Source organism: Dipodomys merriami, unplaced genomic scaffold (genome assembly GCF_024711535.1).
Source record: "Dipodomys merriami isolate MVZ:Mamm:240054 unplaced genomic scaffold, mDipMer1.0.p SCAF_5, whole genome shotgun sequence".
NCBI classification, from domain to species: domain Eukaryota; kingdom Metazoa; phylum Chordata; class Mammalia; order Rodentia; family Heteromyidae; genus Dipodomys; species Dipodomys merriami.
This window is the reverse complement of record NW_027206068.1, coordinates 21,701,167-21,772,919: the sequence shown is the minus strand read 5'-3', so window position 1 is coordinate 21,772,919 and position 71,753 is coordinate 21,701,167. Positions and strand designations below refer to the sequence as shown.

General features: G+C 39.8%; 3 protein-coding genes across 3 annotated transcripts; all 3 read left to right on the top strand.

Moving 5' to 3' along the window:
• The first annotated feature begins 16,380 nt into the window (after window positions 1-16,380).
• Window positions 16,381-16,539, top strand: LOC138809548 (uncharacterized). The gene has a single exon (XM_069996178.1). It carries the CDS (start codon window positions 16,381-16,383, stop codon window positions 16,537-16,539), a length of 159 nt encoding a protein of 52 aa, XP_069852279.1.
• A 44-nt stretch (window positions 16,540-16,583) lies between these two features.
• On the top strand, window positions 16,584-39,983 carry Ifrd1 (interferon related developmental regulator 1). Its single transcript, XM_069996177.1, has 12 exons — window positions 16,584-16,671; window positions 21,176-21,280; window positions 21,405-21,489; window positions 23,626-23,750; window positions 25,708-25,865; window positions 27,340-27,390; window positions 27,473-27,651; window positions 27,744-27,852; window positions 33,157-33,291; window positions 36,067-36,195; window positions 36,620-36,715; window positions 39,227-39,983. The coding sequence occupies exons 1-12, from the start codon at window positions 16,584-16,586 to the stop codon at window positions 39,314-39,316; spliced, it is 1,350 nt and encodes a 449-aa protein (XP_069852278.1). The 3' UTR covers window positions 39,317-39,983.
• A 4,906-nt stretch (window positions 39,984-44,889) lies between these two features.
• On the top strand, window positions 44,890-61,914 carry Lsmem1 (leucine rich single-pass membrane protein 1). The gene is made up of 4 exons (XM_069997258.1): window positions 44,890-44,912; window positions 53,955-54,086; window positions 55,371-55,499; window positions 61,019-61,914. Exons 2-4 carry the CDS (start codon window positions 53,960-53,962, stop codon window positions 61,147-61,149), a joined length of 387 nt encoding a protein of 128 aa, XP_069853359.1. The 5' UTR covers window positions 44,890-44,912; window positions 53,955-53,959; the 3' UTR covers window positions 61,150-61,914.
• The last annotated feature ends 9,839 nt before the right edge of the window (window positions 61,915-71,753 follow it).

Below are 71,753 nucleotides of genomic sequence, written 5' to 3'. Positions count from 1 at the left end.
CCGATGTTGTGATGCTTTAGGGGATATATGAATGGTTTGTGTTTGGAGTCAACAGAAAGAAGCTTGGTAGCAGCCTGGGGGAGGTGTTTATATGAGAGCCAAGGGTGGCCTGTGGAAGACGTGCACTGTGCTCAAAGAGAACAGCAGCAGCCACTGGAGGAACAGAGCAGGCTCACACTCCTCAAAGGTTTTCAGATGTATATAAAACTTGGTGCAATACTAAGCTTTCTTCCAACTATACACGACATGGTCTCTGATTCTTGTTGCCCATGGAATACTAGACAAGTGTTGTAACATTTGCTTGATGTGGAGTAAGCATTAATGAGCTCATCCAACCCCTGACTGTTCCATAGGAGCATTAATTTCCAAGGCTAGTGCTATGCCACTTGAGCTACAGCTCTACTTCTGGCTTTTTGGTGGTTGACTGAAAATAAAGATGTCTAAAACTTTCCAGCCAGGGCTGGTTTTGAACTGCAATTCTCAGGTCTCAGTCTCCTGAGTCACTAGGACTACAGTGAGTTATTGGTGCCCAACTTACTTCACTTTTTCTTTCCTTTCCCTTCCTCCCTCTCTCCCTCCTTTCTGCCCTTCCTTTCTCTCTCCCTTCCTTCCTTGCTTCCTTGCTTCCTTCCTTCCTTCCTTCCTTCCTTCCTTCCTTGCTTCCTTGCTTCCTTCCTTCCTTTCCTCCCTTCATCCCTCCCTCCTACCTTTCTTTTAGTGCCCGTCTGTGGCTTGAACTCAAGGCTTAGATGTTCAAAGCTAGGACTCCACCACTTGAACCACAGCTCCACTTTCAACTTTTTTGGTGCTTAATTGGAACTAAGAGTATCGTGGACTTTCCTGCCTGGGGACTTTTCTACTTGGGCTGACTTCGAACCACAATCCTCAGATCTCAGCCTCCTGAGTAGCTATAATTACAGGTGTGAGCCACTGGCATTCAGCTCTTTTAATGCCAGTAGTAAGGCTTAAACGCAGGGCCTTGTGCTCTCACTTCCCTGACCCCAAGCTGATACTTTACCCCTGAGTCATATCTTCACTTCAGGGGTTTGACTAGTTAGCTGGAGATAAGAGTATCATGGACTTTGCTGCCAGGGGACTTTTCTGCCCAGACTGGCTTCAAACCACAATCTTCCAATCTTAGCATCCTGAGTCACTAAGATTACAAGCATAAGCCACTGGCACCATGCTGTAAATACTTTTATTCTTCTCTGTTCTATAAGTGGTTGACTATGTGAGAGGAGATAGATGAGAGTTATTTTAATTAATTAATTAATTAATTAATTGTGTGCCGGTACTATGTCTTGGACTCAGGCACTGGTGCTGCCCTTAGCTTTTTGGCTCAAGCCTGGCATTCTTACACTTGAAGCCATAATTCCACTAGTTAATTGGAGATAAAGGCTTCGGGAACTTTTCTGCCTGTGATGATTTTGAACCAGAATTCTCAGATCTCAGCCTCCTGAGCAGCTAACATTATAGATAAAGCCACCAGCGCCCATCAAGAAGGTATTTTATACAGAGGAAGTCTGAAGGATATGGAAGACCCACACTGCTTGTTTGCAGGTTGACAGCTCCCCCATCACCCAGCTGTCCTAGTTACCTATGCAGCCCAGTGCCTGAAATAGAGGATTCTCCCAGTACCCTGTCATCATGTTCCCAGCTAATTGATACAGATACTCCCCACGGGACAGTAAAGGAGGAGGGACATTCCTCAGGGCTCCTTTGGCTCAGTGTTTGACATAATTCATCCTTGAGGTGGATGATTTTTGTGGATTTCTTTCTTTCTGCTCTCTCTTCTCTCACCCTTCTGTCTCTTCTTCCTTCCTCCCTCCTCCTCTCTTCCTTCCTTCCTCCTCCTCTCTTCCTTCCCTTCCTGTGTCCTTGATCCTCTTATGAAATTTTCTGCTCATTATTTTCCCCACTGTGTTGCTGCTACCATCAGTGAATTCCTATGTTCCCTGGAGGTGGGCAAAAATCTGTTTCCATTATTACTGGCTTGGAGGACACAGATGGGGGTCGGGCCAGGAGGTTACTGCTTAGACATTTTTTCTTTTTGCCTAGGAATGATCGAATAAAGACAAATAACATTAACCATATATCTTATTCTATGTTTTGAGTTAAAGCAGATTGATCTCAGTCTATAAATTCAGGGCAATGAAATTTCAGTTGGTAATCAGTGTAACAGCTCTGTGTTCCTTCTCTTTCCTAAGTGGGACTCCAGTGCTCCTTAGGGCATCTACTTCTCTGTTTTGGAGAACAAGAAAAATACACAGCAATTTGGAATGCTGTGTTGAGATCACCTAGAATCCAGGTTATGAATGAGGTGTAGTCATTTATTTTTAGGTCCCCGCCCACCATCCTTTCCCACCCAGTACAGTCATTCCTCCTTCCCTTTGTGTCTTAATGCTGCCTGGGATACTTCTCAGGATGTGGCCTGCTTGGCAAGTACAGGGCCCTGAGTTCAAACTCCAGTGCTGCTCAAAAACAGAAATGAAGATACAGGTTTCAGAACTGATTCCTAAAAACATAAAACCTGTACATATCTAAACATAATGGGATATTTGGTGAGATGTTTTGATTCCTGTATCCTTGTAAAATGTTCGCAGCCAAGGCGGCAAACTCACCTCCTCACATCATTAGCTCTGAGCCTCCATGGAAAGAAGTAAAATTTGATGCTTGTTTGCCTTTTTTAAAATGAGCTTTAAGCCCAGAATGTTCATTAGGCAGGTACTCTACCACTTGAGCCACACCATCTTTTTTGGCTGAGATAAAATGTTATTTTGAGATAAAAATATTATTTTTTGCCGTGGCCACTATTAACATAGCTGAAGTGACTGGCACTGGCCACTACATGCAGCTTTCTACTAGTTGAGACAGGGTATTTTGAATTTTTTGCCTGGGTTGGGCTTCAATTGTGATGTACTTATTTATACATACTTATGTGATATACTTATTTATAAATATCCATTTGGGTATTCATCCCATTTTAAAGTACCCAATAAATATCTATTAAACTGAGGAGTGATTTTTGCTGACTGTCAAATGACAGTGTTACTGTGTTGGAGATTTGTGTGTGTGTGTGTGTGTGTGTGTGTGTGTGCGCGCACTCACATGCACTGGTGCTGAGGCTTGACCTCAGGATCTGGGTGCTGTTCCTTACCTTTTTTTGTTTTTTGCTCAAAGCTGGCACTCTACCACTTGAGTCACAGCTCCACTTCTGGCTTTTTGGTGATTGATTAGCAATGGACTTTCCTCCTGAGGCTGGATTCAAACTGTGATCCTCACTCAGATCACAGCCTCTAGAGTAGCTAGGATTATAGGCATGAGCCTCTCATGCCCAGCTTGTGTTGGAGACCAGCCACTTACCATGTCCTCTTACTACCTACCCCTCTAATTACACGAGCATGGATATCTATGACATGACACTTTTTACCTCCTTCTTTCAATCCATTTGTTTTGACTGTCAAAAATCAACAACTGTGGGGCTGGGAAGGTGGCTCAGTGGTAGAGCACTTGCCTTGCATGCATGAGGCCCTGGTTCAATTCCCCAGCACCACATAAGCAAAAAGAAAAAAACTGGAAGTGACGCTGTGGCTCAAGTGGTAGAGTGCTAGCCTTGAGCTGAAGAGCTGAGGGGCAGCGCCCAGGCCCAGAGTTCAGGCCACACGACCGGACCAAAAAAAAAAAAAATCAACAACTGTAAAAGCCAGGATCCAGTGTTTCACAATGATAATCCTAGCTACTTGGAAGACAGAGAAATAGAGGATCAAGGTAAGTGTGGGCTGCAGAGTTTATGAGACTTCTTTTCAACCTATAGCTGAGTATAATGATGTGCTTTTCATCCTGTTAGATGGGAAGCTGAAATTTGGAAGATTGTAGTACCAAACTGGCTTGAACAGAAAATTGGGAATAACTTCGTTTCCAAGGAGGGAAGAAACCTAAAAGTAGATGGATCGTGTCTCAGCAGAAAGCAAGACCCTATCTCAAAATGTCTGTGAAATGAGACCTTAAAGGAAATAATTTTCTTTCTTCTTCTTGGAAAATTACTAAGTGAAAGGAAAAAAATTAAATAAAGTTTCTTAGCTTCATGAAAATAATAAGTTTCAGCAAAATGCAAGACTAGAATTGTGTTCAGAAATATCACGCCAGCCAACAAGTGTGAGGTTTTGAGTTCAAACCCCACTATTGGCAAAAAAAAAAACCAAATCAACTATTGCTTGCTAGCTACTGTAACTACTAGGCAGTGGTAATTTATGTATGCTCTCTATAATCCTTGCAGTCATGTTGTAAGGAATCCTTCACTCATTGGTTCATTGAACAACTGTGCATCAAGCTCTGTGTTAAATGCTTGGGACACAACAATGAACAAGACAGACATAATCCTGATCTTTACAGCATTTAGAAGCTAAATCTGAGAACTCTCTATGAGGAGGCACACTCAATGACCAAGCTACAACTTGAGTCCAGTTCCAAACCTCATACTGCCTCTGAAAAATAGTGATACTTGATTATGAAGACCTGTCCCATTTATACCTAGGCTCCTTTTTAACCTTTCACACCAATTTCAAGTGTACAGTATTAGTATCCTCACTTTACAAATGAAGATTCAGTGTGAAGTAATTTCCCCAAATTCCAGATAGTGGGTGGCAGGGCCAAGACCTGGGTGCTTGTACATTCAGTCCCAGATCTCATGCTGCCACAATTCAGTCACTCTGCTGCCAAGAAGATGAAGATTCATGCTCTGTGTTATAGATGCTAAGAGGGAGCAGATAAGTGCAGTCCACACCAAGCAGAATATCATATGGCCACTGTAAGTATAAAAGTATAAGTCCACTGCTCTGGGATTGAGGAAAGAATTAGTCTAATTATCCCTTGGAAACAGAGGAAAAGGAAGCCCTTTCTTTAATAGACAGATTTATAGAGTATTATCATTCAAGCAGGAAATGGCCTACTATTCTCTTTAGAAATACAATAGATAGAATTTAGGGTTGTTTTATTTCCTTAACTGTTTGTTATTGTGGGTTGCTATTATTTTGTTCAATGAATATATTCACAATACAAAAATTACCCAGTGGTACAGTGAGTATAGCATTTCAGTTTCAGAAAAGTTAAATTGTTAAAAATGCATGTATATTAGAATCAGCTAAATATAGTTCTTATAACCCAAGAGTATATCTTGCTCTCTGTTCAAGATATTTTAATTAGTAAAATTATTAAAGAGACACAGTAAAAGGTGAAAGATTTATACGATCTGAAGAGTATAGAAACACTGTCACTTTTTTACTTTGTGCACTACAGAGCTGGTGAGAAGCGAAAATCTAGCCAAAATCTAAAATCTGGCTAAAATCTTTCCATAGTATTCTCCATTGCAGGACTACTTCTCTCTCATCAAAAGGGAGTTGTTCGTGTGTGTGTGTGTGTGTGTGTGTGTGTGTGTGTGTGTGTGAAAACTATGAGCTAGAAAGAGATTGTTCTATGAGCTAGTGGGGACAGGGAAGGTTGTAGCCAGCCAGGATTGTAGTGTACTTCTCATAACAACACACTTTTCTTATGTACACTGTAACAAACTAGTTTAGTAAGCTGGAAATTACATTTGAGAGTAACTCAACACACTGTACACTCAGTAAATGAAAAGTTTCATTGTTTCCATATTGCTACATAAAGGAATTATAATGTGGAGTAAAGTTTAATGACTTCAATTGTCAATAAACAACATATTTGCATATCATGTCAGGGTTTTGGCATATCATCTGAGTTCCATTTGGGAGAGTTTTGGGGCTTCATATTACACAGCTATACAAATATATAGAATGATTCAAGAAGAATTGAACACTGAACAAAGACATATGGCCAAAGCTTAACACTTTCTGAACAGGGAGATACTGAAAAATCAGTTTGGTTCCTATATCACTGTGTGTTACCTAGTTATTGAACTTAAGGTTGAGCAACCTTAACTAAAAAAAATCCAAAATCTTAGGATTTTGGCGTGCTTCATTAATTCAGGTTAGATACTTAAGTAAAGTCTATGCCAACATTCCCCACTCTGAAAAACTCCAACATCTGAAGAGCTTCTAGTTTCAAGTATTTTTGAATAAGGAATATTCAACTTGTAATACGTGTCAGAAGCATTTGATTCTTTTGAATCATTCTATATCACTTAGCAGCTTCTAAGACTTTTCAAGTAGCAATGTGGCACACCTCATTTGAGTTACTATTTCCTTTCAATAAATACTTATTATGGCTTACATTAGAAGATGGCTTTTGTAAGTTAGACTAATGGTGGACAATGTTAATAATTGATAATGATCATCATACTTTAGATTTCAATGACTGACAGTAGCATTACCTGTCTAATCACAAAATTCCTTAAAAATCAAATGCAATATATTCTCCTGCAGAACCAGTGTCTCAAAAACCTCTGAGTTGTCATAGTGACCATGGAATTATGAGCCACTCCAGGCTTTATTCTTGTAGAATGTGAAGTTTCCCAGAACAATGAGTCATCATTATAGTGGAGAGGGCGTGAAATGGTTCCTTCATTAAAGCAGCCAGCGTTTCACTGTAAAACATGGTCTTACAATGTGTTCATCACTAACCAGAGATTGTCAGCCATTTCACACACTATGTCATGAAACTATCATCTTAAGCATCTATTTTTATTTTTTTTCTGGCTGAATATCATCCCTAAGGAATATTGTTTCATTGAACAGTTTGCTGAGAGCATCCTGAATTGAAATTTGCCAGTCCGAAGCAGAGCCCGAGAAACCTTGCGACAATGTGTGTGTGTGTGTGTGTGTGTGTGTGTGTGTGTGTGTGTATGTGTGTGTGTACATTAGTTAACTTGTAGAAAAAGTCATGTGTTTTGCCTACAACCACATACAGGAATTCCATCAGCCAATACAAATTAATGTGAGCCTTACTGGCAATGTATTTAGTGGGTCAGTTTAGATAATGTCTTTTTTATGAAGTTTTAATTATTAATAATAAATATTCCTATTTGAGTGTATTATTAGTACTAAAATGTTTTGTGCATATTGCTCTCACAGTAGCTTTCTTCTTGAAGGTATCAAATAATGTCAGATTAAAGCAGACTATTTTCCTTATAACTTTCTATTTTTTTAAGTGCGACTATTTGTCCAAAGAAGATATACTGTAATCATGAATAGAAGCTGTATGGAGCAAATACTGCATGTCATTGGTCACCCAGGCACGTGTGACCGTTCAGCCTCACCATCTAATGTAGCAGGGTGACTGTCTGTGGAAGGGCCAGCTGTGTGTTGGGAACATTCACTGTTGATAACTAAATAGATGGCAGTTTTCCTTTCTTACATAACAATAACTGAAAAATATTTGTTGACATTTTATTCACTGAACAAATATTGTTGAGTGACTTGCCTGTGTGACTCACTGGCGGAACACCAGTGTGGTATGCTATGTCCCGGGAGACTAGTGCTTCTGAAATGAAGCCAAAGGCAGTAGGGAGGATCAGTTCTAGCTGTAAAGCAGCTATGAAGCCTTGATATGCAGATACATTATTTCATCCTGCACTGTAGTACAGTACTAGCAACCCACTTACTTTGTATTTGTCAGCGTTTCTACGTTCAGAGGCCGAGACAGCCTATAAAAGTGTCACGGCAAGGATATTTGATTGGGGTTGTAAATGTCAAAAGATATTCACTACCTTTGGGGACAGAGCTTGGAAACATATTCCTGCTGGAAGAAAATCTCTGGTTGGGGAAATGTAAGTGATCTTGCTTAACTGTAGTATAGGCAAAGAAGAAACAGAATAAGTGCACAAGAGCCAGATTTCAGGAGTTTTATAACTGTTTTGTTTTAGTACTGGGGCTTGAAGTCAGGATGCTTAGCTCTTGCTTAGCTTTTTGCTTAAGTCTGTTACTCTCCCAATTGAACCACATCTCCACTTCTGGCTTTTTGTTGATGAACTAATTAACTCTTAGATTTGTTGCCCAAATTGGCTTTAAACCCAGATCCCTAGATTTCAGCTTCCTGAATAGCTAGGATTGCAGGTGGGAGCCAACGGCACTCAGTGAGGTTCTAGAATGTGAATTTTATTCCGCAATCCAGAAGGAGTCAACGAATACTTACAAACTACATAATAGGATCATTTGATTTAAAAATGTTTATGGAATGTCTGTTTCTTTTCAGGCCATATCTAAGGGCCTTAGATGCAAAGAATTCACAGCCTATTAAAGAAAACATATAAAGAAACTGTAAGAAAACTAGCAATAGTTGCAGGCTTTCAATAGTAGTAACAGCAATCATACTTTATTATGTGCCAGACAAATACTAAGTTCTAAATGTATCATCTTATTTAATTCTCCATCTACCTGTTATTGGTTAGTACCACTTTATAAGAGAGAAAACCGAGGCAATCGGGGAAGTGGTAGAGTCAGGGTTCAAATCCTAACTGCTATTTTCCCATGACAGAATCACTCAGGGCATTAGGGCCACATCAGAGATGACAAACCATATTGTAGAAGCAGAGGTGAGGACTGGAAAGACTTCTTGAATGTGGTGGTGGCATTTGCCTTAAGGAAAATCATTCTGACAGCTTGGTGCTGGGCAAGGAATGGGAATGTGAGCTCAGAATCTGAGTAATAATAATACTAGGGGAATGAAAGGAAAGAATAGCATCATAACATACTTCAGATGTGAAATGGGTTAGACTATAGATGAGATCAGGTTTTTGTTGGATATTGAGGTAACAGTAGAGTTAATTGATATGATTCATAATGCCAGAGGAGAAGTAGCTAGGAATGGGATAAGGGTAAATAAGGTTTTCATTTGTTTGAGGATTCTATAGGGTAATAAATGGGAAAACAGTATTTGATTATGGGGTTAGGTTAATATCAAAGTTATAGATAGTAATCCTTGAAGAGTTTCAAACTAATACATTAGGTAATTGCTTGTATCTCTATAAATGTCAAATCATAACTGTTAATTCTGTCTTCGAAATGAGTCCAGATGTAAACAATGAATCATCCCATAGGAAACTGGGAAAGTGTACTACTTTATTTAAAAGCAAACATGTAAGTGGGTATTCTAGTTCCTGGTGTGCATGTGGTATTGGAACACTGTGTATATTTTGAGAGAGAAAATAGTGGGGGTGGGGAGAGGATAGATTAAGGTAAAAAATTGTAGCATGGGAGAATGAGGGTAGGAAAAGAGCATCCCAGAATACTGCTTGAGTATGTAAAGTGAGTATGAAAGTTTTTGATTCACTTCCTACTTTTCTGAGTTTCTTGACCGGCCTAGGGCTTCTTAAAATGCATTCTGAGAAAAAAAATCCAGAAGACAAAGGTAAATTTGGATTGATGCATAAGAAGAAATAATTTAGAAGATAACTCTTTCATCTACACAAGAGCAGAGTAGGTTGTATAAGTCAACAAACAACTTTCAAAGAAATAACAGTCATGTCCTATATAGAATCAACTCTATGCTTACATGGGTGGAGTGCACTTTATTCCATCAATCTCTGGAATATAGAGAAGGTACTACTGCTCATCCATCATGACAATTCTTGTTTAGAAAGAAACTAACCATTCATGAATCCTAATCAGAGTTAGCCATCTAGGTATCACAGATAGAAAATGGATTCCTTCCACGTAAGATTTTTGATTAAATTAGCCTACTGCCAATTAACAACTACCATCACCAGCCATATTAGGAACCACAAGGGAAAGGAAAATTCTTAACTAGGTATGCCAAGAATGGAGGAAAAGCATGAAAAAAAAAGTCCTCAAAACAGTCATACATGATTGCAGTGGGCGTGGAGGGAAGGAAATTCTCCAAATAGAGAGTTTTAACAGGGTGTCCTTGGACAGAATTCTGTGGAGGCGGCATGAAGTGGGCAGTGGCCCTATGTTGGTACATTCTGCATACAAAACAGCAGATGACAGGAGTGAGGATTTCAACCACATTTTCTTTCTTGGAACATATGGGACTTTTAAGAGTGGTAAAGGAATAGTTGGGTGATTATTTTTACACAACTTGTTTCTGTAGACATGGAAAAAAATGTTAGAAGTTGCCAAATGGTATTATCATTTTAGAGATGGTTAGATATTACAGTATCAGTTGGGATGCTTTCAGCCCCAACTCACAGAAATATTGAAATCGACTTGAATATTAAAAGCATTTAATCTCACACGATAAGTAGTCTCGGAGTGGTGGACAGTGCCCGTTTTGTTAATTGACTCAAAACGTCATCTAGATTATTTAACTGTTTCCTTTAGCTAGTCCTGTTGTAACTTTACTCACCCTTAGAGTCATAGTTGAGAGTAACAACATCCAGAAAAAGGGAAGACTGCCTCTGTATTTGTCTTTCTCTAGGGAAGGGGTACTTTTTTCCCCCCATGCCTCTCAACTCATACTTCATTGCATAGAATTATGCTGCACACCCAAGACTAACCAAGCATTTGTAGGAAGGACTGGGCATGGGATCAGTCATGATCCCATTCTTGGAGTTGAGATACTCCTGAGGACATGGCCTTCAAAGGGAGTTGGCAATCTGAATATCAGGGATCAGAGCATGAGGCTTCTATGGACATGTGCCATTGCATCTAGCTTCCTTTTGTTGCAATGGAATCTTCATAGAGTTTTCTGCCTGGGCTGGCCTGTAACCTGGATCCTCCCAATCTCAGCCTCTCCTGTAGCTTGGGATGACAGGTACATACCACCACTCCCAAGTACAAGGTGCCAAGGTGTCTTGTGGGCCTTTCCACCTGGGCTAGCCTCAACTAAAATCTTCCCATTCTCAGACTTCCAGGTAGCTAAGTGGCCTGGATCTTAATCATCAGTCATACATGAACTTGAAGTCTTTTGAACTATCTTTGGTGCACTGGTGAGTTGACCAAAAGTTTATCATCACATACAGCAAGCTGTGAAGGAGAACTGGCAGTAGGACATAGGGTATAGGAAATGCTGATTTTGTTTAGTATGACATGCCAGAGGTTATCCCTAAATCCCAATGATCTTTTTGCTCTTCAAGGAAAAGATAACTCATGGTCCTCTTCTCATCCAATCTCCTGTTATATTGAATACTACATTCTTGAGAGTTTAGCAACATTCTTGTCTTAGTAGGCAGTTTAACAGTATTATTTTTTTTCTGCTAGAAATTTTATTAAGAAAAAGTGTGTAGTTTCAAAACTGAAAACCAAAGAAAAACTCTCCTATGGGTTAGAAAGAAAAAAGGCAAAAAATGTATTTCAAGTTCTCAAGAATTTTATTGAAATTTACCTCTGTGTATGTTCTTCTAATAGGGATCTCAAATTCAGCATTCTTGGCAATAAATCAAAAATGCAAAACTGTTAAATATAAATTAAAACATAACAGGTAGGTTGGGTTAACAAAGAAAAATGAAAGAGGGAGGTTTAATACTGTTGAAATGGATTATGTGCCACTATGGAAATAGAAAATGAAATCTGCTGCAATTGTTTTGGAACAGGAGTGGGGAAGAGAACAGAGTGAGTGATAGAGGGGTGAGATTGATTAGAATACAATGTGAACATGTGTAGAAATGTAACAGTGAAATCCTCCCTGAATAACAGGAACTAATAAAAACAACAAACCATAACAGCTGGGCATCAGTGACTCACACCTATAACCATAGCTACTCAGGAGGCTGAGATCTGAGCATCATGGTTTGAAGCCAGCCCTGTCTAGAAAGTCTGTGAGACTCTTATCTCCAATTAACCACCAAAAAGGTAGAAGTGGAGCTGTGGCAAAGTGACAGAATGCTAGCCTTGAGAAAAAAAAATACATAGGCACTGAGTTCAAGCCTCAGGACTGGCGCAAAAACAAAAACAAAACAAAAAAGTATCTGAAAAATCTCAATCTGTTAGTAATAGCATGTACCCTAAATACTGACACTGAGAGCCAAGAGACACTAAAAGAAAGAAACAGAAAAGTTTTTTGCCCAGATAGGCCTTTTCTAGCTGGACTGCACAAGTAACCCTAGACTCTTGGGAATAAGCAGTCACATTCCCATGTGACAAAGAGATGCCTGAACTTTAATCACAGAATCATTGTTTACCAATAGTGCATAAAACATTAGGGAAGTTCCAAAGCCTTTCTGGGCCTATTTCTTAATCCACAAAATACCAACACTAAGCTTTCCTGCCTAGAGTTGTTGTAAAACTCTCACGAGGTAGGTGAAAAGACTCCTAGTCAATGATACTAATGGACTTGTGGTAAATATTATGCTTATGCTTTCCCATCTTAGTTTCTTTGAGAAATATGCCCAGATAAACAAAAAATTCATTCCTTCATTCAATTAAACACACTTACATACCATGTGGTTCCTCAATGCAGGCAGAGTCAGAGCTAAATCTCAGCCCATTAAGGCTTGTACAGCACCGTGTCCTCTTTTCTAATTCATATAATGGTGCTACATGTGAAGACCTGGTGTATGTGTCAGAACTTGGTGTGTCCATAAGAAGGTTGTGACTGATGGGGAAAGAGGTAATGAATCAAGAATTACAATGACAAGCTGGGGAGTTCAGGATCTGTGACTTACAGGACAAAGGAGTGGTGTGGGAAGCGATGTTCCTTCATTTATCCATTTATTTAGTCATGTTAATTGAATATCACACACTGCTCAATGTCATATACTGCTCCCCTACTGAAGATGCAGGAGTCAATAAAACAAAATCTTTTTACTTATACTTCTAACAGCCTGGCAGGAAGAGAGCCAATAATAACCGAACTGGAAAGTCTTAGATAGTGCTTAGAGGATAACACAGACAGCGTGGTGGTAGGGGATGAGGATGCTACTTTGGGATGGAGAGTGGGAAGGCCTTTTCAGGAAGGTGTCATAAACCAAAATCTGAATGGCAATTGTGGGAAGCTCAAAATGATCACGATCATATCAGACAGAGAGAATAGCTGTTGCAGAAGGCTCAAGCAGGGACTGAAATTTGTGTTTTTCAGCAGGCAAAGAAGACTGATGTAGCTGAAAGCGCAGTGGGTGAGAAGACAGCAGGAGATGAGATGGCGGAGGTAGGCATGTACCAGACCTGTATGAGGACTAGAAGTTTGAGCCTGGTGAGCTAGGAGACACATTAGGAGTTCTATATGGCAGGAGGGAACAGGCTGTGTTAAGTGATGAGAGGTGATCTGGGAGACAGGCAAGAACCAGATTTTGACAAATTCTGTATAAAGGAGCTGGAGACATATAATTTAGCTCAGTGCTATACAGAGTCCCAAAGAGCCAAAGCCATAAAATATTTCAAAGAATATTCTTCATATTTACACCTTTAAGGAAGATTTGCAATGTATGTGTGTTACATGTTCTTTTTGTTGCTTTGTTTGTAGTCGATGGGGAACACAAGATACTGTGCATGCTACAAAAGCACTCTACCACCGAGCTATATTCCCGGTCCGTTGTGTGTTACATGTTCTTGACCAAAGCTCCCAACACACAGACCCAATGATAGTTTAAAAGTTTTCTAGACTGTGTCCCCAAATTCTGATTAATATAATTATTTTTATGACATTTGAGTATATATATTGTAATGGTGATATCTGTTAGATAGAATGTTAAAATGAGTAAGTTGTGGTTTTTTTTTTTTCCAAGGTTCAAAAACTCCTCTTTAGTAAGTTGTGGTTTGTAGGAGAATGTATCATTATTACCAAAAGGTTAGAGCAATACATAATGACACATTGGTAACAAGTACATCATTTATTTATTACAGCAGGAGAAAATTTTGTCTCACAAAATTTGAGGTTGGCATTGCTAATCAATAACCTCATCTCCCCAACTTCCCCTTCATTCTTATCAATACAACCTCAGATTTAATTGCCAGTGAACCATATTAAAATTACTTTCCTTCTAATACTTTTGCAGCTATGGGCAAGAGGACATGAACTAAAGTCCCAAAGGAAAGTGTTTTTACCTGAATGAAGAGGCAAAGTATAAAGCCTGGCTGGGAAAAAGCCTCTTTGTCTGTTGCTCTGGAACTTCCTCTTCCTTTCTGTCTGTAATTATTGACTTGGGAGTTTAGAGTCTTGTAATTCTTTAAGCATGCTGTGAAATAACATATCGAGGTGAAAAATCACAATTACAAAAGGAGTATGGTTTTGTTTTGATCTAAAGCTAAACTGTAGACATAAAATGATGACAGGGTAATTTTGTCAAAGTATGTCTCAGAATTCATTGCACTGAAATAAGTCAATGTATGTGATATAGTTTTTTTTCCCCTTTGACTCAGAAAACAATCATTCTGTAACTGTTCATTTAATATATACTATTTATAGTTAGAAGTATTATATTTCTTTATGTTCCATGAAGAATACAAATAATAAAAATAGCAATTTATTTAAGGAAACAATGTCATGAGATAGCAAATGAGTTCACAAGCAAACAAAATAATTATATATGTAACTAGGCCTGCCAAACAAAAGCTTTTAAGTGGACCCAAGAGCCTAGAGTTATAAACAAATGGAGTCTATATTTCTACACTCCAACTTGAAGACAGTGCACTCTGTGTGGGCAAAGATGCTGCTTTTTATGTGCTTGTACCAGATACCAAGACATCAATGGCAGCTGTCCACTACTCTGTATCCTGTCTGGTTATTATATTCTGTGCAGTCACTTCCTGCTTTTGGACTAAGCAGAGAACAACCCAGGAATGGTGCCCTTTGAGAAGTATCTTTGAATAGGTCAGTGTGGATGTAATAAATTCCATTAGAGAATTACAAAGCATGTTAATGAGTAGTGAGACAGAAGAAAGGGTTCTGGCTTATAAGCTTCAACAATATGGCAGCATTTGAGCTAAACCTTGAAAGATGGATAATCCTTAAACTGAAATCGGGAAGAAGAGCATTACAAGACATGAAACCATATGTATGAACTGATGGCTGATAAAATGGGGGTTGTGTATTGGAAATGAAAAGTGGTTTGATTTTTAGCATAGAACAGACACGTGTGGAAAGTGGTGGAAGATGAGATTGGAAAGGGAGTTAGGCCAGGCTAAGGGGACTGGCATTTAGTATATCAGTAATGGGAACCATGGAATGTTTTGAAACACTTTAGAACAGGAGGATTAGTAAAACAGAGGATACATGAAAAAAGCTCTTACGGTAGCTCTGGACATGAAGTATGAGCATCAACTGAGGTCAGATGTGATTGGAGACATGAATGTAAAGAGTTTTGCGCTTGGGGTAGAACTTAAGACAGGGATCGTATACGAATCTGGGTTTCAGAATTTGAATATGAGAGGGTACTAATACAGCGAACACACAAAGGGAAGCTAAGAGGGAAACAGTATTCGTTCTACAGCTGTTAGGCTGAGGCGCCAGGGGGAACTTTCCAGTGAAAATGTGCTCCCGGCAGTTTAAAATGCGAACCCAGGACTCAGGTGTGAGGTGGAGTAGATGAGTCACCCACACCGAAGTGAGTCAGGGAATCTGGCCTGTCATAAGCATCGTATATGAACCTAATAACAAGCCTAAATACAGAGCAAGTGTTGTAACAAGGAAGGGAGAGATCCAGAAGCAACTGAACAAAACAAACCCCACGGTGATTACCGGTATTTATAGTTCATGTATGTTTGTCCGGCTGTGAAGCTCGCGTAGCCCCAACAGACTGGCAGTTCGAACTGGCAGGAAGATTAGTCAAGGACACATTTTGGGGGTGGGGTGGAAACTTATGACCCTAAGTGGACAGGTAGGCTACGATCTGAGATCCGCCAAGAACAAACCTAAACACGCTTTCGGAGGGTGGACAGGTCAAGGTCCTGAACGGCCGGTCCAATTCTAGATAGCTCGGTCGATCGGTTGCTGAACGACCTCACCAAGTAAAAACCAGGGGAAAGTTCCCAAGGAAAGGGGGGGTACGGTTGTGCGCTTGGGCGGGGAGGCCTCCGGGAAGCACCGGGGAAAGGTTAAAGACGTGGTGATTGCGTATCTCCCTGTTGGAAGCCGGCTGGCGTCATCTGGCACACGCCTTCGGCTTTGGTCAGCGCCGTGACTGCCAGGCGGTGTCTACCGCCGTCAATTGCGAGGAGGGCGCTGGGCAGGGAGAGGGGCGTGGTCGAGACGACGGACGCAATTGGACCGTCAGCCGATCGGTGGGTGGGGCTGGAATGAGCTTCGGGTGAAGCCCCTCCCCTAGAGCCTACATTTCCCAAAATCCAGCGCGGCCACCTAAGCCTCGCCGCCGGGGCGCTGAGGGGAGACAAGCGGCATGGGATTGGAAGTCGGGGTTCAGACGCCGCCCCCGAGGACGCGGGTGGGGAGATCTGCGGGAATTGGCCAGCCAGCATTCGAGTCCCGCCCACAGATGGTGACGACAGGAGGCCGTCTGGCTATTTAAGGCGTCGTGGCCTCGCCCGCCCCGCCTTGGCTCCCGCGCTAGAGAGAAACATGTATCGTTTCCGCTCACAGCTCTTCACGGGGATTTCTGCTGCCGCCGCCGCCCGCTCTCACCCCCGCCGCGCCTCGCCTCTGTCGATAGCCGAACACTCGCCTCTCAGCCGCCCGCCGCACAGACGCACGAGTAGAAAGTGCAGCTCCATCGGCTGATCCCCGCTGAGCTTGGGCGTTTAGGCGGCACCGGGCGTCCCACGATGCCGAAGAATAAGAAGCGGAGCACTCCCCACCGCAGTGGTGGCGGCGGCGGCGGCGGCGGCTCCGGGACGGCGGCGACGACGGCAGGTAAGGGATCTTCCCCGCGCCGGGCATCCCGGTCGCCGGCCGGTTCTGGCGAGACTCCAGCCCCTGGGCGCGGCGGGAGTTGTAGTTCGGCCGCCTCCCTCCCTTACGCTGGCGTCTCCGAGGTGTGTGGCGGGGGCTGGACTACAATTCCCAGCGTGCCCGGGCGCCGCGCCTCGCGCGATTGAAGAGCTGGCGTGCGACCCGGACTCGGGGCGCCGGCCTTGGGGGCGGGAAACAGGGCCGGGGCCTGAGCGTGTGTGTAATGGTTGGGGTGACCCCTTAGGGGCTGTCGCTGACGACCGCGGCTTGCTGTCCCCGGCAGTCCCGGACACAGGGTGGGGCCGAGCCCGAGTGGCGACGTGCCTTCCCCGGCCGCGCGCCACCCTGGCTCCGACGTGGAGCTGTGGGGCGTGCCGAACGTCCCGCGGGGCTGGCCGGGCGCTGGGGTCACGCGGCCCGGGCCCTGGGGCCGGCGTGACGCAGAGGCGCGCGCGCGTGGCGTCCGTCCCGAGGCTTCAAGCTCTCCGGGCGCGTGGCCACCTGATCGGCGGAGGCGTCCGAGGCTGGGGCCGCCGCCCCGCCCCAAGCTGGGCTCCAGCCGCTGATTGGCATCCCGAACTCCCCCCCCCCTCCCCCCCAATTCCTTTGGCGCCATCCTGGGCCACTTCTTGTTCCCGGAGGCCGAACCTCGTTCTCCTTTGTGCTGCTTTCTGAAGGTTCCCCGCGGGGATCCCCGCGTTGGCCGAGGTGGTGTAGAGCTCAGGTTGCAATTGGTTGAAAGTTCAGAGGGTATGTGTCCTCACTGCCAAGTAAAAGCTTCTCCCGAATGGGTAGATGCTCAGCGGAATGTACGGCCCTCTACTTGATAATGTATAGCTGAGAAGAAAGGATCCCCACCAGAAAGCCCTGTCTGCGAGACTACACAGTAAACTCTAGTATTAAACCGTACCGTCCGGTCACTTAAATAAATAGGTTTGTTAAGATGAAGGGGTTGAATACTGGAAAATGTTAAGGTGTTATCTCACTAAGCTAATATTAACCAGTAGGTATTTGTGGACATAGTTTGCACACTATGATCCTGTCCCCCCTTTTTTTTTCCATCGGAAAAGCAAATGTATTAATCTTGACGTGTTATCTTCTATCAGTATTGGAAGCTGGCACTTAAAAGCTTTCTTACAGAATTTAGAGCAGCCTGGAAAGTTGCTATCATGTATTAAACATTAATCGCAGGGGCTAGGAAGGTGGCTCAGTGGTAGAGAACTTGCCTTGCTCAGTGGTAGAGCGCTTGCCTTGCATGCCTGAGGCCCTGGGTTCGATTCCTCAGCACCACATAAGCAAAAAGAAAAAGAAAATAAACATTAATCGCTGATGGAAATGAATAAATGTGAATTTTCCTTTTTTGATCGCTCTTTTATTGACTCCTCTCTGGGTTTTATAAAATTAATTGCTTCCTAGCCGGTCACGGCGCGGTGCCTGAAGCCTGTAATCCTAGCTACTCAGAAGACAGATCTGAGGATTGCGGTTCAGATATCTCCAATAAACCACCAGAAAACTGGAAGTGGAGCCGTGACTCAAGTGATCCAGCTCTAGCCTTGAGCTGAAGAGCTGAGGGACAGTCCCCAGGCCCAGAGTTCAAGCCCCACAACCGACCAAAAAAAAATATTTTTATCAACATGTAAAATAATAGTTTATGGCATCTAGTTGCTCTGGTTGAAGATACTGCTCACATTTGTGTTACAGCTTTTTGGTTTCTAAAACAATTGATTCTGTTTACAAGAACCTTAACTAATTTTATGTATGTGCTACATTTACATAAAATTGATGCTTTTAGGTTGATGAAATTGAAATGGAGAAGCAGTGGTGCTAGTGTTAACAGCGTCTCTGAACCACAGTCCTCTTCACTTCTGCAAGTTCCTAGCAGACCTCTTTATTCTCTTATGCAATTTTTACAGTATAGGCCTAAGGATTCTTCTCACCTTTGGCTTCAGGCTCATTTGTAACCTATAATCAACCTCTTTACTGCTACCGTTTTACTATTTTTGTTGGAAAAATAGTACACTTCAATTTAGCATGTACAGTACACATATTTAGAGATTTTTAACCTTGACAAATGGAAAGTGTTCCTGGTTTAACATGGTTTACACGGTTATTTATTTATTTATTTTTTTGGCTTGAACTCTGGGCCTGAGTGCTGTCCTTCAGCTCTTCAGCTCAAGGCTAGTACTCTACCACTTGAGTCACAGCGCCATTTTTGGTTTTCTAAGTGATTTATTGGAGAGAAGAGTCTCATGACCTTTCCTGCCCAGGCTGGCTTTGAACTACAATCCTCAGATCTCAGCTTCCTGAGTAGCTAGACTTACAGGCGTGAGCCACTGGTGCCAGGCTTATACATGTTTTGATGGAGTAGTAAGTCTGATCCAGGTACATTGTACAACTGATTCTAATTTTTAAAAAAAAGTATAGATCAAGCAAAAACTCGGTGCTGTGAATATTTTTCCAATATGAAGTCTTGTTAACTGCCTCTTCAAGTGGAACTGCAGAAAGGAATGGGATAAGATTAGCATTTGTGTTACATGAGACCTGGTTACATGTGAATGTTTTGCTTGATCAATTAAAAAGTGACTGAATAATTTGAGGAAGGGCTGGAAAATTGGCACAAACTTGTACTTACAAAGCACTACCAGTGGAGTATGGTGGTCTACAATTCTAGCTAAGATGAGGAGGATTGAGGTCTAATGGTCCTGGCAAAAAGAGTGACCCTGTTGGGAAAATTAACCAGGCAAAAAGGGCTGGAAGTGTGCCAGCTGGTAGAGTACTACCTTCCTAACAAGCACGAAGTCCTGAGTTTAAATCCAATACTGTACCCCCCCATAAAACAAACAAACAAACAAACAGTGGTATTTGAAATTTTTAATGATAGCTGGAACAATTAGGATTTAGAAGGCCTTGCTGTAACCAAGAAGATAACCCAACTTTTATAATTTTCATTAGTTGTCCATTTAAAGTATTTATAAAGTTATTTGAGACTTAGAAGCTAAAAAATTGACTTTGGTAATACAGGTATGCATCTCCCTAGCATAACCTTTGGTGTAATTTGAAGAAAGCATTTTAAAAGAGAAAAAACAATTTTCATAATAGGTCTACAGAAATAAGGACTCACAGTATCAATATTTAGGGTCACAAGGGGAATTTAACTTAATTTCTTTTTATTTTTTGTAAACCCTTTTTCCTTAAATCTTGGCAAGAAGTTAAAGGTGATTAGTTCAGAGAAGGGAGCTAAGAGGAACAATCTTAGAAAACAGACTAACTATGAAACAGTTAAAAATTAAATTGACTTGTAAGTAAACAAGATTATTCACTTGGCACTCAACTGTACCTGTAACTTCTTTTGTCTTGAAGACAAAAGACAGATCTAGACATAGAATCTGATGTGATAGATCTTTATTTCTATCTTGATTACTGTGGTTAAGAAGTTTGGGGACCTTGGTTTCATTACATACTACTATTGGAAGTTCTTTTGGCACCAAGAAAACAAATTTGAAGGCCACTTGCTGTATTGATTGAACTTGACATTTGCCAAGTTCTCTGTTTGGATTTTAAAAAGGACATTCTAGAGAAAAATAACTCAACTGTTAACAAGCTTAAGCTTAGAGGATTTAAAAAATAAACTCAAGGTAGTAAGTAATCTGACCTTCTTGAGTTGTAGGGAACTAATGATACTATCTTTGATTTTACCGATACAGGAAAATTGGGTTCAGAGGTAAACCATTTGACTCAAGGTTACTTTTGGGGCATTTTAACTCAGTGCTCAATGTAATTCATGACTCAGTAAATTTTTTTATTACTTGAAATTCTTAAGTTACTCATTTATTCTGTGAATTAATGAGGATGGACTATTTTTAAAGAGATTAAAAATAACACTATTCTTAACATTTGGATATATCTATTTTCATTTTGTTCATGATTTGAAATAGTTTTGAAGTAATTTTTTTTTTTTTGGATCCGGTTGTGGGGCGTGAACTCTGGGCGTGGGTGCTGTCCTTCAGCTCTTCAGCTCAAGGCTAGCACTCTACCACTTGAGCCACAGCGCCACTTCTGGCTTTTTTTTTTCTGCTTATGTGGTGCTAAGGAAGCGAACCCAGGGCCTCAAGCATGCAAGGCAAGCGCTCTACCACTGAGCTACCTTCCCAGCATGAAGCAATTTTTTCATACTCATTTCTCAACTTAAATACTTGTACATGTAAGATAGGTTTGGTGGTACATCCCTGTGATCCCACCCACTCAGAGGTGGCACAGAAGGATAGGCCAATTAGGGGGCAAAGTAAAAACAAGACTCTGCTTAAAAACAAAATACAAAGACAGGTTTTTGGAGGCATAGCTGAAGTGGCAGAGGGCTTGCCTACTATGCACAAGGGTATGGGTATAATTCCCAGTATTACAAAGGAAAAGAAATGGAGGATGCAGGAAAAAGAAAATCGTTGACCTCTCTATCTTTACTTACTAGGTGGCCAGCATCGAAATGTTCAACCTTTTAGTGATGAAGATGCATCAATTGAAACAATGAGCCATTGCAGTGGTTACAGTGATCCTTCCAGTTTTGCTGAAGATGGTATGAGTTTTCAATTGACAGCTTTAGATAAAAAGATGTTGTAGGTGGAGAAATTCTTAAAGCTAAAGTATACTATTATTTCCCCTCATCTGTCTTTTTCTTACCTAACCTATATTGTTTGTAGGGCCAGAAGTCCTTGATGAGGAAGGAACTCAAGAAGATTTAGAGTACAAGTTGAAGGGATTAATCGACTTAACCCTGGATAAAAGGTAGGCATACTAAGAACTTTGTCAAGTAGTTGCCTCTAATCAGTTACCTTATTATATAATGTGTGTAGTAGTCTGCTATAGCATTCTTCTTTTAGAGCTTGATTTATTTACTTTGGATGATTTCATGTTGCTTGATCCTTGGACCTTTTAATGTAGGTAGCTGTGTATCATTGGATTTAGATGGCTTTAGAAGTCACTGCTGAAGTGTTACAGCACATATATGACTATATTTGGTAATAGTAAAAGGAAAATTTTGTTATTGTTGGTTGTGGGGCTTGAACTCTGGGCCTGGGCGCTGTCCCTTAGCTCTTCAGCTCAAGGTGAGCGCTCTACCACTTGAGCCACAGTGCCACTTCCAGAAAGGACATTTTTTGAATTAAAAATTTTCTTCAACTGGAAATGACAGCTAAACATTGCTGTAAGCTACTGTTTACTAACTTTGTTATGAACATGAAAATTTTGAGAATAAAATGAATTTCTTCATAGAAAACTGATAGATGAATAGAAACATAAAGCCCATAAGAGGCAAACATGAATTTGAGATTTTTCCTAATGTTTGTTTGTTGTTTTTTAAAACCAGTTGGGCTTGAACTCAGGTCCTAGGTGCTGTCCCTGTGCTCTTTTTTTTTTTAATATTTGAATTTTTTTTATTGTGAAAATACTGTACAAAGGGATTACAATTACATTGGCAAGGTAATTGTGGCTTCCTCCTTTATTTCCCCTTCTTATCCCCCCCACCCCCATCCCCCATTGTTCCACCCACCTCCCCATCCCTTCCCCCTGTCCCCTCCCTGCCAAAGTTGTAAAGTTCGTTTTTCAACGTCTTGTACATCTCATTGTTGCAATGGGTCCACCACCCCCTCCCCACATTATACCAACATCAAATACAGTGAAAACAGGGGTTATGCCATGGGGGAGGGACATACAAAGCAACAAAGAAATATCTTAAAATATGTTAGATGCAAGAGCAAGAAAAAATAAACCATTTGAGTCCTTATCTTGGGGTTCATTTCGCCTAACATCAACTTATCTGACCATTTCTGCTTGACTCAGACATATACTAGTTATTGCAAATAAGGGAAACTATGGGACCTATGTTTCTTTGGGTCTGGCTTACTTCACTTAGTATAATTTTTTCCAAGTTTTTCCATTTCCTAACAAATGAGGCAATGTCATTCTTTCTGATGGAGGCATAGAATTCCATTGTGTATATATACCACATTTTCTTGATCCATTCATCTACTGAGGGGCATCTGGGTTGTCCCTGTGCTTTTGTGCAAGGTTAGTACTCTACCACTGGAACTGTAGCTCCATTTCTGGCTTTTTGGTAGTTAATTGGTGATGAGAGTCTCACAACTTTGCTGCCCAGGCTCAATTTTAACTGTAATCCCCAGATCTCAGCCTCCTGCAGAGCTAGGCTTACAGATCTGATGTGCAACTTTTCCTAATATATTTTTGTTGTTGTTTTGTTTTGTTTAAAAGAAGCCACAAAAGCAAATTTAAGTGGGTACTGTGGGCATATATCTGTAATCCCAATACTCAAGGTGCTGAGATGTGATAGACCACACGACAAAACAATGCCTCTGGATGGCCTGGACTAAGATCCTCCTCTCTTACTTCCTTGTATAGCTGGTACTACAGGTATACTCCACTGTACCCATCTTACCATATTATTTGAAATGGACTCTCATCAACTTTTTACCTGACCTGGCCCTTTACCTTAGTTGGCCTCTTCATCTCCATCATTTAAGTGGCTGGGATTACTGTGAGAACCACAGAGCTGTGTGGTCACTTGAAAGTTATCAGAGTAATAAGTTAGCTGGGCATGTTGGCAGCTGTTATTAGGTCCCTGTAATAACAAGAGGCAAGGGACTGTGAGTTCTAGGCCAGCCTTGGGTACATAGTGAGACCTAGTTTCAAAAATAAGCAAAAATCCCCCAAACTCATAATAGGAAAATGTTGTGGTATACTTCTTCTTTTTGGTATTGAGGTAAGTTGTAGATTAAAATTGTATTACTGAAAAGTGTTTGTCATAATTAGATTAAAAAGATCTATGTATAACCATAAGCTCTGCGTTTGAAGTCATTGATAATAGATTCCCAAATGGATTTTTCTTTTATATTTTGTTTTAAATAGTGCGAAAACAAGGCAGGCAGCTCTTGAAGGAATTAAAAATGCATTGGCTTCAAAAATGCTTTATGAATTTATTCTGGAAAGAAGAATGACTTTGACTGATAGCATTGAACGCTGTCTGAAAAAAGGTAACGCCCTTATTTGTAAGTCACTGGGACAGAACTGACAAGGAATTGGTTGTCTTCGGCAGTAACATTTGTTAATGACACCAGAATACTAGCTCATTCTGTGGTAGTAAAGGAATATGCATTAATGCAGGATGAGATTGGTCAGAAACTTTTTGTTCACGTACTAAGATTGAAGCTAGAAAGGACTGGGTACAATTTCATTCTTTGTATAGCAGAAGAGGTGATTGCTATCTTCTGGTTGTATAAGAAAGGCCTAGAAGTGTCAGAGTGCAACAGAAAGTATGATGATGCAGATGATGCTCTCTTTCATTTTCTAAACTTGGAAAAGCACCATCATTATCTTAACTCATTTGCCTTTGCACTTTTACAGCATCAAATATGCCAGTAGATAACATCATTTTTAGAATTTCTCTTGGAATATTATAATTCTAGAACTTTATAATAAGAGCTCTTTGCAAATCTTAATGTTAGGGTCATAGGTTTTTTGTTTTTCTGGTTTTGGCTTTGGTTCTGTTTTTTCCTTTTTCTTTTTCTGTGTGTGCCAGTATTAGGTTATTAGAGCTTGAACCGAGGGCCTTGTGCTGTCCTTTGGATTTTGCTCATGGCTGGCATTCTCCCAAACCTCCAGTTCTGGCTTATTGCTGCTGGTTAAATGTAGATAAGAGTCTTTGGATTTGTTTGCCTGGGCTGGCTCTGAATCTTGATCCTCAGATCAAAGTCTGTTGAGAAGCTAATGTTATAGATGTGAATCACAGAAACCTGGCTCTTTTTTTCTTTGTTTTTAAATAGTAGTGGGATTTGAATTTAGGATCTTGGTGCAGATAGTCTACCACTGAGTGAAAAACCCTAGTCTCAACCTTCTTTTTTTTCTTTAGTTATTATTCAAGACAGTCCTATTAACATCTCTTACAGAGCTGGGATGATAGGAATTTATATTTTTGCCCAGTCTGGCCTCCAACTGTGGTGTTCCTAATGTATTGTAGACATGAGCCACCTTACCAGGCAGATTTAGATGATACAACGTTTAAAGAGAGACTTTCAAGATTTAGTGTTAGTAGACATCTTAGTTTAAGGAATGACCAAAATTAAGAATTTTTTTACCTGCTAATTTACTTTCTAAGTTATGATATTATAGAACTAATTACTGTCCATTTAACAAAATACTTCTAACCAAAAATACGTGAAGCATGTGTGATTCTTTAAATAGAACTGTCTTTTCTTATTTTGTCTCAGTGCAAGTTGTGTCGTGAATAAAACCTTTGATCAACTTAGAGAATGAGGAAAGGCTTAGGAGAAGTGGGATGTCTCTAAGCTTATGTAACATTTTAGTGTTAAAGTTAATGGCATAGCCAACTTGGTTGAGATAGTGCAGTGGCTTTTAAAAAAAGGAATTTTACATTGAAACCATCTTCCATAATGGTAATTTTAAGTCACTTAAAATTTCCTTCTAGTCTGCATATTTTATATATTTTTAAGTATAAATTCAGTTTGCTTCAACTCTTAAGTGCATATTAATTACAAAGATTCTCTTGTGTCTAATCAAATCTCATTCATTAAAAAAATTTTAGAAGGGAAACCTTGAAGGATTGCCTCGTGGGCCATGTACTTCTGTGCTTAGATTATTTCAGGGGCTACTCAAGCAGTGTTCACGAGTACCATAAGGAATTGGAAGGCAACAATTGACGTGAAGTACTTATTTTGTTTAAATAATTACATTACTCTCTTGGGGAGTATTTTACAGATTATGAAAACAGTATAGGACAATTAAAGATTGTTTGGCAAGTTAAGTGTAAATCTAGAATTTGAGGTAGAGTCCTTCTACCGTATGTCAAAATGTGGAACATACTAGAATTTCATAAATGATTGATACTGTTTGGTAATTGAAAATGTGTTGTGGATTACTGTCTTAATAAGTCTCATGAGAATAATATATAGCTACTCTCGGCTACTTTTCTAGGGAAGAGTGATGAACAGCGAGCTGCTGCTGCCTTAGCATCTGTGCTTTGTATTCAACTGGGCCCGGGAATTGAAAGTGAAGAGATTTTAAAAACTCTTGGACCAGTCCTAAAGAAAATCATTTGTGATGGGACAGCTAGTGTTCAGGCTAGGCAAACTGTAAGTGTAACAGCTGACATTTATACATCTATCGAGGTATTATACTAAGACATAAAAAGTACATTCTCATTTATCTTTAACTTTATCTCATTTATCTTAACTTTAGTGAAAAAAATCTTAAATATGACATTTGTGTTCTTAAATGATTTCATATTCCAAAGGCTGTCCTAGAGTGCAAATTTCTTTAAAATTAACCATCATACATGGATGCTAAACATGACTTACTTCAAGTGATTTAGATACTAACGTTTATTGTGTGGTCATTTTTAATTCTTGTAATTTAAGTTTAATTTGTGTTTAATTTTGTAATTTATGTTTAAATTTTTTTTTGTGGGCTGGGAAGGTGGCTCAGTGGTAGAGCGCTTGCTTTGCATGCATGAGGCCCTAAGTTCGATTCCTCAGCACCATATAAACAAAAAGAAAAAAGCCGGAAGTGGCGCTGTGGCTCAAGTGGTAGAGCGCTAGCCTTGAGCCTTGAGCTGAGGGTCAGCGCCCAGGCCCAGAGTTCAGGCCCCACGACCAGACCCAAAAAAAATAATAAATCCAAAAAAAAATTTTTTTTGTATGTTCTGTGTAAGTCCTTAGAAAAGTTGAATTTGAAAAGAAGTAGAACCTCTGGCTGTGAAATAATGTATCCTCTCTGATGCTTGGATTTCTGCTCTATGCTTGCTTTTTGCATTTTTTTTTTAGTGCTGTTTGTGGGGCTTGAACTGGTGTTGGACTGTCCCTTATAGCTTTTTGCTCAAGGCTGTACTCTACTACTTGTACCACAGCTCCACTTTGAGATTTTTCTTCTGGTTAATTAGAGATAAGAATCTCAAGGACTTTTTTTCTACTCAGGTTGTCCAAAAACTGCCATCTTCATCTTAGCTAGGCTTGCTGATATGAACCACGTGCACCTAGCTTGAAGGATGCTTTGTTTAAGAAATAATTCATTAAATACTCATTTAAGAAGATTAATTAAAACCAACAAATACAATCATTTAGAAGTTTAAAAAATAGTAACAATCTTAGTAGTTTTAAGCATTTTTAACTGAGAGATTGAATTTCCTTATCCCAGATACTCAAGCTTTATCTCCATCTTTATAAAGTTGGAGTTTAAAATTTTGAAATTGGAGTCACCTGTAAAGTATACTGAAAGGAAACAATAATAATGTAGTTCCCTCTTGAAATGCTTTGTTCAGGGTAGAGTAAGGAAAGTAATTTAGTAGAAAAAAGAGCTAAAATAGATTTAGAAATTATAACATATGCACACACTATACCCCTAGTTTTATGAATTAATAAAGAACCAGCAAACCCACTCCCTTACAAGAGTTTTGAGTTAGATAGTAAAATTGCAGCTGAAATGTACTTTCTTTGACTCTTGGCTTAGGACTCTTTCTCTTCCCCCTTTCCTATACTATGCTTAAACCCTAGGACAGTAAAGTAGGTGAAAATGTTTGTATTTATGTCAGTTTCTTTTTTTTTTTTTCAGTGTGCAACTTGCTTTGGTGTTTGCTGTTTTATTGCCACAGATGACATTACTGTAAGTTGAAAATCTTGAATCAGTTATGTAAAATTATTTTTGATTTAAGATGGCTATCTTACTTCACACTTTTATTCACTAGGAGCTTTATTCAACTCTGGAATGTTTGGAAAATATCTTTTCTAAGTCCTATCTCAAAGAGAAAGACTCTAATATCACTTGCAGCACACCTAACACAGTTCTTCATATCAGTTCCCTTCTTGCATGGACGTTATTACTGACCATCTGCCCAATCAATGAAGTGAAGAAAAAGCTGGAGACGTATGTATTTATAGTTTGATATTTCATAAAAACATCATTTTAGTTGGCATAATTGATTTGCATACACATAGTAACGGCTAATTCTTTTCCAGGCATTTCCATAAACTTCCAAGCCTCCTTTCCTGTGATGATGTAAACATGAGGATAGCTGCAGGTGAATCTTTGGCACTGTTGTTTGAACTGGCCAGAGGAATGGAGAGTGTAAGTTTCTAAGAGAAAGAGGCTTGTACCCTAAGACCATTATTGCATTGACTGTCACAATTAGAAACTGGGTAATAAGTTTGGAGGGAGATTGGTTGACCTGAGTCTTGACTGTTGACAATTGTACTTTTGAAATTGTGAAATCAATAGGAGTTGGTGGAGCAATTGATTGTAGTAGTTCATTATACTTTTGTTCCCTATAGAACTGAATTTTAGGGATGATATACTATACCATATGTATATTCTATAGAACTGCTTGGATTTCTAAGATTCCTAACACCTTACAGTAGTGTGGGGTTTATAGTAAATGGATGAAATAGTGAGTTAGCATAATTTGGAATGAGTTCAATAACTGTCATTTAACATTGGCTTTTAAAGTGTGCATGTACTTTGCAATTCTATCTATAGTTCACCCACAGATAGTTTTTATTAAAGTTTGGCTCTTGAATGTATTTGAGTTTGTGATAATTTGGTCAGCTGTCACAATTTGTTTGATATTGAAAGTCCTGCATTCCAAGGACCCTCTGTCTCAGGCAGAGTAGGATGTTTGATTATTTTGCTTATTGTTTATTTGTCCACAATTAAAGGAGTTATGTAGTAGGTTTCAAATCAATATATTGTTCAGAGTTGTTTATCATTAGTCTTTTTCATTCCATTCTAGGCATGCATCTTAAAAATACGAAGGTTTTATAGTTTACATGGGTATCAATTTTTTTGGTGGCGGGGGGGCCTGCAGGATTGCTGTCTTGAACTTTTTAGCTTAAGAATGATTTTCCTTATGTAAGAAATTGGATTCAGCCTTAGTAATCAATTTATTTTATAGTTGATGGGCCTTAATCCCAAGGCACAGAAACCAGATGTCACAGTTTTTTAAATTATGCTGGCTGGAAATAGCAATTTTTTTCTTTCTTATTTTGAACTACATCATAAAAGTAAATAATTTAATATAAGATACACATATTGAATTTGTTTAAAATTTGTAAATTGTAAAAATTGTAAATATAGGTGGGTAACACTTCTATTTTATTCTCTGATGTAATATGTAGCCAAGAGACTCATTTAAACATGAATATGATTTAAATCTTTGCCAAGGAAAATATGAGTTGGGTTGCGCATAAGTAAATAAGCTTTTTAGATGTGTGCAATAGTGATGTAGTGACGGTGTTTAAAAGTTAAACCAAGGCAACTTGTAGGCAGGGATGGAAGGGGGAAACCGAGAAAGCGAAAGGGGTGACATTGTCCAGAAAGAATTGTACTCATTACTTAATTTGTGAAATAGTCACCTCTCTGTACAGCTCCTTAAGAATAACAATAAAATTACCATCAAAACAAAAAATCTCCCCAACCCTTTGCAGGGTTTATGGCTTATTCAGAGGTAAAATACCACCTTGTCTAGGATATATCAGGCCTTGGGTTAATTTCTCAGGAGTGAAAATAAAACATAAACCAAGTACTTGATTGATGAATTACTTAGGAAGATTTAAAATAGTTATAGTAACAAATGAGAGGCATTAAATTACTCAGAATGTTTTGGTAATTATTTTGTTCATATAATTATTTAACAGTGGGATGTAATCTGTCTGGGGAATTTACTAAAACATTCTGAAGAGCTGAGCTGATGTGCTGAGTTTCAGGTTTAAAGTTTAAAGAATAAGTTTAAGTCTAAATAGCTATTGATTTAAAATTGAAGTGAAGAATTTTTACTCCTTTGTAAGAGCTTTCTTAACTTAAGCTGTTTGCCATAAAAGTAGGTAAGAATGGACTGGGGCCAGGCTGCCTAGGTTCATGTTGCACTTCACCTTACTTTTAGATGCTACTGAGCAGTGTGCCTCAATGTCCTTGTCTTTAAAATGGAGAAAATGGTATTAACTCTTAGAAGTGAGAATACATGTAATACAGTGTAAGTGGTAGCATTTACCATAAGTGTTTATTGGATTGAATATTGGCTTCTTTCCCTTCTTTCTTTTTTTTTTGTTTTAATTTGTCAAGGTGATACACAGAGTTACATAAGTAAGGTAGGGTTTACATTTCTTGTCTAACTTGTTACCCCCTCCCTCATTTTTCTCACTCTTTCCCTCTCTCTCTCCGCACTCCCAAGTTGTACAGATCATTTCCAATATAGTGTCTTGTGAGTATCACTGTTGTGGTTCCCCATTTGTCCTTCGTCTCACCATTTTTTTGTTCCCCTTTCCTTCCCTAATTCAGATAAACATATATACCACACCTAGGATACCAAAATCAACAACGGGATAACCATAAAGATCATGTAGTACATTAAAAACAACAGTAATAAAGAAAAAAACCTTTATGTCCATGTGTTGGAGTTCATTTTGCTTAGCATCATCCTATATGGTCATATGTACGTAGCTGTTAAGCTATTCTGCTCATCTGCTAAGATTGTCCTAGGCATATACTAAATGTGGTGTGTGTATATACATACACACACACACAAAATGGAATTCTATGCTTCAATCTGAAAGAATGACACCCTCCCCACCATTTTAAGGAAATGGAAGGACTTGGAAAAAAATCATATTAAATGAAGTAAGCCAGACCCAAAGAAACATAGTTGCATGGTTTCCCTTACTTGTAAGGGTTAGCATATGTCTGAGACAATCTTGGCTTCTATCTCTTCTAACTGGAGTCTCCTAGTGGCCTTTGAGGAACTCTGGGGTAACTTAAAATATGAGAATATGAGAGGCTATTAGGTGGGAAGAATTATTCATCATGGGGCAAAGACTAACATTCTGTTACTTAATTAGATACACCTTAGATATTGTATTTCAGAAGAAGCAGCTCAACATTCTTCATGTTTCCTGCCTTGTTTCCTTATAACCTACCCTGTGAAAAATGTCTCCATACCTTGATACCTTGGCAAAGTGGTTAGCTTTTGATTAGCAAGGATTTTGTGCGTGCGTGTGCGCGCACACCAGTCCTGGGGCTTAAACTTAGGTCCTGGGCACTGTCCCTGACGTTTTTTTTCTCAAGGCTAGTATTAATACCACTTGAGCCACAGTGCCACTTCCAACTTTTTCTGAGTAGTTTATTGAAGATGAAAGTCTCATAGACTTTCCTGCCCATTCTGCTTTTGAATCTTATTCTCAGATCTCAGCCTCCTGAGTAGCTAGGATTATAAGTGTGAGCCACTAGTGCCTGGCAGCAGGAATTTAAAGAAATACATTTTTGTATTTGATTAGAGTCAGATCACTCTACAGTGAATTAGGGAGGGATTTGTGTTGTTTTTTTGTATTGTTTTTCCCTCTCTCTCCCTCCTTCCTTTCTTTTTATGCAGTGCTGGGGATTAAACCCAGGATCTCGTGCATGGTAGGCAGGTGTTCTATCAGTAAACTGAAACTTCAGGACATGATTTTATTTATTGAATTTAGGATTGGCAATCCAAGATCCAGTTTATATCATCGTACTTACAATCCCGTCTATTAGAAATACTAGTTTTATGAATGACATTTTGTGACCTTAAGTATTTTCCTTGTCTGCCTAACCTTTCTGGAGGATTTTTGTAGTTTTGTCTCATCTCAATTCTACTTTAAAAATTTCTACTTTAAAATTTTTAAAATTTAATTAGTTATACAAAGGGATTTCATTCAACAAATCTGTACTATTTAACTTTTGAAATCAACTTATGATAGTTGCTATTTTGGTATGAAATAATTATATATCTTCATCTGACCTGTTTATCATATTTATGCTGTGTTAGACTAAACAGGTATATCTGAGCCATCATTATTAGTTGATATTCATGAGCTCTGTTTTACTTGTAATATTTTACAAGGAAAGATCATTAGTCAGTTAAGAATCACTGGTAAAAGTTCTTAAACCCAATTGAGATAATGTAGTGGGGGGGAGGCTCAGTCTTGGGGTAATATTTATGAGGCTGAGATGGAGGGATCTTGGTTTAAGGAAAGTGGATGTGTTTCCATACATCTGTCATCTCAGCTATGCAGAAAGCATAGCCCAGGCAAAAAGTGAAATAACTATTTGAAAAATAAGGAGAACTCGTATAGTGAAATTCCTTAGAAAGGCAAAGTTCAGCAGTTCAGCAAAATAAAACACAAGGGGGCTGGGAAGGTGGCTCAGTGGTACAGTGCTTGCCTTGTATGCATGAGGCCCTAGGTTCGATTCCTCAGCACACATAGCAGAAAAAGCTGGAAATGGTACTGTGGCTCAAGTGGTAGAGCACTAGCCTTTGAACTTGAAGAGCTCAGGGACAGTGCCCAGGCCCAGAGTTCAGGCCCCACAACTGACAAAAAAAAAAAAAAAAATTAAGACAAGTGAGGGAAAGGGGTGGGTAGGGGAAGGCTGGGTGAGAATGTTGAGGTGAACACTGGTCAAGACATACTCAAAATATATTGTTAAATGGCAGCTCCTTTGTACAACTACCTAAAGATAATAAAAATTAAAAAAAATTAGCTGTAGGAGTGGTGTGTGGTTCAAGTGGTAATACCCTGGTCTAGGCAAGCTTAAGTCTCTGTTTAAAAACAAAAATAACATGTAGAGTTGTCTTAAACTTTATTTTGTTTAGATTTGAAAATCATGTATCTTTTTATATGCCTCTCAAAAAAAGTAATAATGTAAAAGAACCAAATAACCAGTAAAATGAGTGAAATATTGCTAGCTTTTGAAATAACTTAATAAGTAAACTTTTGTCATCTTACACTGCAGTCACATCTATTGGGCTCTAAATACAGTGATCAGCATAACTTTGTTCTGTTTTAGTTAATTATGTTGTACCTTGTAGTGAACATTCTTTAATGTGGACATAGTTGAATGGGAACATTAAGACACAGTTGTGAATTTAAAAGCAAAGAGTATCACATTAATATCAAGCTTATTTTCTATTAGTATTATACGAGACATTAACATGTACAGTTGGAGAAATGTCCAGAATAAGAACTGTTTATGAAACACACAAAAAAATTGAGTAAATCTGAACCACTAGAACTTAGAGATTGCTTATCCTCTGACCTCTGAGTAAGAAATACTTTAGTTTTGGTTAAATAAGTCTGAGTCATGTTTTTTGGTTTTAATGTGATTGTGAAAGAGTTAGGTAACAACAAAAACTACCCCAAATGAAGAGATTTCTTAACTATATTACCACATCAACAAGGAAACTATTTGACATGAACCAGTGAAGAAATTGTATGCTTTAAGAAGTGTAACTGATAGCTTGTACCTTTGGGATAAGAGAATTGGATTTTAGGGACTGAGTTGTTTGGGACTGGGTAACTGCAGGAGATGATGTAACATAAAAACTACTAGTGAAATAAAATTGCTTTTCTTGACCAGGACTTTTTTTATGAAGACATGGACTCTTTGACCCAGATGCTCAGAGCTCTGGCTACAGATGGAAATAAGCACCGGGCCAAAGTGGACAAGAGAAAGCAGCGATCTGTTTTCAGAGATGTCCTGAGGGCTGTGGAGGTAGGCCTCTTAACTGCTGTAATAGCTACTCATTTTGAAATTGAGTTGTTTTTCAGGCTGAACTTGATAGTTGGATCATTTTGTTGATTGAATTTTACCTTTAGTCAATTTTACCTCAATAAAACAATTTTCTCATTTTAATACGAGAACATAGTTTCCAAACAAATAAGTAAGGGTTTTTTTTTTCTTATTTTAACATAAAACAGAGGGAAGCTTAATGCCAACATAATATAAAGGACACTTTATTAGGTTATCAGAAATACAGAACTAGATTATTAGCTCAGTGGCAGGTCTTGAGTACTATTCTTACTACTGCAAATTTTTTTTTAAAGAAAAAAGTAAATAAAAATGACATACATGGTGATAGCTATGTATTTTACTTTGAACTTGACATTCAAACAATTCTGCTTCATCTGTACATGTTAGTACAATGTTTTTAGTGAATGTGATACATTTTTTTTGCCTTTTTAGTTTCTCCAACATTACTTTTACACAAAATCTTTAATGAGCTTGCTAGAAATGATAGAAGCTAAAAACCAAAAAAAAAAGCAAACCTTAGAGCAAGGCTACTTAAAAGTAGATCATTATGTGATGCTGGAAGGTATCTGGTCTAGAATCTGCTTCAGTCTAAAGGGTAAATTATTGAGTTAGAAATCTTAAGGAATTACAGCACTTGGGTAAGGGGAGGGTATTTCAATTCTAGAAGTTGTGCTTGTTGGTAGGTAGAAGTGACAGCTTGTCTGTCCACAAGTTCCAGGCTAGCCACAGCACTCAGTGCTGATGACCTTGGAGAAGACAGATGAGAAATCCCATTGTCCATCAGCACTGTGAGGCTGTGCTATCCTGGTCTCTTTTCTCTGGCCTCAAGCACCCTCTTCTCTTTGTCTTGGGATTCAAGTACCTCCTTACCCTTTCATTGTTGTGCTCCTTGTTCTTTAGCCTTTGCTTCAGTGTCTCTGCCAAAGAATGGCTCCTCCTCAGATCCTTGATAGATGTTCTTGCCCCTTTTTCAGTGGAACATAGCTGTCACTGAGGACCCTGCTTCCCTGGTTACTCTGAAGTGAAGCTGCTACACGGATGTAGAGAAATGTGTATCTTCAGTTGGTAGTGGTTACCACACCATTTCTCTGTCCAAAACCTTTATTGAAGTATATATGTATATGTTAAATCCTCAAGCAGTTAACATAATGGGATCTTTGTCATCAGTTTTCTAACTTCTATCATAACCCTCATGCAGCAGAATTGTCTCCTTTTTGAGGAAAAATAGGGAATAAAGGGATGAAGAATAGTTATTAGCAAAGCTACATTTTTACTTCACTCTCCTATGCCCTCAGCAGTGCCAAATGCTGAAAGTCAGGTGAGAGAGTGAAGGTCAGTTAGATCTGTCAGTTGGGTCAGTGATCACCTGCACAGGAGGTACTTCAGTGATGGGAGAAAAGCCAGATTGTAGTAGATTGCAATGGGGAGTGACTAAGTAGAAGGGTGTATCCTAACTTTTTGTGTGTGTTGGTATTAGATGCTAGAGATGAGGTGGGAGAGAGAACTAGTGCAGAATATTTGATGATGAAAGTGAATGATTGGGATTCACCCTGAATTAGGGAGGGAGTGGAAGCAGAGTGTATTTGGGGGGAATGTGGGGGTCTCATGTGTGAGAGAGAGACAGACTCAGAGGTTAAGTTGCTTGCTGGAATTATAAGCTAATGAATGGCATATTCTGGAGTTCAAGTTTTTTTTTATTGTTTTACATTATATACTGTTTTTACAGTATATAGTCTATACCCAGTGGTTTATATGTTTCTAGTATGTAATGTATACCTAGAGTCTAGGTATGTATGGGGCACAAGGGTTGGCACAGTTTTGTTCTGAAGTTCCATTGTCTCCTTTTCTTCTATAACAACCAGCAGCTTTGTTCCTGGTTATGGTTACTGTTACATATTCATGGTTCTTTTTTTGGGGGTGGGGGGTCTGGTCATGGGGCCTGAACTCAGCGCCTGGGTGCTGTCCCTCAGCTCTTCAGCTCAAGGCTGGCGCTCTACCACTTGAGCCACAGCGCCACTTCCGGCTTTTTTTCTTTTTGCTTATGTGGTGCTGAGGAATCGAACCCAGCGACTCATGCATGCAAGGCAAGCGCTCTACCACTGAGCCACCTTCCCAGCTCTCATGGTTCTTCAAATACTTAAGCAACCAATTTTATCAAGTTCTACTATTCTGGGTGGCATCCCCTGGGAATTTTCTGCATTTTTCCAGTGACTCACTTTGGTTTCTCTGGGACTAAATTTCCGTAGTTAGACCTTAGAAATATTCTTCTGACAGAATTGTTCCTTCCAGGTGCTGCCTCTCATTGCTGAGATTTCTTGAAATCCTCCCTCTTTTCCCCCCACACCATTTGTTCATCACTTTTCCTTGTTGTTACCTTGCTTATCTTATTCTCTATCCTGCTTCCTACCATCAGCATTCAGGCAATTTTGTCTTTCCAACTTGCAGTTTTCTCTTGTTTACATCCTAGTCTGCTACAAACACCTGACATTTCCTTTCCCCAAGTTTCTTGAGTGCTTCTAAAAATTTTAAATGTTCACAATAATGTGGTTTTGTTTATAATTGTTATTTAAATGTAATGTGGCTTGTCTGTGCAATTAGATGAATAATAATTCTCAGTCTGTCCACATCTCCAATATGGAAGGTTCAGTTTAAAATACTGTTCATTTTAGAAATTGTATTTATTCAATCTTAGAGTCATTTTATTACCTATGATAATTTTGCTTTTCCATTGGCTAGGAACGGGATTTTCCAACAGAAACTGTTAAATTTGGTCCCGAGCGCATGTATATTGATTGCTGGGTCAAAAAACACACTTATGACACCTTTAAGGAGGTTCTTGGATCTGGGATGCAGTACCACTTGCAAGTAAGTGACATATTTTTAAGTGTTTGCTTTTAAATTAAGGAACTTTTTTTTTGTCGGTCGTGGGGCTTGAAAGGAACTATTTTAAATATAGTTCACTTAATTAACTTTTGAAGTTAATTGAATATTCAGAATGCTTCCATATATTTGAAAATCACATTATTTTTTAAAGTAAAAATGAATAAATCTGAACTTTGCTTTTCATTTTAAGTCTGCTTGAACATTATCAAAACCAAAAGCAAATAGCCTCACATAGCTTTCTTGGATTCAAGGCATTGGAAAATAATTTGCTTGTGTCCTGAACAAAAAGTAAATGACCTAAGTTCATATTTACATAGTCTATATTATCTATGTTAATTAGATGCATTCGTGAAATAGAGCTGTGATATTTAACGCTGAACCTCACTGCCTTTTTCTTTCACATAAGTCAAATGAATTCCTTCGCAACGTATTTGAACTCGGACCCCCAGTGATGCTTGATGCCGCAGCGCTTAAAACAATGAAGATCTCTCGATTTGAAAGGGTAAAGTTTTATCTTTTATTTTTACTGCACTAAAGAGTCTGAGTTTATATTCTGGCCAAGTTCCTATAACCTAGCTGTGCCTATTGAAACATAGTTTTTGTTTTCCTGATGTGTGTGGTATAGAACAGCTGTCCTAACAGCTTAAAGGGCTCAGCCAGTGGGGGGAGGGGTGTTGGGGGGGGTGTTGGGGGGGGGCGTGTGTGTGTGTGTGTGTGTGTGTGTGTGTGTGTGTGTGTGTGTGTGTGTGTGTGTGTGTTAGAACGGGGGAGGAAAGGAGTTGGAACCCAGCTTAGAACAAAAACACAGAAACAAAACACAAAGAGTAAAGGGCTGGTGTAGATCAAGTGGTAGACTACTTGCCTAGAATGTGCAAGGTCTTCAGTTTAATCCCTAGTATTGCTTTTTTTGATACATCATTTTTTGGATCAGATGTATTATAAATAGCCTCAGTGAGGTATGTGTTGCCATTCCCAGCAATAAAATCTTTTTATTCATAGTTCTGCTACCTTAATACATTAGTTATTATTTTAAAATGTATTCACGTATTTCTTTCATAGTAAACAATCTGCTTAGTGTCATATTCATTTTACATACAAGACTGTTCAGTTAGTACTATTAGTGATGAATATCATCTTATATTTCAGAGATCTTAACATATAGATATAGATATATAGATATGGAGGATATATTATGTATCTGGTGCTAGTCCTGGGGGTTGAACGTGGGGCCTGGGCACTTGGGACCCTGAGCTTTTTTGCTCAAGGCTTTCATTCTACTACTTCAGCCACAGCTTTACTTCTGACTTTTTGGAAGTTCATTGGAGATAAAAGATCACAGACTTTCCTGCCCAGGCTGGCTTTAAATAGTACTCATTAGATCTTAGGCTCCCTAGTAGCTGGGATAGCAGGCCTGAGCCACCAGCACTCAACCACTTTTTTTTTTTGGAAGGGAGGTTTTATATAATGTATTGTTTTTTTTTTTTACTTTTTATTATTTTTATTGTGAAAATACTGTACAGAGGGGTTACAATTACATGGGCCAGATAATGAGTACATTTCTTATCAAGCATTGTAGCCTCCTCCTTTGTTTCCCCTTCCCATCCCATCCTCCCCCCACATAATGTATTATTTAAAGTACACAATTCTGTTGGACTTACTACAGTCATAGGATGAAGTCATCTAGTTCCAAAGTATAGTCATTACCTCAAAACAAAAATTTTTATCTCCTTGTGCCCCTGTTACATTTGTACTTTTGTATCTGCCTTTTTTCATTTAGCATAATATTGCCAAGTACAGTACAGCACAGGTTAGAACTCTGTTCCTTTTTGTGGCCAAATAATACATTGATCAGTTGATTTGACTTTTTCATTTTTTTTGTCCATTGTGAACATTTACTTCCGGACTTTGAAGGTTTCTTTCCAGGGGGATGTATATACCAATGAATGAGACTCCTGAATTTTGAAATTTTTGAGGAGCCACCAAGGAAGGCTGCTGTACTGTCATAAATTTGTGGAAGCTGTGTTTAAGTTCTCCAGTCCTCAGTAACACTCAATTCATTCTGTTGTCTGTAGCCTTCTTGGTGAGTGTGAAGTACCACCTGCAGGTACCACATTTTTTTGACCCATCATAGTTGAGTTGATGTTATGGTCACATGATTGATTGCTAGACATAATCTTTATAGGTATTAAGCATTTTTACATACAGTTTTGAGTTTTTCAAGAAAATTGTATGGGAATATGGGGTCAGTCATGATTAGATTTGTATTTTGTGATTATTTTCCAAGTTACTCTTTTTAGTTGAAAAATGAAAGCATTTTAACGGTAACACCTGGATTTGACAGCTTTGAATTTCACTGTTGAAATTTTTTTAGTTTATTAAAATGGTACTCCTCATTTATTTTTTTAGTTGACAGCTGAGTAGGACTTTTCACATTAGTTTGTGTTTTCCTTGATCAGATTGTTGCTATTACTTTTGTTGTTGTTGTTGGAATTTGTTATTGTGTGTGTGTGTGTGTGTGTGTGTGTGTGTGTGTGTGTGTAAATACTCATTCTCAAGCACATGCTCATCCTCTGGGGATTAAACCGGCTAGAGAAGCCAGTGGCTCACATCTGTAATCCCAGCTATGCAGGAGGCTGAGCTCTGAAGATTGTGGTTCAAAGTCATTTCAGGCAGGAAAGTCCATGAGACTCTTAATCTCCCAATTAACCACCAGAAAACTGGAAGTGACACTGTGATTCAAGTGGTAGAATGCTCGCCTTGAGCTGAAGAGCTGAGGGACAGAGCCCAGGCCCAGAGTTCAAGTTCCCCATGATTGACAAAAAACAAATATGGAGAAGTTATTAACTATGATAATTTCTACCCTTATTCTTCATGTGCTGCTGTCGTGGTTTATAAACATTTAAAATATTTGTTGGTTCTAATTTATTCCTTTGTGATTTTACCTTTTTTTCCCCTGTTATATAAGATAATCTTAAATCTTACTGATCCACATATATTTTTTTCTTCATTTCAGCATTTATATAACTCTGCAGCTTTCAAAGCTCGAACAAAAGCTCGAAGCAAATGTCGAGATAAGAGAGCAGACGTTGGAGAATTCTTCTAGATTTCAGCATTTGATGCCTATTTTCTAATTTCTTTATTATTTTTGCTATTTCTAATGTATATAAGCTTTAGAGACTTTTTATCTTGGGGTCAGCTTAGATAATTTTTTTAGTAAGGGTGGATTAAATTAATTTAATGTACAGTATTAAAATGATGAGTTCTGATTATTGGATATTCTTTGTAAATCAGTAAACATGAGTAAAATGTTTGTACTGTTCATATTCTATTTATGTAGAGAGCAAACGGATGGTATTTCACTTGATGTCATGATCACAAAAATCATTAGCCAAGGTATAATTTCTTTTACTTTGTGGTGATTAAAAATACCAACCCCTTCACACATACGTACAAGGGTTTTAATATCTTAAATATGAGTTCTGGATTAAAATTTTTCTTGAGCTGTTCCTTGGGAAAAGTTACTGTATTTTAAATTTTAAATGGAATGTAACTTTAACTTTTGTCACTGGATCAGCGAAAGGAAGTATGCCATTAAACTTTACAGCTGTACTTAAAGGCCGTTCAGTCCACCTGTTTGGACTGGTGAATTAGCCTATGCCAGAAAGCTTGCTGACCTTCACCTTACAAGCAAGAGCACTCACTTCAACATCTGCTGTATGATACCTTGTGCTTTTCACTTTAAAATAAAGATTTTTTTTTTATACTAAAAACTGCTGCTTTTCTAACAGAAGAAAATATTATGGCTTTAAGGGACAGAGTCAGAATGACTGGAACCAGGTAGGAGCAGTCAGGAGACAAAGTTTTATTTGTATATTTAGAAGCATTAAAATAGATGAAAATGAGCTACTAAAGTAAAAAAAAAAACCCATACAATTGGAACTCAAGTTACTAACATTAAGACTTGTTGCTCGGTCACTCCTGCATTTTATTTGAAAATGCACTAATACGTATTACTGTACTGTAGTTTTATTGTATAGCAGGTCTGGTTTGGAATCCATAGACATGTGCCTTTGGTTTTCTTGCTATAGAAAACAACGAGGGATGGGAAGTATGAAATTATAGAGAAGTACCCAAATTACTTCAAAGGGTTGGTTCCCAGCTAGTGTCTTCTTCTCCCACTGCCTCAACCACTGGAAGGTCTCATGCCCCTGCTGTATGACAGCATTACTTGGCTCATGGAGTCCTTAGTTACCTAGGCCCAGTCCTCCAATCTAGCGGGAGGTGAGGCATGGGTGTCTGGAGCTTGGATTTGTAGATACTGTCACTTCATTTTTGAGAAGGCTAGAGCCATGGGAAACAAGTTGCAAACAGTATATTTCAGAACTATATAAGCTTTAGTGGTGCTGTGGCTCAAATGGTAGAGCGCAGGTGACAGGCCCAGAGTTCAAGCCCCACGACTGACCAAAAAAATAAAATTATATATATATATATATATGTATGTATGTATGTATGTATATACATATACATATATAAGCATACTTTTCAGAGTGAAGCATTTATTGAAATGACATGAACAGTGTTATAATATTGCAAGTCTTAAAGGAATAATGTTCAGTCCTTTTCCTACCTTTTTCTAGGAGATACAACCTTTGGTTTTCTTCCCCCTTCTTTATTTTAGCATCAATTAGTTATAAACAAGTTGATTCATTTTGACATGTACATATAGTAAACCTTGATCCACTTGAAGCCTGTCACTCCTTCCATCCTTTCCCAAGCCAGTTTCAACAAGCTTCATTGTAATATTTTTCCACAAATGAATAAAGTATTTGGCCATATTTGTCCTCCTTTATCCTTTCTATTTGTCCTTCCCTGGTAGTATCATCCCATCACAGGACCTGTTTTACATTTCTGTCACTTGTATTCTAGGTATGCTAATTATTGAGGGTTTCGCTGTGGTATTACACATGATAACAGCATTTTAATCAGATTGGCCCCCTACTGCCTTTCTTCTCAATTTGCCCATTCCAACAGTTCAACAGCTTTCAGTGAGCATCATTTTTAGTCTTGGTGTCATTTTATGTTTATGCTTTGGGGCTGAAGGCAGATCAGGTGCAGAGGGCTTGCCTTACAAGTGCAAAGCCAAGTTGATACTCTACTACTACTGAAACTCAAAAACCTTGTGCTTTAACAGCTATTTAGACATTTGACAACTTACTGTGACAAAGCTTTTTTTCCCAATGTGCTCTCGGTTAAATCCTTGTCCTCTAACTATGATCATATTCATTTATTTACTTGAGTTAGGACCTATGCCTCTGCTGTCATACAATAATTATCCTGGAGTTGATAGTCTTTTTCTGACTATAGATGTCACCATATTTCCTTAATCCCAAGTAAGTTTGTGTTTATCACCTTGTCCTCCCTTCCTCTCAAAGACACATACTGTCTTTGTTCTAAGTTGTTCTTGAGTTGATCCTCATAATTTTTTTCTCATGTATTCATTTTTCTCTGGAACATTTTTCTAGCAAGATTTTTAAATTTTTGATTGCATTTTATTTGTGGCTGATAGGAGATGACTTGTCTGTATTTAGCTTTAGGCTTCACTTTGTCTCCAGGTGCTAAACCTACTTAATTCTGCAGGATCATTCTGTTTGCTCTACCATAGCCACACCATTCTTTTTCCTTCCTAAATTCAGGCCTTTTTTTAGGCTCTTCATTATTCTTTCTTCCTACTTTCACTTTTGCAATTTTTATTTCTGGTCTGCTTTTTTAATGGAGTTTGGGAAGAAGAAAGGAATGTTAACCTGCAATACTGAATTTTTATAGATGAATGACTTGCAAAATTAATGAATAATTGCTAGAGACAGAATGTGATGGTATGTAGACATGCTTGAGTTTCTCTTGAGAGTGAAATGCTATGTGATCTTGAGTTGTTTGATTCCCTGCCCAATTTATTTTGAGGTTGAAGGTGATTTATTCTATTTTTTTTTTGAGGGGGTGGCACTAGGATTTGAATCCAGTGTCTTCTACTTGCTAGGCAAGCATTCTACCACTCAAGCCATGCCTCTAGCACCAAAGAATTAAATACAAAGCAATCAACATCTGTGGCTTATGTCCTAGAAGACATTTACTGAATTTCCAGGCAACTGGATTTAGGTACCCTGAGATAATAGTTGAAAGGTAAAAACAAAATACTTGAAAACATCTGCATTAAAACAATTCATGGGGGGTTGGGAAGGTGACTCAGTGGTAGAGCGCTTGCCTTGCATGCCTGAGACCCTGAGTTCGATTCTTCAGCACCACATAAAGCAAAAAGAAAAAAAAAATACCAATTCATGGGGCTGGGAAGGTGGCTCAGTGGTAGAGGGCTTGCCTCGCATTCATGAGGCCTGGGGTTTGATTCCTCACCACATAAATAGAAAAGGCCTTAAGTGGCACTGTGTCTCAAGTGGTAGAGCACTAGCCTTGAGCTGACGAGCTGAGGGCAGAGCCCAGGCCCAGAGTTCAGGCCCCACAACTGACAAAAACAACAAGCCTATGATATTTCCTTATGACTCAAAACTTCATGTGGCTTTTCAGGTACATAAGAGACAAGTTGAAATGGGCTTGTTTTGCTCCTAAGTGGTTCTTCAGAATGTTGTCCTTGCTAATGTATGTGTACTTGAATTCAGATTTCATCTGGCTTGTCTCCATGCCTTCATCTCTAAAGAAATTAATACTGCAAAAATTTGTAAGGTTACAAGGACAGGAAAAATGTAACAAAATGATAGCTAATGTGAATGTTCTAATTTTTCAGAGAAACGCAGTTTCTAAGTGCTTCTGATAAGATGATTCATTCTTCCTCTGTGAGTTGATTTTCAAGTATAAGTGAGGCCTAAGCAAATGACATTTCTGTTCCCCCTAAGTGGAGTGAGGTCCCTGAGGAAAATACTTGTAAAAGATTTTGTGCAGTGTGTGTTTCTGGATGAATAGTGTCCACGTTGACACAATGCAGTGCAGATCTGTTCAGAGCCTAACCCAGTATCCTCCAGCTCAACCTGGGATCTGGAGTCTGGCCTCATGTGGACGCAATTCTCATCATGGTAGTATCTAATCTACACCAGAGGGAAGAAGGAAGCTTATTTCCATATAAGCAAAAGACACTTCTGAGGATATGTGAAATCCACAGAAGAAAGCATTTGAAAAGGAAGGGAGGTTGATGAGGTACAACTGCACCTGCTCTGCAGTCTCCCTGTGCAATCACTTAGTAGCGACTTGGAAGCCCTAGGACCTGCTACCATTTTTTCAATCTTGAATGTTATCAAGATTGTGTTGAGGGTTGTTTGGAGGAAGGAAGTTATGTCATTGGGGGTGTGTTAGGATCCCCATCCCTTGCTCTCTGTCTTGTTTCTTGGCTGCCTGTGAGGTAAGAGCTCCTGCCATACACTCTACCGTGATGTTCTGTTCTACAGCCACAGAGGCAATGGGGCCAAGCAACTGAACTGAACACCTCTAAAACTGTTGGCTCAAACTTTTTAAACTCATCCTTGTGCTTGCAAGACTGGTGCTCTCCTACTTGAGCCATACCTCCCGTCCTGTTTTTCTATGGTGATTTTTTGAGACAGGGTATTGTTTCCTATCTGGACATGTGCCTGAATCATGATCTGGCTATTCTGGGCTGTCTAGTCACTGAGACCCGTAGTATGCCCCATATCTAGCTCTACTTGGTGGTGATAGTCTCATGGACTTTGCTCTCCAAACTGGCCTGGAACCCTGGCTTTCCAATCTTAGCCTCCCACATAACTTGGGATGACAGACACTGTGTCACCATACTGCGCTATAGATAATGGGTCTTGCAAGCTTTTCTGCCCAAGTGGGCAGCAAACATGATGCTTCTGCTATCAGCCTCTCAAGTAGCTAAGATTACAGGCATGAACTACCACTACATGACTTAATTGTTTAGGTAGGGTCTTGCTTTTTGCCTGAGCCAGGCTGGACTATGATTCTACTACTGTGTCTCCCACATAGCTGAGATGACTGGTGCACACCCCAATATCTGGCTTCTTTGTTGAGTGGGCTCTTAGTCTCCCAAGTACCGGGGAGCCTCTCTGTCCAGCTCTAATTCTTTTTTTCTTTGAACGTTGATTTGTCTCCGGTATTTTGTTGAGCACTGGAAGGTTGACTAATGTAACTCATCCTAGTTGTGACGTCACATCTGTTCTCCCTCCTTACTGCACTCCTCTGGTTGGTCCTCGTAGGTTAGTTGTCACAGGCAGCTCCAGAGTGCTGCAGGATATTTATTTATGGGAGCAGGCCATGGCAGAAACGCTGCATGTTAGGTGTCAGCTTACAGCACATTAGTCAAGTAAGGAGACTTAGCTTCAGTCTACCAGGAATCTTCTCAGCTACCAGTTGAATTAGGGCATGATTTTTTGTTTTGTTTTGCTTTTGTTTTGGTGGTGCTTTTAAAAGCATTGTTTCAGTAACATACTTACTAAGAAACTAAGTAGGTTCTTGGAAACTTACATTGCTTGGGTAAATTAACACCAGATGTTGACCACCAGTTTTGTGCTGGGGTATATGAGCCTCAGGAGAGTACTTGTGTGCTGCAGGAAGGCAGAGAAAGAACTACAGAAGTTGTAGAAAGGTTTGTTGTTGCTCCTGGATAACTGAGTTGTTGTTTTTTTCTCCTGGTATCTGAGCAGTCAAAAGCTCACATTTTTGTAAGTAATTTGCATGCTGGTTTTGTTTTTTTTTTTACTGAGACTATATTATGATTCTTGAGTTTGGGAAGTCTCTGTTGCATGTGTTCTGTGCTTCTGATTTCTGATAGAAATAAGGCATGGACTCGGAAATGGAATTAAAGAACAAATTACCATACCAAAATACCATAACTCCCCCAGTAATGCTTCTTATTAACTTTGAAGTAAGCCTGTTGTAACAGTTCTGGTTTGGTGCAGAGTAAATCAATGTGAGTTATTTTTTATAGTTTTCTTTTTTTAAACCAGTATCTTGGGTGAGAAAATTAAGCACAATGTGATTTTCCATAGATAACTATATTTGCCAGAATATTTAGGCAAATAGTTCCTAAATGATGAAAGAAAGATCAGCTGTCAGCAGGGATGGAAATCAGAGAGAAAGGAAATTACTTACAGGTTCAGATCAAGTTATTCGAAAGGGTCTGGCTAGAGGATTCCACTTTGCCAATCTTGCTGAATAAGCACATTTAGGAGGGAGGGTACAATCTTTGATGGATAGTTGCTAGTATCCCAGGTTTCATCAGCCCTGTTGGCTGTTCCCAGATGCCCTCATTTGGAGATGCCAAAGATAGCAGTCACTGGGGTGACAAACAGCTGTGGGTTCAAGTTTTTAAGCCATGTGATTTTGTATCCATTTACCAGCAGAGCCTTTACAAGCCATCTGCGAGCTCTTAGTGGCTACAAATCACATTCAACTCCATTTTCTCTGCTAGCTCCTTATTCCTCACTTGCCAATTGCCATTATGGGTATTATAGCAAACTGAAATAGATGCTGCTTACACTGGAACTTCACCAAGAAGAAGGAACTGTCAGAGTACTTGATAGCTAACTTGAGGTTGTTTTAGATTTTTGGGGGGTGGGGTGGGGGTCCAGGCCAATAATTAAGAGATTTTATTAGCTCTATGATTACTCTTAGTATTTTTGGTTTGTCTTTTTGGCTGAGATTTTCCTAGCTGGACCTCTGCTTTGTAAACAATGATTAAGCCTCAGTATGCAATTTAAGCAATAGCAATTACATTCTTGAAGGGGAAAAGAATGCTCAAGGATATTAAGTCAGAATCTAAAATTAACCATGCCATCAGTCACCAGGCCTAAAATAGAAGCAATGTTTGGAACAATGACCCATGATGTGACACATACAGCGTTTTGTTCCTGGTCAAATATTAGTGCTTGAAATACGTATAAATGGGTAATAAAATACAAAATACTTGTAGAAGGATGGTTTAGAAATCTAAGACCATGCCTCAGTCAGCACTTTGGGGCTTTGGTTTTATCTGCAAGTGGCTAAGATTTAATTCCCAAGGCACTTTTTATTCTAGTTGCTGCTGCTGCTATTTTTTGTTTGTTGGATTGATTTTAAGTTTAGTGTCATGTCCAGTCACTTCCTCCTGGCTGCTCCAGGAAGTGTAGTAGGAATCCAGCACTATCAATACCTACATTCCAGTAGTACCTCATCTAAAGCCTCTAGGGAATTGTGTGTTCTTCCTAGTTACAATTCCTGATGAAACTATAATGTGTTTTATAGTTTCAACTCTAGGGGGAAAAAGCTAAATGAGTTTATGACTTTTGAGGCTCATTTTCTCTTGACTAATGTTCTGGAAGCCCCTTTCTCACAAACCAGAAGCTTGTAGAGATATTAATGAGGAATTGCTGGGTTTAGGTGTTTAGTCAAAGGTACAATCACATCCCCAAATATGAATGCTCCTAACTCTATAGTTGTTTTCATTCTGTTGTTGGGTATGAAAGGAAAACTTAAAAAAGAAAAAAACTTTAAAAAGGGTAAATCTTGGTTGCCAGTGACTCAGACTTGTCACCACATCTACTCAGGAGGCTGAGATCTGAGGACCATGATTTGAAAGTCATGAGACTGTTATCTCAAAAAACAAAACAAAAAGTCATGAGACTGTTATCTCAAAAAACAAAACAAAAACCAAGCTGGAAACTATGAAACTGTGGCTTAAGTGGTAGAGTGTTAGCTTTAAACAAAAAAGTTCAGGGACAGCTCCTAGGCCCTGACCTCAAGCCCCAGAACCAGAGAAGTAAAACTTCATAAAACGATAAAATTACTGCATGGCCACAGGCATAATGTTTATTATATTAAGTACTGAAGTTCAAATAGATATTACATGAGCATTTTTGTACTCTGTCTTACTACTTTTGGAGTATTTATTATACTAACAGCATCAAATTCTTTTGAAAAACAGACTTTAAATCTTAAATATTTTAGGGACTCAGGGACTTTGGAACCTGGCATCCTGGATTTGAATATGATTGGTCTTTAGTCTTAGGTATTTTTAGTCTATTGGAGAAGTCAAAGACACAAGCAAAAACTGCAATCAAATACTGAGTCATTCTATTAAGAGAGATTTTGTAGAAGAACCAACAAAGGTACAAAGGAGAGACAGATTTGTTCTCCTTTGTTAGTGGTGGGGATATTTGCAATGGATTTAGAAAGCGGATAAGCAGGGCTTGTGAAAAGGAATGGTATATGAGGTAAGAGTCCGTGAGGAGCAAACAGCCCTGTTCAGCTCTGATATTGCCAAGTGCATGGTCCTAAGCAATTGCTTGCTGACCTTCAGCATCTTCATTTGTGGGAAGAATGAAAGTCAGACTAAAGCATATTTAAAATCCTTTCCAGGTGGGGCACTGTGGCTCACATTTATAATCCTAGCTACATAGGAGTCTGAGATCTGAGGATTTCAGTTCAAAGCCAGCCCTGGCTTTAGAGTCTGTAATTAGCCACCAAAAAGCCAGAAGTAGAGCTGTGGCTCACGTGGTAAAGCCTTGGGCATAAAAGTTCAGGGGCAGCACCTAAACCCTGATTTCAAGCCCCAGGACTGGCGCACACACAAACACACCCTTTCCAAACCAAATTCTGTATCACCACTAGAAACAGGCAGGTATCTGAAATCAGGCACATGAAAGAAGGCTTTTTTGCTCTTTAGAGCTTGTCTTCCTGAAGCCTTTTTTCACATAATTAAATGGCCACAGCTTTCTGTTGTGCTAGACATATTACTTTAGGCCTTTTCTTATGTCTTCTGTCTTTTCAGAGTTAAGCTGTGCTGTCATGAGAATATTTATTACCTTAAATGTAAACCTTAGTTTAATGGAAAACAGGTGAATGAGGCCTGGAGTCTACAGGCTTCTGTGGCATAACTTTGCTAAGGTTTTGTCCTGGAAACATAGCCAGCATCTAGTGGCTGGAGGATACCTTTGAGATTAAGAATCTTGCTACATGGAGTGCAAATGAAAAATTATGATTTTGGGTTAAAGCCTCATGTAATTAGTTACATTAATGATGTTTTCTTTATTCCAAACCTTGATTGCCACAGGCTGACTAACCTAACTTTGTACTTACATTTATACCTAGTCTTTATGTACAAGAGACTTGGGACATTTCACCAAAAAAAAAAAAAAAAAAAAAAAAAAGGGAAGAGAAAAATTATAAAAATCAAAGAAAAACAGACCCTGGGAAATGACCTGGAATTGAGAAACCTGAGGAGGTGGAAAGAGCACTATATGCAGATAAACAGAACATCACCTGGCCATCACAAGGATAATCTTATCACCCGGTATGATAAGGTTGTCTCACACATTCAACTCCAGGACTCCTAGCAAGCAAAGTTAGCAGATGAGCCATGCACATATGACCATATGAGATGATGCTAAGCCAAATGAACTCCAAGACATGGACACCAGATGTTTTTCTTTGTTGTTTGTTAATGTACTATGTGATTTCTTGTTTCTTTTGTGTGTTCTTCCCCTGTGGTATATCCCCTGTTGTCACTGTATTTGATTTTGATATCCTGGTACTGTATATACATTTATCTGAATTAGGGAAGGGAGGGGGTGTTGTGCCTAAGTCACAGGATGCCCACCAAGAAGACCACCAAGAGTCAGACTTTACAGCTGTTTTAAGGTTTTATTTAGACGGGCTGCAGCTTGGGCCTCGTCCTACACTCCGACACAGTGGAGCCTAGGAGGAGAGCCCCAAGCTAAAGATTTGCAAGGTTTATAAAGGCACACAACCAACCAGGTGTTTGGATTACCACCACATGTTGCTCTGCTAGACAGAATTTGCTGATCTTAGGTTTAATTTAAACCAACAAGTGGTCACTGCCTCAAAACTTTAACCCTTCCCCCCCTTGACTTATGGTCCTAAGACACAATCTTGTGGCTCCGGCCCCAAACTAAACTCCAACAGCTCTTGATCTTGACTAGTCCCTCTCTGACCTTAGCCATGTTGTCTTTTGCTATTCCTGAATGGTCAGTGTAAAAACAGCACTCTTCTCCTGGGCTAGCACAAAGTTCCTCTTGTACTGAGCAGCTTCCAGGAGTTCTGCAAATACTAATAACAATCAGTCCATTTTTCTTTTCTTGAGGCATATGTGGAGTGGTTGGGTAGGATGTTTGGAGACTTCCCTGTTTCCCCACGGATATCCAGGGCAAAGGGGTCAGCCAGTCTGGCATGCGAGCAGTGGCTCCAAGCAGCAATGCCGTCCACCTTAAGGGCAGTGGGTGTAGCCAGTAGCACCATGTAAGGTCCCTTCCACCGTGGTTCCAGAGATCTCAAGTTGTGCCTTCGAACAAACACCCAGTCCCCTGGTTTAAACGAATGGGGGTGGGGGTAGGAATAGAAGCAGAATCATATAATGCTTTTAGTTGAGGCCACATACTCTTATGCACCAGCTGTAAATAGTCAAGCTTACACAGAAATTCAGTATCATCCAAATCAGCAAGCAATTCAGTCTGAAGGCTAGGGATAATGGGTGGAGGGTGGCCATACATTATTTCAAAAGGAGTAAAGCCAAGCTTATAGGGTGAATGTCTTACTCTAAACAGGGCAAAAGGAAGGAGTGATACCCAGTCTGTGCCAGTCTCCAAAGCCAATTTAGTTAAGGTCTCTTTTAGAGTCCGATTCTTTCTTTCTACCTGCCCTGAACTCTGGGCTCCATAAGCACAGTGCAATTTCTAATCCATCCCCAGTGCCGCAGCTATTCCCTGACTTACTTTTTATATCCTTTTTTTTTTTTTTCCTTTTTTTTTTTTTTTTTTTTTTTGGTCGGTTGTGGGGCCTGAACTCTGGGCCTGGGCGCTGTCCCTCAGCTCTTCAGCTCAAGGCTAGCGCTCTACCACTTGAGCCACAGTGCCACTTCCGGCTTTTTTCTTTTTGCTTATGTGGTGCTGAGGAATCGAACCCAGGGCCTCAGGCATGCAAGGCAAGCGCTCTACCACTGAGCCACCTTCCCAGCCCCCCTGACTTACTTTTGAGACAAAGGCTGGTCCATGGTCTGACCCAATGGTGGATGGGAAGCCATACCTGGGTAGGATTTCTTCCAGGATCTTCTTAGCCATGACATTTGAGGTCTCATGCTTTGTTGGGTAGGCTTCAACCCATCCTGAAAAGGTGTCTACAAAAACTAGCAAATATTTATACTTCTCAATACACACCTGGCCTATCTCCACGGGGGCGAGCTCCTTTGGTAACCGGTTGATTAGGGGCATTGGTGAGCTGACAAGCTTTACAATTTTTAACAATGTCCTCAATGTTGATTTCCTTGCCTAATTTTTTACTTCTGAGTGTCGGAGCAAGTCCTGCATTCTTCGGGTTCCCATGTGCGAGACCTGATGGATTCTCTTAAGAATCCCCTTGCCCAATCTTTGTGGCAAGATAAGTTTCCCCTCACCAGTTTTCCACCAGTCTTTATTTTCTTCTCTGCCCCAGGGTTTATAGGCCATGGGAATTTTCTTTATCCACTCCAAGTTTAGTACTGAGGCTCAGGAGGCAAAGCTCATGGCCCTGGGTCTACTAGAGTCAGTACTTCCGCTCTGGGCTGGAGGGCCGCCTCCTTAGCTGCCTGATTTTCCAAGTTATTTCCTTTGGTTATAGAATCAGTTCCCTTTTGATGGCCAGGGCAGTGCATAATGGCAATATTTGATGGTTCCCATAAGGCCTGGATGAGGCTTAAAATTTCTTGTTTGTTTTTAATAGTCTTTCCCTCAGCTGTCAGCAGCCCCCTCTCTTGGTAAATGGCTCCAGGGACATGCACAGTGGCAAAAGCATACTGACTGTCCACGTAAATGTTAAGTCTCTTCCCTTTTCCCATCTGTAGGGCTTTGTTAGTGCCACTAGTTCTGCTCTTTGTGCAGACGTTCCCTGGGGGAGTGCTTCTGCCTGCACTATCTCAGTGTCCGTGGTGACTGTTGCGCCCATGTACCTTTTTCCATCTTGAATGAAACTGCTGCTGTCTGTGAACCAGGTATGCTCAGCATGCGATAGTGGCAAGTCCAACAAGTCTGGCCTCTTTTCCTTGGCCTGGTCTCTCTTTTCACGCTCAATTTCACATTCTCTGTCCTTCCTTTCCTGTCTTTGCTCCTCTGTCTCTCTCATTGTAAACCTTTTCTGCCTCAGCTACTAAATCTCTAATAGACTTTTCACCAAGTCTGTCTAGAGCCTGCAACTTTTGCTTTATGTCTGGTGCAGCTTGATTTATATAGGCAAACATAATCATCTGAGCCTACTCCTGGGTCTCAAGATACTGACTAAAAGCTTCCATGAGCCGCTCAAGATATGCTGCCAGACTTTCACTTCCTCCCTGTCTAATATCATAAACTTTGGTCATATTAGTAGGTCGGCTGCCTTGAGACCTGCCAACAGAGCCTGGCAGTAGACAAAGAGTCACTCCCTACCTTCAACCTTATTGTAGTCCCATGTTGGTTGGATTTCAGGAAAATAGGCAGCAATCAGGGCAGGATCTGTGATGGGCGCTCCTGTGGGGCCAGGGATATGTTTCCGTGATGCCTCTCAGATACGGTCTCTCTCTTCAGTGGTAAAAAGGACCTGCAAAAGCTGACTGCAATCATCCCAAGTGGGCTGATGAGTAAAGAGAATAGTTTCAAGCAAATGAATTAAATCCTGGGGTTTCTCAGAAAAGGGGGCATTTTGGGTGTGCCAATTGTATAGATTACTGGTAGAAAATGGCCAATATTGGAGTTGCTGTTGGCCATCTGCATCTACAGGATCTACGGTGCGTAAGGGAAAAACAGCTGCATTAGAAGGGGGGTTGATCCCACGGCATCGTAGAGTGACTGGCCACTCAGAAACTTAAGGGCAGGTGCTGAGGGTTCTATAGCTCCCTCCTCCTCTTGATCATTCTCAGGTTCTGCAAAAGGAACCTGGGAAGGGGAATATGGGGGAGGAAACATTTCTTCTTCCAAGTTATCTCCCTGAAAAACCAGGGGGTACCTTTTCTTTTTCTCTTTCTCAGTTTCTTTTTGTAAGCCTAGGGGGCTAGATGGAGTGGTGCTCATGGTTTCCAGTCCCGTCAGTCATACAGTCCAAGAAATAATAAACAGTACAAACAAGACACATGCAGGCCTTACAGTTACGAAGTGGAGATCTTCCGAATTCGTCTGCTGACTCCTGTCACGGCGGGTTCCACACCCACGCCCCACAGCAGGAGAGGACCCACAGTGGGCGAGTTGGGCTTCGGTTAGGAGGCCCTCTTGGTCAGTTCCGGCCCAACACCGAACTGACTTCCGCCCCACAATTCACACGGCAGGGTTCCAAAGGCCCCCCCATGCCCCACACAGCGGGGTTCCAAGGACCCTCCCGCCCCCCCCCCTCCACAAGAGGATCTCCCAGATCCTCCAGGGTTGCCCACTTCGACAACCCTCTACACAATACGAATCAGAGAGGCCATCCTCACAAAGGAAAACGAAAGTACAGACAGACAAACGACAGGACAAGACAAATTAACAAAAACAGCACTGTTTTACCTTTGGAGTCTGAGGTCCCAGGGGTCTTTGGGGGGATCCTGGGCAAGCCCCCACTAATATGTTGTTCCTAGGTCGCAGGACCCCCACCAAGAAGACCACCAAGAGTCATTCTTTACAGCTGTTTTAAGGTTTTATTTAGACGGGCTACAGTGGGGCCTCGTCCTACACTCAGACACAGTGGAGCCTAGGAGGAGAGCCCCAAGCTAAAGATTTGCAGGGTTTATAAAGGCACACAACCAACCAGGTGTTTGGATTGCCACCACGTGTTGCTCTGCTAGACAGAATTTGCTGATCTTAGGTTTAGTTTAAATAAGCAACAAGTGGTCACTGCCTCAAAACTTTAATTCTTCAGGGGAACAACAAAATGGTGAGACAAAGGACAGGGGCGGAAATGGGGGGGGCAATGCAATATGTTGGAAATGATCTGTACAACTTGGGGGGAGAGTTGGGGGGGAGGGAAAGTGGGAGAAAAATGAGGGAAGGGGTAACAAGTTTGACAAGAAATTTACTTATTACTTATGTAACTGTAACCCCTCTGTACATTAACTTGACAAAAAAAATAGAACAATAAAAAATTTTGCAAAATTGCCTGCCAAAGGAAATACTTTCTTCTGGATGGCAAAGCTTTTCTAGACCACGAACACTGTGCTTGTGGATCTTTTTCTGCCTGTCCAGCTTCCTGCTGCCCTGCATTCTAGACATGTCTCCATTTTTTCCTTCCTTCCTTCCTTCCTTCCTTCCTTCCTTCCTTCCTTCCTTCCTTTTTTCCTTCCTTCCTTCCTTCCTTCCTTCCTTCTTTCTTTTCCTCCCCCCTCCCTCCCTCTCTCCTTCCTTCCTTTCTTCTTTCTTTCTTTCTTCCTTCCTTCTTTCCTTCCTTCCTTCCTTCCTTCCTTCCTTCCTTCCTTCCTTCCTTCCTTCCTTCCTTTCTTTCTTTCCTTCTTTCCTTCTTTCTTTCTCTTTCTGCTGGTCCTGCCTGGGGCTTGAACTCAGTGCCCAAGCACTATCCATGAGCTTTTGTGCTCAAGGCTTTCTCTCTACCACTTGAACCACAGTTCCACTTCTAGCTTTTTTGGTAGTTAATTGGAGATGAGTCTCATGGGCTTTCCTGCGCTGGGTGGCTTTGAACCATGAACCTCATATTTTAGCCTCCTGAGTAGTGAGGATTACAGGTATAAGCCACCAGCACTCAGCAAGCCTTTGATGTTTAATGTCAGTGTTTTCTTCCAGGAACAATGAACCATTCTGTCCAGGACACTGCCTCTCAGGGTGTGCATGAAGATGGAAAGCTCTATGTTGTGGATTCCATAAATGACTTAAACAAATTAAACCTTTGTCCTGCCGGATCCCAGCAGCTGTTCCGTATGTGTGCCTGGATTGGCTTGCTTACCATTTCTAGGTTCAGACTGCCTAAAAGTAGCAAAGGCTAATGTGGATATATGGGGGTTGGGAGGGAGAACAGGGCACTGAGGATGCTCTTGGGCAAAGATACAAACTGCATTTTCTACTTATAAATTACCCAATTAAAGGATATGTGCAGGGAAGGATACTCAAACAAAAATTTATTGAAAGCAAAATGTGTATTAAAGTTAGAGCTGTCTGAGCTCCTTTGTTAGTTTGAACACTGGCATTTAGACCTAGGTGTAATTGTCCAATAGTCATTTGCTTTATAAAGACATTAATTTCAATTTCATATTTCATATTTGCTCCAATTCATATTTGTCACCCCATACTAAAATCCTTTCTCAGCTATTGCTCTTTTTTTTTTTTTTAAAGTTTTTCACATTTTTATTAGTGTCAGTCACTCATACCAAATGATTTTATTTTGACATGCCCCTAGAAGCATACAATGTACCCTGGTCAGATTCGTCCCCTCTGTCACTGTTCTTTACCACCAAAAGCCCTTTTCCCAAAGCAACCTCAGCAACCTTCCCTTCATCGGTCCATTTTCACAAGTGTACATAGTATTCTGGCCACATTCATCCTTCTTCACCCTTTCCATTTAGCTTCCACACTCCCATTAGTACACTCATCCCAGACAGGACCTATGTTTTACATTCCTGTCATTCACTCTTTTTAGCCTCAAAGGAGGTTTACTGTGGTGCTTCACACAGTATTTTAATTGGATTGACCCCTCACTTACTCTCACTTGCCCTTTCCCCACTACCCTCTGTTATTCACCCCAGAGTGCTCTATCTTCTTACCCATAGGAGGTGTTCCACATGGAGCTCTGCTTACTGTGGGGGAAGGGAATGTCTTTGGAAGAGGGGCAACAGAGCCTCCATCTTTCCTAACCTTCCCTTCTTTATTCCCTTCCTAAGGAACCATTTATATTCTTACCCATGTTGGTATTCCAATTCACATTTACTTTATAGCTAACACAGTCTTCAGGAATTTTCCAAACAAGTCCAAGGAGATAGCTTAAGCCCACTCATTCTTTGAATACCAATGTAGAAGAAGGTAAACAATGCCAAAAATTACTCCAGGCCAAAGACATTCCTAGTACATAAGTCACTTTCCAGGGTCATTAGGGGGAAAATGGCAGTATTATTTATCACTCAGCTCTCTAAAAGTGGGCCACTCTTATTTTCTGTTGCCAAGTTGTATGCTGAGGACTTTTTGTCATGTTTTCTTTGCTTCCTTTAGCGCTGGAGGAGAAAATCCCAGACCTTGGCATGAACTCTGGAAATGGAAGCCGGAGTCTGTTTTTCATGGGGTTGCTCATTGTGCTGATTGTCAGCCTGGCGCTGGTGTTCTTTGTGATCTTTCTAATAAGTAAGTACCCCCTCCAAAGCTGTTCCTCATAAACAATGTTTAAGGGACATTGTTCCTGGAATGAGTCAGGCTATCCCAGAACTTCTATGGAAAGTCAGAGGGAGAAGAATCACTTTGAATGAACCCTGCCGTTCTAGGATAGGATGACAGGGACCAGCCCACAGCCTAAGTCCACGGTCCCAGATCATCACAAGCACCTATGGTAAGTATTATATCCTGGATCCAAAAGAGACTCCAAGACACCCAGTTAAAGAGCTAGGAACTTGATGACAAGGTAGGATGGATTTTTATAGGGGTAAGTTACATAGAGTTACATAGACGAGCTATGCAAGGCAGGTTTGGCACATTTTCATTGGTTATAGTTATATGACCTTTAAATTCATTTGCTTTCTATGGTATATATCATATGTAATAGTTCGCAATAGGCCACCCACAGTGGGACCACTCGGTGGTGGTCTTCAATTGGTGGACAGTGGTGATGTCACCTTCGGGCTCAGGACCCTGTTAGTGAGGCAAGCAAGCAAGGTTACAGAAGCAAAACGTAGCAAAAATGTAGCCTAGAGTCACAGGAGCATAGGCAAAATGTGATCTTGACTTGGTCAGCATGACCAATGCTATCAATGCTTTTGACACTATTACAGAAATGATCTTTAATATAAGCTGCTGACTAATACAGCAGCTCAGTGCAGCTGGTGATAAGCCTCAAGGTTGTCAGTAGCCTTCTGCAAAGCTGCCAGCTTGGTAAACTTGAGTGAGGGAGACATGTTCTTTTGCTTTTTAGCAAGGATGGAGAAGGGGCAAAGGCTGACTACTGGTCAGCCTTTGTCTGGGGATTTTCTTTACCAAGAGGTTTTTGCCCTTTATCGGTAATTTTGTTCTGTTTTCTGATTTCACCTTTTTGTTCTCATGGATATCCTTCTTTTCCAAGGAAAAGGGGGTTCAGGGGAGAGAGTAAATTTCCAACAGCAGGAGGGACTGAGGCCAGACAATAGGAGGGAGTTTCTGCAGTGAATAGCAACTCATATTACATTAAGTATTTATAGGACACTTTAACTCTTTATTGGGAGTCCCTTGCTGTCAAATGGTAAGCTACTTATTCTAGTGAATCCTTGGTTTTCTTTATTCAGTATATAGGATTCTCCATGCTCTTCAGGTCTAGACCAGGGAGTCATAGTCAGATTTCAAGCTCCCTCTCAGCTTCTTGCCTGTATGACACAGTCCAGGCCAGTGTCCTGCTCCTGAGAGAGCCTGACTTATCTGCTCTGAGAATATTATACCCACGAGTGGTAGCATGGGCATTTTAACAGGAGCAAGTTGCCCTAGAGACATCCTGGCAAACAGTGTCACCTCCTCTTTGCCCCGGATGCCATCTTGTCCATCTTTGGGATACTGTCTCTTCCTTGCACATAGCTCTCACCCACAGAGCCCTCTAGTTTTCTCTTTCAGCTCATCCCTGTATATTTTATTATTATTATTATTGTGAAAATTTGGTACAGAGGGGTTACAATTACATGGGCAAGGTAATGAGTACATTTCTTATCCAGCATTGTTGCCTCCTCCTTTGTTTCCCTTTCCCATCCCTTCCCATCCACCCCCACCCCCCCCCCGCTAACTCCCACCCCTACTCCCCCCTTCTTCACTCCCCCTCCCCCCGCCAAAGTTGTAAAGTTCGTTTTCCGACATAATGTCTTGTACATCTCATTGTTGCAGTGGGTCCACCTGTATCCCTATTTAAACAATTTGTTTTTTTCCTCCCCCTCCACAAATTATACCGACATCAAATATGCCCCATTTGTTAGGAAATGGAAAGACTTGGAAAAAATTACATTAAGTGAAGTAAGCCAGGCCCAAAGAAACATAGGTCCCATGGTTTCCCTTATTTGCAATAACTAGTGTATGTCTGAGACAAGCAAAAATGGTCAGATAAGTTGATGTTAGGCGAAATCAACCCCAAGATAGGGAATCAAATGATTTTTCTTTCTTGCGCTTGTTTCTAACATATTCATAACCCCTGTATACTTTTATCTGGAATTATTTCCACTCTCTCAGGCCATGTCAGAAGGCAAGAAAGCTGTGGGGGTGGGGTGGGGGTGGTCATCTGAGACATCTTTTGCCTGGGGCTCTCACCCTGTCCTTTTTTCTGTCCTCTTATGCTTGTAGCTCTCAACAGTTCTAAATGACAAGTATAGCTTGTAGCTCTGGAAAATCTCTCATTTAAGTTCACCCAGGAGCAGAGGAGTTGGAAGCCAAGATGAGATGGGGCTAGAGTGCATGGTCCTTATCTTGGTGGTCCTAAAGTTTGAATTCAGAGCCTCATGCCTGCTAGGCAGGTGCTCTACCACTTGAGGCACACCTCTAGTCCTTTCATTACTTTTCTCTCGCCCATTCATTGAATGCTTTTTTGCACTTAGAAGCTAACATGTGAATTATCCTTACAGTAATTGTAAACCTTCAAGGCCAGGAAGAGTACATGGGCTGTTATTCTGAGATGTTATGGCAACATAAGTCAGTGTTCTGCCCTTTGCTATACTTGCATGAGCCATTATGGCTCAGTTAAACGAATCAGAAATTGTAACCCAAATGGAGTCCTCTCTTCAGAGACATGTGTAGCATGATTAAAGAAAATGATAATAACAAATATATTAATGTTTCCTCAACTCACAGTACTGTGCCAAGCACTCAATGTCTGGTTGGTTGCTCAAAACCTTCTAACAGCTGTCTAGAGCAGATCCATTATTATTATTCTGGTTTACTAATAATGAACGCTTAATATGCACAGGGTCACATAGCTAGTAAGTTCCTAGTCAGGGCTCCAACACTGCTGGACATCAAATACCATGCACTTAGATCAGCATTATTTTATTCCTCTAAATGCAATAGATTTATTTTGTGTTTTACTTTATTTTGCTGTATTTTATTTACTGTATTTGCCTTGAGTGTTTTATACTGAGGACAAAGTTTCATATCAAACAGATGACTAGAGAAGAGTATCAGTTGTTGGGCACAGTAGCTCATCCCTGTAATCCAAATTTGTTGGGAGGCAGAGATTGAGGAGACTGTGGTTCAAGAAAGTAAGCAAGAGTCCATTACAAAATCAAGCTGGGGGACTGGAAAGGTGGCTCAGTGATAGAACACATGCCTTGCATGCACGAGGCCCTGGGTTCGATTCCTCAGCACCACATAAGCAGAAAAAAAAAAAGCCAAAAGTGGCACTGGGGCTCAAGTGGTAGAGCGCTAGCCTTGAGCTGAAGAGCTGAGGGACAGCGCCCAGGCCCAGAGTTCAGGACCCATGACCAACAATACAAACAAACAAACAAACAAAATCAAGCTGGGTATAATTCCATCTACAAAGGAGTTGTAGACCCCAGACAAAAGTGAGCCTTTATCTAACAACAACAACAACAACAACAATAACAACAACAACTAAAGGAAAAAGGATTAGGTGGGTGTGTGATTCAAGTGGTAGAGTACGTGTTTAGCGAGCACAAAACACTCAATTTAAACCCAGGACTGCCAAAAATAAAGAAAAAAAGAAGAATGTCTTTACTGTATAATTTTCTCTGTCAGACATATTAAACTCACTTTAAGTGAGTTTGTCCCTCAACATGGTGAGTTTACCCTATAGGATGGTCTCTGATATTCTTATTTTACTCAGGAAAGACTTAAGGAGACTTTATCTGTCCATCAGAGGCAGAGCTGTGGTCCCCTGGCATGAGACTCAGGAGCTGTGGAGCACTCCACTGTGTATGTGGGAATGAGAACAAATCTCTTTTTGGTTTTCAGATAAGCCTGAATCCAGCCTAAGACCAGAGTTGCCACAAATATCTTCAATTAACTTGATCTGTGCTCAATTTTAACAGGGGGGCCATTTTGCTCTTGGTGGTGATCACAGCAAAAATATATCATCTTAATTAAAGTGTGTAGACTTCTACTCTTTCTAAGTCTGGCATTTTTACACAAGAGAAATAAGACTACACTGTTGATGCTCTCAGGAAACGGGCAGGCCTTGTGCTTTGGTCATAGTCAGAACCATCATGCAAATGATGAATAATGAGTGAAAATAGACTGCTTCCTGTGTTAATCTGCCTCTGCTGACAGTTTCAGACCAGTGGTTTATTCCACAGAGCACTAGTTCCAGGGAAGTCAAGTGTTTCTTTGAAGAAAAGGGCTCTGGGGTTCAAATAAGTGGGAACTATTGGTCTAGGCAATGTTTCAGGTCTTTTGTTACTTCTTGAGAATCCCCAAGGATAGGTAAGTACACAATTGTGGCGTAACATCTTTGTACATGGAAACCGCCCCCTTCCTCCTGCCCCTCCCACCTGGAAATTTGTTTTAGAAGCAGTGTACTGTGGAATAGACTTAGGCAAACATGGTTGTCATTTTCTTCTGGGTTTTGACCAATGTGGTAGAATTATAAAAAAGAAACATTTCCTGAAGCTGGTGACTTGCACATAGCTACACTGGAGGCTGAGATTAAGGTTCAAAGCCAGTCTTGAGACTCTTATCTCCAAGTAACCAGCAAAAAGCCAGAAGTGGACATATGGCTCAAATGGTAGAGCACCAGCTTAGATAGATTTTAAAAAAAAGAGCCAAGTATAAGCACGAGTTCAAACCCCAGTTCTAGCACACACACCCCCACCAGCCCACCAGAAGAGAGAAATGTTATGTATTTACGTCAGTATTATTCTTTTATCTAAGAAATACATAGAATCTGTGTGGCTTAGCAGCACAGTTAGTTAGCATTCTGCTCTCGTGTCTTAGAGCACATTTCATCCAACATAATTTTAGACATGAGAGAGAAGTAACCACTGTGAAGTCAACTTATCCTAAGACCTTGAGGTGAAATTTTAATATTTTCTATGTTCGTTTATCTGCTAGTCCCAGTGACAAGTTCTTAGCACCATAGGTCTGAAAGGTATCTTTGAAAAAAAATCGCCTGAAATGGATATCAGGAGTTCAAAGATATAGTACTGATTTTGTGCCACATTTCTTGGAAATCTGTGAGATATAGACCACCAAGGGTTCCATTCCTTCCTGCACTGCCCTGCACAGAGTCCAGTGTGGAGAACAATGTGCTGTATTCGGAGGAGTGGTCTGAAAAGAATTATTACACATTCATTGTGGGCTGATGATTCACAACCAGCAGACACTTCAAAATAGATTGAGACCCAAACAAATGTCACTCCCTAAATGATGGGAATAATAAGACAATAGATCAGTTACTTCTGGGAAGAAGTCAGACACACTGGGAATGGCTTTAGTTGCTTCCAGTGAGATCCTTCTTGGCAAGAATTTATCTGGAGTTGCCAAAAGTGAGCTAGCTTGGAAACCAGAGGCTGTGGATAGCATTCACTTACTAGAAAACTTAGTCTTCATCAGTGTCTCTCCTGGCTTCTAGGAGCCTTGTATTCCAGAACAGAGGTTTCACACTCAGCTGAGCGCACACAATCAAGGGCTCTGACCACCTTAGTAGAGTATACCAGAAATAGGTGTCACATGATCTGTTTTCCATTTTGCAGTTCAAACTGGAACCAGGATGGATGATGTGTCAAGAAGACTAACAGCAGAGGGAAAGGACATAGATGATCTTAAGAAAATCAACAACATGATCGTACAGCGACTCGACCAACTGGATTCTGAGCAGAACTGAAGAAAGCATTGTCCAAGAGCAGCTGCTCACAGCTGGAGCTGCTCCTTCCTAAGAGTGCCGGAGGTTAGGAACTGAGAAAGTACACAAAAGTGTGCACCAGGCAACAGATGATCTGGTTAACAAAATCAGCTGGGTTAGGATGTGAGCAGCGTCATGACGGTGGATTTGGAGATACAGCTGGGAAGGGGCAAACTTGATTCTCCTTGTCTGGTGGCTTCAGCTATGTGGGTGTTAGGATAGGCAGCCAGCACGGAGGAGTTATTGACAGAAGTCCAGAGAATTCAGCGGTGCCCATAGAACTTCTCTTACAAAGGAGCTTGGTTGAGAGCAAGTTCACCGCGAATGGGGTGCATAACATGTCTCATAACTTGCAACAGTTTCCTATGTAAGCCTGAGGAACTCATTGAAATAATGTGTGGAAGGGAACCATGGGGACTCCTCTTTTTCAAAGACATTCTTCTGCTCAGCTGAATAAGCTTTTACTCTATTTGCCAGGGTCAGTGTGATAGGTGAGTTGTAGAGAAGTTGCTATCTGGTGATTGCTGGGGAGGACAGGAGTAATAGTTATGTGTGCCACCTTGAGGCTGGGCGACAACAGAGTAAGCCTAGCTAATTCCATTGTTTACTAAGCGCTTAGTGATGCCGTGGAGGAGCTCATGAAAGAATGGAAGATAGAAGATTCAGATCTCGGGATCCTGTTCATTCATTTGAAGGAAATCTGATACAGTTGTGGTCTTTGCTCAACCATAGCAAACAATTGTTTACCTGGAGTATGTCCCTCCAGTCTTGCTTTAGCACAAAGTGTAAGGCACATGGCATATGACATAAGCTACTGTGCAAAATAAATGGTTTAAAAGCATATGAGTCATAGATCGTGTTTTATTTTCTAGGTTACTACTGGGCAAGTCAACTGAAGAATGTGTAGCAGTTCTTTCATTTGGGGTGATTCAAAATCATGGGGCATGTCTAGACCTCCTCAGTCTCACGTGGTTGAAGCTCGAGTTCAAGGCTCCAGGCACCCTTTCTGAAGGGCAGCAGAAGTGTGAACCAGCCCCTGGGTGCTGAGAGCCTGAAGGACTTGGGCTTGTTTCCCCAGGAAACGCTGGGATGATCAGCCTGAGAAACAGTGCTGCTGGGGGCCCTGCCAAACTATGTGGCTGTGCATCAGAATTTCCTTCCCTCTCCCCCCATTAAATCACAATCATCAAATCTTTGTTTTGAGTGGGGACCTCCTCCCTCAAATGTGCAGAGGGGTTCTTGTCATATAAGTCAGGTAAAGAGTACATTTTTTTGGAACAATGTCACCCCTTCCTTTTCGCTCTCTCCCAGTTTTCCCTTTCTGTCCCCACCTATAAGTTGTATAGTTCATGGTCAACATGAACTATAGTCTAGTGAGTCACACTGCTGCATTTGTTCAACCTTTGTCCCTCCATTTCTGCGTCCCCTCTTACCCATCCAAAGACAGATACAGGAACAAACAAGACAAAAGGAAAAGAAAACAAAAATACCAACAAACAAAAAAAACCCTCTTGTTTCTATTTCCTGGAGTTCACTTTGATAAATATTATTTTATATGATCATGTACCATGGGAATTGCACTTTTAAGAATATCTTAATAGAACCTGTCTTACATTCAGTTCAGTCTTGTGAAAAAAAAGAAGCATTTTGGATAAAATCTTGTGTTATGTCTATATGTCCTTTATCATGGAAGAGAAATAAAACTGGACCTATAAGAAAATCACATAATTGATGATAAATCGAAATTAAACTTTCATTTCTTTTACTTTCATTTTGTTTTGGGTTGGTGCTAGGTTTAAACTCAGGGCCCTATGCTCCCTCATTCAGTTTTTGCTTTCACAGCTAATTCTTTACTACTTGAGCCACATTTCAACTTTCCAGCTTTTTGCTAGTTAATTAGAGATAAGAGTCTCTCAGAATTGTCTGCTCAGGCTAGATTTGAACCATGATACTCACATCTCAACCTCGTGAGTGGCTCAAATTGTAGGCATAAGCCACTGGTGCACAGCTATAGTTTTGTTTTGTTTTGGGTTTTTTTTTTGTTGTTGTTTTGTCTTTTCAGTTCATGCTTTTGGACCAGTAATGTAGGGAGGAGGATATAAAGATGAACGAAGGCAGAGAAAGCAACCATGACATGAAATGGAGAGTTCACTTGTCAGGCTGTAGAGCTACATCTTCCCAGATGGAGGAAGATGTGACATATTTTATGGTGGGTGAAGAATGAGTGAGCTATGGGAAATTCAGAACTTAATTCAGAGGAAGCCATGACCCCAGTGTTTTTTAATTCCTGAACTCCTCTTAATAGCAAGGAAAATAAAAGAGGAAATATGAAGTTTTTTTTTTTTTTTAAAGCACAAAGTCAATGAATGTGTTCCTATTGAGTGAATGAAGGCACAGTGTTACAAATTATGTAATCACCAGATGGCAGTATTGTTCTAAATTGAACCTCAATTATAGTATTTATACTAACGTGGCTTCCTTGCATATGAATAGAGACAAATTAATGTATTTTTTTCTGATCATATAGCACACATTTGCCTTCTTTGGTACTTAGAAATCCCCATAAGGATACGTCTTCCATCATCTTTGCTATGGAACACGAGTATCTAGCTCCTAATGTTAGCTTTGGGGCTTTCCCCTTATTTGGAGAAACGGAAAACATCCCACTTCCATTTTTGTAAATCATGGGCCTTGAACTCCTGGCCTGGGTGCTTGTCCCTGAGCTTTTTGGCTCAAGGCTAGCGCTCTACCACTTAGAGCACCAGCATCACTTCAATTTTCTGATGGTTAATTAGAGATAAGAATCTCACAGGGGGCTGGGGAGGTGGCTCAGTGGTTGAGCACTTGCCTTGCATGCATGAGGCCCTGGGTTCGATTCCTCAGCACCACATAAACAAAAAAAAAAAAAAAGAGAAAAAAGCCGGAAGTGGCGCTGTGGCTCAAGTGGTAGGGCACTAGCCTTGAGCTGAAGAGCTGAGGGACAGCGCCCAGGCCCAGAGTTCAGGCCCCATAACCGGACCCCTCCTCCCCCCCCCCCAAAAAAAAAAAAAAGAGTCTCACAGGCTTTCCTGCCTGGACTGGCTTTGAACCAAGATCCTCAGACCTTAGCCTCCTGAGTAGCTAGGATTACAGGTGTGAGCCTGTGTGTCTGGTCCACATCTTCTTATCACATTCAGGTCTTGGCTAAGGGGGATCTTACTTCTTCTCTCCTAAGGGAGAAGACTTTCTCTATCACTTCTCTTATTGTCAGCCATACTGATGCTGATGAAGAGTCGGGTAGCTGTGTGGTTCAGGATGTATTGAGAAGTCCTTGATGTAAGCATCCTCCAATGGGCATTTATACATTAAACTCAACAATGACTTCACTTGCTACCATGTGGGCAGTAGTTAGATGTCATCATCATCATTATGGTCATCATCTCTTCATCACTATCTCAGCATCATGTTATAAACTAGGAAACTGAAGTCCCCATTAGGAATTTAACACTAATAGCACATCTTGAATAAGATGTCTTTCCAAAATAGCATTTATTCAAGTGACTCTCCAGACACAGTGTGTGTGTGGGGGAGCCTTCAGTGGTATGTGTACTGTTCTCATAAATAGCCATCCACACGTCTCATCTCATATTATAGCTACAAGCCCTGTCCAAACATCCTCTTTGCCATCACGCCTTTGTGAGCTTAGCTTTCCTTATCTCTATAGAGAGAGGGAGTATTGAGTAGATGACATCTAATATTTGCAGCAAGGCCCTGGTTCTTCCCAAGAGTGACCTATTAGGCAAGCCCCACCCTTGTAGAAGTGGATTAGGCAAATTCCACTCTCCCTTTTCTCTTTTGTTCACTTGGAAAGCCAGAATGGAACAAAACAATACAGAAAGTCCTGAAGGCCTCTCTGACAGAGGTTGCACTTCCTAAGTAGAACACCAATGGGTTGTGTCACCAGCTTGGATTCCAAGGAAGTCTTTGCTCTCCTGAAGGCACAACAAAACTGGGGCACAGCAAATGTTTTCAGACCAGAGTTGTGAAATTTGAAATTCCTTTGTTACAACATGGATGACAGTACTGACATCAGGGGTTTGATTTAGTGTGTAAAATTTAGATCTTGCAAACTTGAGTTGAAATACTGGCAGACATTGTGCTTTCTGTACCTGTCCAAAATCAGAGATGCTCTTGTCTCAGGTTTAGCTCAGAAGAGGCAAGAACACAAGAATGACCTCATTAGGTATGGCCACTAAGATTTGCTAAGGGAAGCTTTGCAATTTTATGCTTTGTCCTTCAATCAAATGAGAAGTCTCTCTATGTAGCATATAGTCTGTCCAAGGATAACTATTATATTGTGTGTGTGTGTGTGTGTGTGTGTGTGTGTGTGTGTGTGTGTGTGTGTGTGTGTGGTGGCAAGTATTGGTTATAGGCAAAAAATTTTACTTAAATAAGTAGAGAACAATGTAGAAACTAGAGTTAAAGTTGTTCAAATATAAATGAGCACCTTGCTAGTATGGTATTATATTATCTCACAAAAGTTTAATTTGTGGCACAGTGGTAGTTTTTCAAAAGCTGTTTTGGAAACATATTTCATTCAAGAGTCTTAAGATGCCAGGTAGTTTGTAATGTTTACTTCTCAAACAAAAGAGGTGCATGCATTGATTAAATATACAGAGTGCACATGGACTGATCAAAGTTTACTTGATATGTTTATGATATTTTGAAATTAACATGACGATATATTTTTATTTTTTATTTTTTGGGTCTGGTCGTGGGGCCTGAACTCTGGGCCTGGGCACTGTCCCTCAGCTCTTCAGCTCAAGGCTAGTGCTCTACCACTTGAGCCACAGCGCCACTTCCGGTTTTTTTCTTTTTGCTTATGTGGTGCTGAGGAATCGAACCCAGGGCCTCAGGCATACAAGGCAAGCGCTCTACCACTGAGCCACATTCCCAGCCCCCAATATATTTTTTAGAAGTTTATTAAACTGAAACACTAAAATATGTAAAAAGCAAGATCCCTAATGACAGATATTAAATCCCTTGGGTAAAAATCATCAGGCTTGAAGATTTTTGTTTTGTTTTGTTTCAAGGAATGGGGAAGTAGCTCTTTAAACATATTGAAACAATTTCCTAGAAGATTGCTTACAAATCTTGAGGGAAATAAACAAATGTTGGGAAATTTCTTCTTGGTTTCAGATCAAGATGTGATAATTATTATTTTAAATAGGAAAGAAAAGAGGAGAGAGAAGTGATTGCCATTCTTAGTTTTATTTAATTCATTGATCTATCTTTACTCCTCTGAATGAATTTCCAATAGAAATACAATTTAAGCCATTTAGGTTGGTTTAAATTTTCTAGTAGGCACATGATAAAAAGGGAAAGTAATTTTAACAATAAATATTATGTAACACAGTGTACCAAGAATGTTATTTTAATATGTAATATAATACATTGTGAGACAGTTTACATTATTGTTTTGTGCTAGGTCTCTAACATATGCTGTTCATTTTAAAGTTATGGTATATTTCAATGCCCAACATGGACATTTCAACTGTGAGTGGCTTCCCTATTAGATAGTATAGTGTTAGATAGTGTTAGACCATTAACCACAAAAAGGGTCCCGGTGTGATGTGGAAAGCTCATGCTGTATTTCTTTAGCCTTATTTCTAAGGTGTGTGTGTGTGTGTGTGTGTGTGTGTGTGTGTGTGTGTGTGTGTGTGTGTGTGTGTGTGTGTGTGTGTGTGTATGCATGCTGGTATTGGGGCTTGAACTCAGAGCTTCATTCTGTTCTCTCATTTGATTTTTTTCCACTCAATCCTAGCACTCTACCTCTTGAACCATACTTCCACAACTGACCTTTTGCTGGCTAATTGGAGTTAAGGGTCTCCTGGACTTACCTAGCTAGGCTAGTTTCAAACTGTGATCCTTAGATCTTAGTCTCCTACAGGCATGAGCCACCAGTGCCCAACTTGGGTTATTGTTTTTTTAACTTTTCCATCCAAGAAGCTTAATCTTTTTCATTGTACCCAAAGCATTAAAATGATAGCAAATAGATTCTTCCAATAGTTTGACTCCATTTAGTAAAAGAGATGTAGTTTGTATTTTATAAGTCATGGGGCTTGAACTCTGGGCCTGGGCGCTGTCCCTCAGCTCTTCAGCTCAAGGCAAGTGCTCTGCCACTTGAACCACAGTGCCACTTCTGGTTTTCTGAGTGGTTTATTGGAGATAAGAGTCTCATGGACTTTCTTACCTGGGTTGGCTTTGAACCGTGATCCTCAGATCTCAGCCTCCTGAATAGCTAGGATTACAGGCATGAGCCACCAGCACTTGGCGAGATGTAGTTCTTAAAAAAGTTATTTTAAAGATATTTTTATTGATCATACATTATCATAGCCCAGATCATAGCTAAGATCCAAGGAGGGTTATTCTGATCTAGTTTGTCATCAGCATCTGATTTCTCATAAAATTATTTAAGATAAGTTCCTGTATCAGAAATGGAGAAGCTAAGAGAATTTATGCAAGTTGCCAAAGGCTACACAGCTAATAAGAGGATCTAGAAAACAAAACAAAACAAAAAACCCCACCAGGTTTCTTAAATGCAAAGCCTGAGCTAATAACCATATGCTATATGCAGAAATGATTTAAAAATAAATTCTTCCAACCCGGTTCCAGTAAATAACTATTTACAAATCAAGATCAGAATAATAATTTTGACATTATTTGCACTGGGAAAATAAGTTTTCTGTTTTCTTGAAGAAGTAGGAAGAACTTTATCAAAAATTCATAATTTAATAGGAGAATATATTATCTCATCATGGAGTCTTTAACTCCTATTTCCTGCATGAAGAATGGAGAATGTTCTTCTCTGTTTTTGCTATTTATCCCTACTTTAATCTTGCTATTTAAAAATAAATCTTTTCTAAAACTTAAAAAAAGGAAGTCAAAACCAGACTAAGGGAGAGAAATTTCTAATATGAAGATATTTTTTTTTTCTAATGGAATAAAATTCAGTAATTCTGTTTCAGTAGTGCTTCATAGGTTTGGCTTGTAAACTGATCTTACCTGATAGATGGGAAGCAGAAGGGGTCAATTCTGAGTTGATTGATTAAAAGTATAATTTTGAAGTCCTTTTACATTGAAAAGGAAACAAAATTGGCACAGAAATGAAGCTAGGACAAATTCCTCACATAATCACTTTGAAGACAGAGGGTGATCCAGTGCAACGGGGATACTCACAAGACATGATGTTGGAAATGAACTTTACAACTGGAGGGGGAAGGGAACTGAGGGGGGGGGGGAGAAAACAGGGAGGGGGTAACAATCTTTGAATAGAATTTTACTCATTTTCTAACTTATCTAACTGTAACCCCTCTGTATGTCAACTTTATAAAATGTAGTAGTAGTAATAATAATAATAATGAAGCAGAAGTCTTCTTGAGGAAGGACAACCAGAATGTATCCTTAGGACAATATTTTGGATTCTTTTCCCTGTTTTTGGTGCAATTTATTTAAAGTAGGGATTAACATTGTCCCTTGCATTTGTGGTAGGAATTGCCTATAAAATTTTCCTTATCGTGTATTTTTGTAAGTGTAAAACTTTCAATTAGGAACTTAGTGTATATAGTAGCTATTAGTTTATTCAAATTTCCATCTTTAAAAGTTTTTGTCAGGAAGTGGCGCTGTAGCTCAAGTGGTAGAGCACTAGCCTTGAGCTGAAGAGCTGAAGGACAGTGCCCAGGCCCAGAGTTTCAAGCCCCACAACCGACAAAAAAATAAATAAATAAAAAATAAAATAAAAGTTTTTGTCACTTTTTACTTTTTCATCATTTGCCTACTCACTCAATTTGGTTTTCTAATCTATTGAAATATTGAAATATTTCCTAGAATAGCAAATGAATATTCCATCACAGCACATCATGCTTTCTTAGGCTCACTTGCTGAAATAATCTAATATTCTGTTTATCTTTCAAATGCTTGACCTTTTATGGATGAAAATTTCTTTCTATATTAGGTTTAATATTTACCATGTTTTTTTTCCTCAAAGTCATATAGAAAAACAACTACACATTCCCTTTTCTCTCTTAAGTGGTGGCTTTCTTTGGTATTTTGACTATGCTGCCTACCTAGCTTTCTCAAAGAGTGATTCATACAATAAGAAGTTTAAGAACTGAAAAAGCTTAAAAAACAAAAATCATATGAGGGCTGGGAAGGTGGCTCAATGGTAGAATGCTTGCCTTGCATGCATGAGGCCCTGGGTTTGATTCCTCAGTACCACATAAACAGAAAAAGCTGGAAGTGTCACTGTGGCTCAAGTGGTAGAACACTAGCCTTGAGCTGAAGAGCTGAGGGACAGTGCCCAGGCCCAGAGTTCAAGCCCCATGACTGACAAAAAAAAAAAAAAATCACATGCAAGTGATCTATTCACTCCAAGGGCAAGAACCCTAGTTAAATCATCACCAATCTTAATGTTAAACCACATCTTAATGCTAAATCTTTTAACTTTCAGTTACTCTTTCAAATAATAAAATGTAAATAGAAACATCAGTTTAATATATTATTTTGTTAAAAAATCCATATGTACATATAGAATCTATAAATATATATGAAAATATATGATTAATGATATATATATAAGTAAAATATTTCAACTGAATATGTCAGAATAGAACTTTTCTTGATGCTTTTATGCATTTAAAATTTTCTTCTATATATCTTCTTATTTTAGCAGGCAAAAAGGAAATAATAATAATAAATGCTAATAAATAATACTAATAAAAATAGTAACAAACCACCCCTCTCTGAAAATAAGTCCAAACTTGAACTGCATGCTATCCCTTTAAAACTTTTATCCAAATGTGTCAATATATGTATTTTAGGATCTAATTTTAAAGTTATTTTCAATGCATATATTTTCCTACCTCTACCTGGTTTATAAAAATGAGTGTGTCCATGTATAATGGACATATACTATTAGAACATTAAATCTTTATCATTTTCAAAAGAGGAACAAAACCAGAAGTTGCAGAAATTCCCTCAGTCAGAACTCTGAAAATAAATAATTTACAAAAGGATTAATTAATCATTGCTATCTTTTTTCTTTTCAATGCATTTTATTTTAGCAACAGGACAAACTATGAGACATTTATAGCACCGTATATATGAGATTACTCAAAAAATTGTACAAGAATTGCACAAAAGATGTTGTTAGGTATATTGATTTGAAATCACACTTGAAAGGCCTATGATTTCAGAGAATTCTAAAAATACCCAGAAGAGGAAGCTAGACATGACAATAGTACTAGACGAATTGCTTCATACTAACCCAGGTGCCGAAAATGTCATGGTGAGTGATGATGTGCCAATTGAAGCAACTTCAGACCAGCCACCAAATTGGTCATCAACCCACTCAGATCAAATTACTCTCAGTATGAGGATTTTCTTTCTTGGGCCTTATCATCTCTGTGACTCATGGGAGCATGCATAATTCTTATTTATTCTTATCTATTCACCTATGAAAACCTTGGCTGTCCATGTAGATGAAAATAAAGCCATGTGTTGACAGCCACCATAAGCCAGAGTAGCTTCCATATACATGTCTAAAGAGAAATAAAAGCTATAAAATCATTACAAGGCAATATGTGGATATCTTAAGCTTGTTTAAAGTTCATCTTAAAGGGGAAAACAGTCCAGATAAAACAACAGATTAGGAGAAGATGTTTGTAAAATGTATGAGATTAGTAGTTAATATTAAAAGAAGCCACACAGAAGATAAGTGTGTAAGGACTGTAAGTATAAAAGTCACAAAACACTTAGAAAAAGCCTGAAACTAAAAGGAAATATGTTCAACATAACTAATAGGAAGGAGATGAGTGAAAACCAGATGCAACAGAATTTGTACACATTGGATTTGAAGTACTTGCATGGCAGTAAGTTCTAGTTAAGGTCTGAGGAATAGTCTAAGGCACTGTGTTTGGTGAGTAAAATGGTGTATCCTGGTAATAATTTGGAACTGTTAGAAATTTAAAATATGGGTTGATGATCAATTTTACCCCTAAGAATCTGTTTTCCATAAAGAGAAGTACTGATTTATAAAGTTCTGAACAGAAAACTTATAACTTTATGAGTTACTCATAAAGCAAAACATTTGGAAAGAAAGCTATATGTACACCAAGGTACCTTTATTTTAGATAGACAGCAACTTTCAAATATTATTTCTGTGTTCTTCTATGAAAATTTAGTCCACAATAAGCAGAAGACTGCAAGATAAAATTAACAGACTTTCCAACCTGTGTGTTTATGCTTATTCATACATGTGTGTCCGAGTAGGCCTAGTTGTAAACATTTATATGTACATACATGTACATAAACACACACACACTTTGGTCTGTATGTGTTATAATAACAATGTATGTGTTATAATAGTTGCTAATATTTCCTTGTTTTGTACTGGGCACAGTTTTCAGCACTTTATATGATCTTATGAATCCACAGAAGCATCTATCTTAAGAACTTTAAAAAAAAAGCAACATGCCCACATGGTATGATGGGTGGAATTGTGTTTATGTAATTAATCTCTAGAACCCGCGGGCCTTAAATATTCCAGT

Excerpts from the sequence above, each read along its gene's own strand:
- LOC138809548 (XM_069996178.1), top strand. The coding sequence starts at position 16,381 with ATGTATCGTTTCCGCTCACAGCTCTTCACGGGGATTTCTGCTGCCGCC.
- Ifrd1 (XM_069996177.1), top strand. The coding sequence starts at position 16,584 with ATGCCGAAGAATAAGAAGCGGAGCACTCCCCACCGCAGTGGTGGCGGC. Across the intron at positions 33,292-36,066 it reads ATGTCCTGAGGGCTGTGGAG|GAACGGGATTTTCCAACAGA; the intron begins GTAGGCCTCTTA and ends TCCATTGGCTAG. Across the intron at positions 36,196-36,619 it reads GGATGCAGTACCACTTGCAA|TCAAATGAATTCCTTCGCAA; the intron begins GTAAGTGACATA and ends CTTTCACATAAG.
- Lsmem1 (XM_069997258.1), top strand. The coding sequence starts at position 53,960 with ATGAACCATTCTGTCCAGGACACTGCCTCTCAGGGTGTGCATGAAGAT. Across the intron at positions 54,087-55,370 it reads CGGATCCCAGCAGCTGTTCC|CGCTGGAGGAGAAAATCCCA; the intron begins GTATGTGTGCCT and ends TGCTTCCTTTAG. Across the intron at positions 55,500-61,018 it reads CTTTGTGATCTTTCTAATAA|TTCAAACTGGAACCAGGATG; the intron begins GTAAGTACCCCC and ends TCCATTTTGCAG.